This window comes from Gavia stellata, chromosome 19 (genome assembly GCF_030936135.1).
Source record: "Gavia stellata isolate bGavSte3 chromosome 19, bGavSte3.hap2, whole genome shotgun sequence".
Taxonomy (NCBI): domain Eukaryota; kingdom Metazoa; phylum Chordata; class Aves; order Gaviiformes; family Gaviidae; genus Gavia; species Gavia stellata.
In genome coordinates this window covers 4,366,596-4,438,684 of record NC_082612.1, presented here as the reverse complement: position 1 = coordinate 4,438,684, position 72,089 = coordinate 4,366,596, and the positions used below count along the sequence as shown (strand labels likewise).

General features: G+C 43.3%; 1 protein-coding gene across 1 annotated transcript; it reads right to left on the bottom strand.

Annotated features, from left to right (window-relative positions):
- Window positions 1-20,728: 20,728 nt before the first annotated feature.
- On the bottom strand, window positions 20,729-51,360 carry UGT8 (UDP glycosyltransferase 8). The gene is made up of 6 exons (XM_009814953.2): window positions 51,321-51,360; window positions 46,358-47,181; window positions 27,295-27,437; window positions 24,661-24,737; window positions 22,939-23,158; window positions 20,729-21,092 (listed from the first exon to the last, which is right to left on the bottom strand). Exons 1-6 carry the CDS (start codon window positions 51,343-51,345, stop codon window positions 20,729-20,731), a joined length of 1,653 nt encoding a protein of 550 aa, XP_009813255.2. The 5' UTR covers window positions 51,346-51,360.
- Between the last annotated feature and the right edge of the window lie 20,729 nt (window positions 51,361-72,089).

Below are 72,089 nucleotides of genomic sequence, written 5' to 3'. Positions count from 1 at the left end.
CTAGACTCTTTCCTAACTGGTCTTGAGCTCTGTCATCCTTAATGGGTGGTGCCAGGAGTGTGAAGGAGGAGTTGGCCGAGGAGAGGAATGTGTACCTCCCCATGTTGTTATCTATCCTCACTCAAAACATCAGGCAAACTGCCCCAAACAGACTGTGAGGCCACCAGACCCCCGAGCACACTCGTGTTGCACACATACTCACGCAGCGGCTGTGGGATGTGCTAAAGCACCGAGAAAATAGCTGCAATATGTGAAATTCTGGTCGTCTGGGGCGACCGGCCAAATTGCTCAGGCTCAGAGCTCCAGATTCATCCATCATGAAGACCTTGTCTACAAGGTAGCTTCTGTGTCAGATAAAAATATATCTGATGACATTTTACTTTAGAAAGCGCCATCCATCCAGAGTAAATGAACCTTTTCCTTATAATCTGTTTGGTCCACCTCCAAAACACGGTAGAACACTTTGGAGATGGGGGTGTTACCAAAAACATCTTCCATGTCGAACTTTTGTACTCCCTCGTGTGCCTCAGCCGCGAACGCCATGGGCTCCCGTTTCACGAGCAACGTGAAATCTCTGGTTTACATTTGGATTTAGTTATATGTCAGCTGTCTTTCTAAGTAGTCCTTTTGTAGGAGAAGAACGATTGAAATGACTTCTGTAATTGAGGAGTGCACTCTATTCTACTTCTTTGTTATAATCAGAAATTTGACAAAATGTTTTTCTCAAAGCCTTTGGCCAGTAAAATTATTTAAGCCGTCAAGCAGCGTAAGAAAGGCTATTTTCCTAGCTTAGAGTAATGACCAGAAAAGCCTCCATGCATCGCTGTTTATTATACACCTCATTTACTTTGATATAATGCTAATAACTTTGATATAATGCTAATACTAAACCAAAGTCCAAAGCCTGTGAAAGTCACGTTTTCCTACATGGGGAAAGCAAATTTTTCTCGTCTGAAACATCTGAGTGCTTCAGGCCCCAACCACGCCTGTGTCTTCTTCTGAGCACCACCCAAACAGGCGGGGAGCTCTTGCAGAAAGTCTCCAAAAAAGGGTGCAGAGAAGAAGAAAACGGAGACAAAAGGATAACAAGTGCCAGAAGCAGCATTGAACAGGTTCTATTCGAAGAGAAACAAAGCAAAGCAGGACTCTTTGGCTTAGAAAAAAGCCCTGAGGTAACCTTTCAGTGGCCAAACAAGACTTCCAGGGTCTGGAGAAGGTGGGAAGGGAGCAGATACCTGCTGATGACACAGGGACTGGGGGGAACTCGTTGAAAGAGCCATTTGCAGGTTTGAGATCACAGGGAGCATTTCTTCACAAACAAGCCAATGGGATCAGTGGAAGTTGTATTACTCCAGAAAAAAATATCAATAGATACAAGCAGGAACTACACAACTGTCAGGGTCAGGGGGCCCATCGGCTGGGGGTAAAGGCACCAGGGCACATGCAGCTGGATGCCTGGGAAGATGTTAACGCACGGATTGACGGACGTGGCATGAGCAAGATTGTCTGTAATAGCTTTGTTTCCTATTCTATTTCCCAAAGCTTCAGCTATAGACTACTACTGTTAATCAGAAATTTTGCCAGGCCTAGGTTGAGCTTTCCGCATATACCAAGAGCACAGAAAACACCACAATTACATTATTTTAATGTAAGTGACTGATTTCTCCAAACTGCAATCTATCTATCTTCTTCATTTCTATCCATCATCATTCTGCCCAGGCTATCCCCTTGCCTTCCTTCACTTAAAACGTTGGGTCTCAATTTATCTGTTATCCAATCTATATAGATCACAAGCACTGCACAGCAGGATTATTTCGCTCTTGTTTTTGTTTGCAAAATAATCAGAAAAATGCGATAGATTGTTTGAACATTAACGTAATAAGATAATAGCAAAAAGACTTGGAACTCACCTGTGTGGAAAAAAACTATGGGCATGCAGACCCTTGCAGACAACAGACTCGGTGACACTATTTGATATCGGGATGAGCCATCGGCTCTAGGAGAGAGGCCAGGAAAGTCCCCCCCTCATCATCAAGGAACTGGAGAAAGAAATGGGCCATGAGAGGTCACTTAATCCATCCTTTAGCCCCAAACCAAGTTCAGATGCACCTATGGCATTGCAGAAAGGTGCTTGACCCATCTGCCTTGAATAATCAAAGACGATTCCCGACACCAGAGCCCTCCCTGCAAGCTCTCGCAACGCCGAGCTGCCCTTGACATGACACGGCCTCCCTCCAGAACCTTTCTTGCTGCAAATTAAAAGACCGTTATTTCTTGTCTGACCCCCAGAGTTTGCCCCGGAGGGTACCCCCGAGACCCCCTCCGTGGGGAGAGGGTGCCACCAGTGTGCCTGAGCAAGGCAGGGAGAGCACACCTTGAGGAATGTTTTCTGCCTTGCATTGAAGAGCAGGATTTTTCATATATTTATCCTTCCTGAAGATGAAAAAGATGCAGTATCCTAGGTGTCATTTGGGTAACATCTGGATTTCTCGGAGGGCTTTTCTAAAGCCATACCAGCCTCCTGCACTCTTTAATCTCCTCCCTATAGCTTTTCCATTTGTTTATTAGCTTTTTGTCTTTGTCACAGGGGATTTCTTGTCTCTTTGGGTGTCTTCATAAATTGAATATGTCCTCAGCAATGGAACTCCAAGAAATGAAAGGCAAAATAACAAGGTTGCAAAACCGTTTGCTTAATTTCACAGTCCAGTTCCTCAATATGGAAGACAGAAATGTCTCTCTCCTGCATCCTCCAGCCTCACAGGCCTATATTGTTCAGCAGTTTATACACATCAACCACTTGACACACATTTTTACAGATTAAACTTTCAGCCCAGAGCCTATTAAAATGCCAACTGACAAGGTAAAATTTATTAAAAGCTGTAAAAAAACCTATATCATCAATTCCCTGGCCCCACGTGGTTTCAGTCCAGGTAACAAACATTTAGGAACTGTGATTTAATAAACACAGATAGTACCTGCACCTAAAAACTTTTGAAGTTTCAATTCACTTCGGAAAGGCGAGGATTTCACTTGTGTCATTCAGGAATACCTCCACCGAGGTCAGCGGAATAGTGCCATGGCAGGAGAATTAGCCCCTGTGTTTTTCCAAACCTTTCTATCCTCGCCCAAATGCCGCGCTGGCCCTGTGCGTTCGCAGCTTTTGTCTTTGCACTGCAGCTTTTCTAACAGCCTAAATGGATTTTGGAGTAGAAGCTAGCCCCCGGCACGTCAGGCTATACCTAGGATGTGCTTTAATCTTCTTTGCAAACATTTTTGCTATATAAGCGGTCAAATAGCACAGTCTGGTGTGGGTAAATATTCCACTGTATTAATGAAATTGAAGCAAAAAGCATTGCTAGAACAAAACGATGTATTTACAAACAAAATCAGGAGGTAATGTGTCCTGGGGGAATCATATCTGCCACATGAATTGTCTCACAATAAACTGCACTGATGTGGCAGGATGGTTTGTATACGGGTTAAATCGAAATAAGAAGTTGCGATTAAAACCCTTCATTTCTGTGATGGTCTGATTCATCTCTGCTGATAAAAGACCTGAGGTGCCGCTTAAGCTACAAAACCTGGAGTACCTTCCCCCCACTTGGTGGACTTAAATGCACCCAAAATCTCAGAAGACTGGTTAATCATGGAAGATTTTCCCCATTTTGTCTCAAAATGGAGATGAGTGGCTGGAAAGCTGCCTGGCAGAAAAGGCCCTGGGGGTGTTGATTGACAGCCGGCTGAATATGAGCCAGCAGTGTGCCCAGGTGGCCAAGAAGGCCAACGGCATCCTGGCCTGTATCAGGAATGGTGTGGCCAGCAGGAGCAGGGAGGGGATCGTGCCCCTGTACTCGGTGCTGGTGAGGCCGCACCTCGAATGCTGTGTTCAGTGTTGGGCCCCTCACTCCAAGAAGGACATTGAGGTGCTGGAGCGTGTCCAGAGAAGGGTGACGGAGCTGGTGAGGGGTCTGGAGCACAAGTCTGATGAGGAGCGGCTGAGGGAGCTGGGGGTGTTCAGTCTGGAGAAGAGGGGGCTGAGGGGAGACCTCATCGCTCTCTACAACTACCTGAAAGGGGGTTGTGGGGAGGGGGCTGTTGGTCTCTTCTCCCAAGTGACAAGCGATAGGACAAGAGGAGATGGCCTCAAGTTGCACCAGGGGAGGTTTAGACTGGATATTAGGGAAAATTTCTTTACAGAGACAGTGGTGAAGCCTTGGAAGAGGCTGCCCAGGGAGGTGGTGGAGTCACCATCCCTGGAGGTGTTGAGGGAACGTGTAGATGTGGCACTGTGGGACATGGTTGAGTGGGCATGGTGGGGTTGGGTTGGTGGTTGGACTTGATGATCATACAGGTCTTTTCCAACCTTAGTGATTCTGTGATTCTGTGAAAAAGAATCTCACAAAATCCTGGCTGTTGAGCTCCAGGCCTGGAGACCAGGCTGCTGTCCTGAACCGCCCGAGGAGCAGCCCGACTCTGCAGCCCCGGCTCCGTTCCGCCAAGCCCTGCAGCAGCATTCCGGATACAGCCTTTAGAGAAGGAGCAAACTCTGACTGTATATCACCTGCTTAATTTGGTTTTACACTTACATTGACTAAACTATTCCGGCTGTTTTGTCTCAGTGTAAAATGACAGTTTTTAAAGACGGCATCACTAAGAAACACAACATTCCCAGATACTTTGTAAGGAGCAAGGTCCAGCCAAGCAGATCTCCTCTCGAGCCTTTAAAGTGTTAACTCACTTTGTTTTTTCTCTTTTAAACTATTGCAGAATCTATTTGGGTTGAAGACGAATGTCATGGAAAAGCAATTCAACAATGCCACCGATGCTTTGAACAACCTTCAAAGTCGCCTTGAGGAAGTTAGTGCGTTAATTTATCAGGAACAAAATACTATTCGCAATATTCGGTGACTTCCACTCCGTGACTCCTTTGCATCTTTCCCAAGTAAGGACAGAGGAAAGGAATACACTAAAGTCTTGGAACGGCGACTGTCCTTCAGTACTCAGTAGCTGATGATACAATCTACTCGATACAATCCACGCTGTTTTTGCACCTGACAGCAAGGGAAAGCACATGGAGAAAATGTGCTCGTTTCTCACCCAGGAAATTGAGGAAATCCTCAATTAAAGAAAGCAGAGGGTGGCAATACAGTTTACAAACACGAGAGTGAGGATGCAGCATAATTAAGGGGTAAGACACAACCTTCCATACCTTAAAACTGACCCGGCCAAAGGAGACAGCACCGCTCCTCGCCCTTAGTTATAAGGCTGACTTCCCCGATAGATCAGAGAAACTGGTAACTTGGGTTCGTGCTGGCATGCACGGACATGATTCCCCTGTCCAAAATAAACCTCTGCCAGCATATCCTGGCTGTATTTTTACATCACGTTTCTGTCCCATCGGTAACCCCTTTCACAGCTGCGTTTACATCCAGATCTTCTTTTCTCCAGATTTAAAACTGAAAACGCAGCAGAGCTGCAGTAGATAAGCAAAACGAGGCCCCGTCCTCGGCACAATACACGGGCTGCAATTTCATCCCTGAGATTCGGCTGCTCCACTTGAATTGTGCTTTTGTGGTTTACAGCATCAACAGAAACATCTCACTGAATCGCCGCCTTGTTTTCGGTTACAGACAGCACTCGGTATTATCCGGCTTTTTACAAAACGGCATCTCTGAACACATCCCCGGTGCAGTGGACAGGGCTGGAGGAGGGAGCAACGCTTTCTTTTTGTTTTTGCAGAGCCGGAGTCAGTGGTTTGGAGTCCCCAAGCCTCCGCTGCAGCAGTGGCAGCACTCCTTCAAAACCACAGTCAGGTACATCGCAGGTCAACGGTGGCTGTCACCAGGTGCCACGGGCTGATGCAGGCTGATCATTTAGGACGAAGCAGACAGGGAACGGGAGCGATCCTGTCGGTTTATGCTTCGGGAAGATGGTTGTGATTCATCCCTCCGTCCTGGAAGTTCACCCTGAGCGGGATTTCTTACGAGGGAAAAGGCTCGGTGACTCTTTGGAGATGTGGCACCATCCCAGAAATCAGCAAGACCCAGAAAGAGCAGCTAGCATTTGCCAGGCAGATTTCTTGTAAGAGAGAGTCATTTAATGCTCTGCTAAGGAAAACGAAATATTATCCGTATCTTCCACCAGCCTTCAGCTCCAAAGTCAGGCATAGTAACGGCTCTGATTTTTGCCTCTGAGAGCAAAGGCCCAATTCCGCTCCCAGAGATTTGCGCAACACGGCTGACGTAAATATGGGAAATTAGAGACGAAGCAAATCTCCTGTACCACAGTGATCCTTTGGTAGAAAGGTAACACGTGGGCACGGAGGGCTCCACTTTATTAATCATAGATATCATTCACATTATCCGTATTTAATTATACGCACATTTCACAAGCGCGTCGGCTCTCTAGAAAACATTACTGGCCCAAAGCAGGAGGAGAAAGCCCTGCCCCGTGCACTGACCCCAGGGGCACTTCGTCTGCCGGCAGCAGCAGGGAGGCGGACACCAGAGACCCCAAGTTTGGACCCCCCTAAAACCTGCAGTGCCTGGGCGGGCAGCTGGGCTGGCACCAGCCGGGGGACGCGGGGAGGCAGCCGGGAGGGGTGCAAAGAGTCTAGGGCATTAGGGAAAGAGGAGGGATAGGGATAAGGGTAGGGATAGGGGTAAGGGTAGAGAGAAGGATACAGATACGGGTAGGGAAAGGGATAAGGGTAGGGACAGAAACAGGGATAAGGGTAGGGATAGAAATAGGGATAAGGGTAGGGAGAGGGATACAGATAAGGGTAGGGACAGGGATAAGGGTAGGGATAGAAATAGGGATAAGGGTAGGGATAGGGGTAAGGGTAGGGAGAGGGACAGAAATAGGGATAGGGATAAGGGTAGGGATAGGGATAGAAATAGGGATAGGGATAAGGGTAGGAAAAGGGATAAGGGTAGGGAAAGGGAGAGGGATAACGGTAGGGAGAGGGATAGAAATAGGGATAGGGATAAGGGTAGGGAGAGGAATAGAAATAGGGATAGGGATAAGGGTAGGGAGAGGGATAGAAATAGGGATAAGGATAAGGGTAGGGATAGGGGTAGGGAAAGGGAGAGGGATAAGGGTAGGGAGAGGGATAGAAATAGGGATAGGGTTAAGGGTAGGGAGAGGGATAGAAATAGGGATAGGGATAAGGGTAGGGATAGGGGTAGGGAAAGGGAGAGGGATAAGGGTAGGGAGAGGGATAGAAATAGGGATAGGGTTAAGGGTAGGGATAGGGATAGAAATAGGGATAGGGATAGGGATAAGGGTAGGGAGAGGGATAGAAATACAAATAGGGATAAGGGTAGGGATAGGGATAGAAACAGGGATAGGGCTAAGGGTAGGGATAGGGATAGAAATAGGGATAAGGGTAGGGATAGGGATAGAAACAGGAATAGAAATAGGGATAAGTGTAGGGATAGGGATAGAAATAGGGATAGGGCTAAGGGTAGGGATAGGGGAAGGGAAGGGGGTAGCATACTGCAGAAGGGCTCAAACCCCAACTGAACTATCTAATAATCATAGATAGTAAAGAATACCTAACAACATGCAATAAAAACCTCCCGCAGAGGAGGGAAGCCCAGCTCTCTGGGAGACGCCGACAAGGTCGTTCTGCTTCCTTTTTTTTTGTTTGTTTGTTTTCTTTGGGGAGGGGGGGGTTGTTTGTTGGGGGGGTGGTTTTTCCGGAGGTAACCTCGCCCCGAGAGGCAGAACCACCGCGCTTCTCCCCTCCAGCGCACCGGGACGGCGGCGGCCCCTTCCCGGCTGCCTGCCCCCGCCGCGCCGCCAGGGGGCAGCACAGCCCCGGCCCAGGCCGCCGGCGGGGCGGGGGGCGGCGGGTGCCCCGGCGGCTGCCGCGGGGGGCGCCCCGGGGGATGCTGCTGCTGCCGCCCGGCGCGGAGCAGCCCCGGCTGCCCTGCGGAGGGGCTGCACAGAGGACGGGGACGAGCAGACAGCCGTTGTTCCTCCTCGCCCCCCCCCCGAAAAAAAAAAAAAGAAAAAAAAGCTTATTTCCAACGAGGAACGCGAATTTCCAAAAAATGCCACGAACTGGGAGTTCAGAGAAAAATACCGGCTTGGGCTGATCAGCGTGTTTTGTTTAGGTACAGCCTTTTAAAAAGTCTATTTGAAAGCAAAATAGCATGCATTGCTGCGGAAAGCTATCCTTCGAAACAGCGCAGAGAAGCAAAGGTTCTGCGAGGAAATACGGGAGCGGACTGTTTCAGCACGGAAAACTTTTTGCCAACTTATTTCCACCCCCAGAGATGCCCAGAAAGCGAGAAGTGGAAAGGTGTTCCCAATCCGTGTGCGTGGCAGGAGGTGCAGGCTGGAAATTTGTCAAGCTCCAGGGTGAAACCAAGAAGCATTTTTCCTCCCCTAAACCCATTTAAAAGACTGCTCCGGTCCTGCAGGATAAAATCAGGAAATTACCAACCTAAATATTCTCCTGACCAACTTCTACCCATCTGGTTTTCTCTCAACGTCTTTCTCGGCTAAAAGACCTTCCCAAGTCCTTTCTTCGGTTACGCTGCTGTATAATCTTAGCTCCTGCTAGCCTTTGCCTTTTGGCTAGACTGAACAAGCTGGGAATCAGCCTCTGAAGTTGATACCTTCAGTGCCAACAAATTCACTTTTTCCCTTTCACAAAGTGCTTGGTTGCAAGTTCCCAGCCAGCTCCTGCCTCGGGTGCTCCCACGGCCAGGGATAGCCCAACTGCTCCTGCGGCTTGGCCCGGCCCTGCCTGAGGTGCGCAGAGGGACAGGACGGACCCGTGGTCGTCGCCACCCCCCAGATCAAGGGGTTTGGCAATGCTTAGAGCAAAGGGCAGCATTCAAATGCCATGCGGAGGACATGTGGCAGTTGTGCGAAACAAGGCAACCTTGACCCAAACGGCTGGTCAGGCGTGACCTCTGCGGCTTTAAAAGCGACTGTCTTGCAGCCCATCCGATCTCTGCAGAAGAACTTTCTTGAGACCTCAGCAACCTCAACTCCCATAAATACCATAGCTACCATAACTCCCCAGCCACTGCCCCTGGACCGCGCGGCCCCCTCCACCTCTGTCCGCTGAGGATTTCAGGGCTCGTTTCCTGACGGGTTCTTCCTCCTGTAATTCCAGCAAATGCGAAGATTTTGTCTTGTGCATCTCTGTTAATAGCCCTTCTTGGGGAGGTGGATATTCACCAAGCACTTCGTCGCCTGCTGATTTGGCTTTAAGTTTGGTAAGCGGAGAGCCAAGCGTATGCCATAGCAATCTAACCGCAAAACCCAAGCAGCACGAAAGGCATACTCAGTATTCAACACCTCATTGCGCACCCTAACAGATGAAGACAGCACCCTTTTCCCCCTTTCCCACACTGTAACCTCTCCGCATGCTTTTTTCTACGTCGGCATTTCATGGCATTGATGCTGGGGAGGTGGAAGTGAGCTCCTGTTGAGCAAGGACTTTTCTGGGAGGTCGTTGTGTCTCCAGATTTCTTATGGAGTAAGGCCAAGAAAACACAAATAAAGGCAGCGAGGAGAGGGAGAGGGCAGCAACGCTTCAGTATTTGTAGGAATATTGGTATTCAGCCCAAATGAATTGACTAGGGCTGACACACACACAAAAATTGTAAATAAGCAGTATACTGGTGCGCTTTGTATGACTGGTATCTTGAAACAGGTAATAATCTCCCGAACACAACACACGACATACCTCTTTGCGGTCCTGTATTTGGCAGGGACTGTACGCAGTGTTCTTGCAGATCTCCCAGCCTGAGAACTAAGTGCTCTGTATTGAGAAATTTCTGAACCACACAGCTAAGAGGCTTAAAGACCTCTCTCTTCACACCCAAATCTCCAGTGGACACTGAAGTTGGACCTACAAGTTTGCCTTCATTTTACAAAGATTGTGGTGATTCAGGTAACTCAGCCTAGAATATAGGTGAAATTGATAGTTTACGGTCAGGGGGCTAAAGGCTTGGGAAATAAATCTTAAAAGAGAGCAGCAGAAATGAGATGGTGCTTAAATAAGTAACGTCCTGAAGCCCTTCAGCCTGAACAACGATATTTACCTTTTAACTTCACCTAAACAGCTAGACAGTCTCCGATCATGCTCACACACCATCCACACTCGCAGCTCCTTTACTCCCCGCTCCCGTACTGGGATTTAGCCAATGCTCCCAACTGTCGGTATGAGAAAAGGGGTGTCTCCTCCCAGCAGGAATCTGCAGCACGGCCATCCCAGCACCCCGTTCTTGTGGGCTCCCACACGGCACCGGGCACCTGCCTTCTCCTCCATCACCCTCAACAAGAGACCCCGCTGCTAACGACACTCGGGGAAAGACAGAGCAATGTGGTGGTACCGTTAGCATATTTCTTTGTAACGTAAGGAAATTAATAAACTGCTAATTCCCAGAAACGATGCCTCTGGCAAGGCATTGCACAGAAAAATCACATTATAATAGAGGTGGGACAGCAAGCTGGTAAGTTGAGGTGTTCAAGGAAGGTGTAGACATGGCACTGCGGGACATGGTTTAGTTGGCATGGTGGGGTTGGGTTGGGGGTTGGACTTGATGATCGTACAGGTCTTTTCCAACCTTAGTGATTCTGTGACATATATAAAAAAAATGTTGCACAGAATGGTACAGGTCTAAATCTCACTAACTGGCTCAAAAATGGCAGTCAGGAACATCTGTAGCAGTATTTTATCACAGCCAAGAGCACAAGGGAATGATGTGGGTGAGAGCAGGGAGGACATGAGGGGGATCATTGAGGACCACCTGCACAGAACATAACATCACCCACAATCAACCAGTGTGTGGTAGAAATAGTGCCTTCTGTCCTGGAGCAGAATGGGAAAAATTCTGCACGCTGCTGCAGATTGTGTCCTGAAATAGCTCGGCTGGCGGAGGGCCACCGGGCGCGCTTTTTTGGGAGTACAAAGATCTGAAAAAGGGTTCAAGGACATAGGGGGAGCATGGCTAAATAGCTGCTTCTCGCCCAGGAGTCACCCAGAGGTCACCAGTGGGCTCTCAGCTCTGCCAAAACATACCCACAAAAGCAGAAGGCATCGCCCTGACTCTTTTGGTGTGATCTGAGGAGATGCTCACAAGAGTCCAGGGGATCCCACGGGCTGCTGGCAGGAGCTGCCTGGGGCCCTTCCCCATCCCAAGAACCCCAGCGTGTGGTGGAGGAAGAAGAATCTTGGTCTCGCATCGCACAGAGACTCTCCCAATTTTCTCAGGACCCTGTAAACCAAGAACGGGCTATTTCCTGAGGATTAGATAACGATGAAAGAAGCTAGTGGTGAGGAAGTTGGTCACAGGTCTGGGAATAACCTGTCCTAAAGGAATTTGCTTTTATAGGATCTGCTCAGTGATGACAATTTGTTTATGACTTAAAGAAAGTTGTCTTACCCATAACGTCACTTTAACGTTCTTAACTAAAAGCTTTTTTTCTTCACTTAAAAACTTTCTACAGTAATCCCATCGGTGATCCCATGGATAGGCTGGAATGTTTACTGTTGCTGGCTTGAGGTGCTCTTCCCTTTATGTCTACTAAATACATATTTACAAAAATCAAAGAAAAAAATTAAGGAAGCTGATGAGTCTTTCAGGAATCTTAAGTGCCACACACAGGTGTTGACTCATGTGCCTTTTCGGCAAAAGCATGGAGTCACACAGTCCCTGCCCCTCATTACTTGTCATTCCTTACCCATTGCTTTCCTCACTGCTCCATCTGCTTTTGTAAGGCTGAAGAAGAAAGAAACAAAACAGGGAATGACCTAGGATTTATTTCCACAGGGCTATTTTTAACCTGGATCTTCTCACTGGTTTTGTTTACAGTGCAACTCCACAAAACAGATGTCTCTGCACAAATGAGGAGACGGCGAGTTGTAGTTCATGGCAGAATGAGTGGCCAGCAGCAAGGAGTCCTTAAAAAAAGGAACATAAAAAGCTCTTCCAGCTAAGAAACGAGTGATGGGACCCAGGAAAAAAAAAGTTGTTGCCTTTGCTGTACCCTGCAATCAATCACACTACAAATTCCATATGATTTTATCTAAAAAAACACCCATAACATTTGGGGTTTTTTCCAGTAAAGTAATGCAGATTTTTAATTCACGCGTCTTCTCCTTGTTGTCATGCCTTTTTCAGCGTCACCAAAAGACCCCACATGGCACCTTCTGCTGGACCCTCAGACAGAAGCTGCGGAGCCAGAAACCACCGAAAGGAAAAGCCAAATAAACCTTTCTTCCATCAGGAAGCTTACAGGGGAGGCTTGCAGTGTTGAAAGGTGTTATCTGCAATGCAACCAAACGAGCAAACTTACGGTCTCAGATCCGAGCTTGGAAACGTTCCCTGGGTCCACAGTCCGCCTCCACCAGAAAGCCAACAGAGCCCAGCCGGGACGTAAGGGGTACATAGGAGCTACCTAAGCTTTCCATACAAGCAGAACTGGGGTGGAGATATCGGGACAGCTTCTGGCATAGCTACGGTACCCCCAGGAACATTATCCAGGAAAGCAGTCCCAGGAGGACCGGGAAATGCCGAGGGGCTTTGGCAAAGCGGCACATCAACACTTGATATGCACAAAAACTACACACTAAAACTCTAGTGAGAAAGGTTGCTGCACTAAGAAGGGAAGGTACAGAAACATATAGAAAAAGAGGCATAAAGGTTAAGACTAGAAAAGCAGTGTGCGGCAGAGAAAAACCTCTTATAAACATAGGCAAATGCTTTAATTCCTTATAGAACACTACTTTTTCTAGATACATTTGCCATCTTTATAAAGAGTTTCCTCAGGGGGTATCTCCTGGAGCTGAAAAATCTTTTCCTTGCTCTAAATCTCACAGGAGTCAAAGAAGGGAATTTATTCCAAGCCCATACCTGAGATTCTCACATATCTGCTGCTTAGTTTCAAGAAGTAAACAAGTTGTTTGTGTTTTGAATGAGAATGTTTTCTTCCTATGAAGCTGCCAGAGGAATTCAGTGCATCTTTCCACAACGAACTTCGAAAATGACCATGTAAGCTTTAGCCACCCTATGAGAAGTACAAATAACTGGAAAAAAATTATAGAAGCATCTGAAGTGGAGATCTAGCACCTCTTTCCTCACTTTATGGGGATTTAATATTTAGTCCAAACTTGCCATGCGAAATCTGATTAACGATCTTTAAAGCCCGATACAGTACCACTACAGATTCAGCCCGTAACAGGAAACTTAAAAACCAAGCCTAGCGATTTGTCTCCAAGCAAGCAATACCTGAGATACCAGGGAAAAGGACAAAGCTTTGCAGTAACAATGGGGAAACTTGCTTCCCAGTTCTGGTTAGCTATTTCTTTTCTCATGTCTTGCGCAGGTAGAAAGGTCTGCAACCTTTTAACCTCAGCCAGAACGTAATCTTGCATATTCATCACGTATCTGCAACATTTGGGCATCTACAACAACAAAGGTTTGTCCCTTCCAACCCAAACCATTCTAGAAGTGTTCAAGGTCAGGTTGGATGGGGCTCTGAGCAACCTGATCTCGTGGAAGACAGGAAGGGGGTTGGACTAGGTGACCTTTAACGGTCCCTTCCAACCCAAACCATTCTATGATTCTTGATTATTGCTGAAGCCTTGTATTAAATCATAGAATGATAGAATAGTTTGGGTTGGAAGGAACCTTTAAAGGCCATCTAGTCCAACCCTCCTGCAATGAGCAGGGACACCTTCCACTACATCAGGTTGCTCAGAGCCCCCTCCAACCTGACCTTGACTGTTTCCAGGGATGGGGCATCTACCACCTCTCTGGGCAACCTGTGCCAGTGCTTCACCACCCTCATCATAAAAAATGTCTTCCTTATATCTAGTCTAAATCTACCCTCTTTTAGTTTAAAGCCATTACCCCTTGTCGTATCGCAACAGGCCCTGCTAAAAAGCTTGTCCCCACCTTTCTCATAAGCCCCCCGTAAGTATTGAAGCGCCGCAATAAGGTCTCCCTTGAGCCTTCTCTTCTCTGGGCTGAGCAACCCCAGCTCTCTCCGCCTGTCCTCACAGGAGAGGTGCTCCAGCCCTCGGATCATCTCCCTGCCCTCCTCTGGACCCGCTCCAACAGGTCTGTGCCTTTCCTGCGCTGAGGACCCCGGAGCTGGATGCATGGCAACAGCTCAGATTGTGTATTATGCAATACAGCATTTTATTTTCGTGAATCAGTTTTAGATGTGCTGCTCTTCATTTTTCTTATGAGTTCCTTTTCATGGGGAAAGACATATGGGTAAGTTCAATTTTTCTTTTGGGTACTATTATTTTAGATCCTTTCATTATATCAGGTTTACCACGTGACAGTTCTGTTGAGGCAGCGGTTACTCCAACCTGATGCTGGTGCAATACGCATCTTTTTCTCCCTCCTGTTCTTCCTCAGGCTGAACAATTTCCATTCCTCCTCTTGTCTATTTTATCTGTTGAGAGGGGCCAAACCCCAAGGAATCAGAGAAACTTCTCATCAGTTTACTTGCATTGGTTTTTCCCTGAGCACTGGGCTGATACATGCATCAAGACATCCAAGCGGACAGTGAATGTTTTTATATCGACTACTTGCAGCTCATCTCAAACCAGCCACCTAGTCAAAAGTTTTCTCTCTCCTACTTCACCTTCGTGCCCAAATTACTGAGCGGGGTCAGCAGTTCCTGCATCACCTTTGCCCCTTCTGCTTTTGAACAACTGATGTAATTGTGCACCAGCACAGATAAACTCATAAAACACCGCTTATCTCTCTCCCAAGTTAATTATTACACTGCACGGCCCAGTCAGTGCAAAGCAGTGTATTGGACAAAGCGGGACAAGGAATTCTTCCCCATTTCAAAAGAAACATTGCATTTTCACCCCCACCGCTCCATGGTTTCCTAATCTCAGCTTCACTGATTTGTTTTCCATGGCGAAAGATTTTTCTATAAAGGAGGGATCTATCTATACCTATGTATTTAGGCTACATAACGTCACAGTCCTTGAAAGTAACCTCCCAGTTTTGTAAGATCTGGCAAGATTTTATTTTTTCATAACAGAGACTAGAAACATAGATAATAAATTAAAATTTTTACCTTTAGTTTGTCCTAGGCGGTTCTTAAATACGCAGAAATATAGTAAAATGTTTATTTCCATGGAACTCAGATAATGAATTACATAAAACTCCAGTAAAATTTGGTTTTGTCACGCAGTAATCAATCACAAGCAAAACATGAGAAGAATGGACACACATGAGTAACTCCCTTCTCCATCTTCTGTGTTGTCACTATTGGTACAGAGATGTACCAAATGTGAGATGTATGCCAGTCTCTTAGTCTGGAATAAAAACGCCTATATGCAGATTTCTTTTGAGATCATCTTAATTTATAATGAATTTTGACAAAGTTCCCTCTCCCCATCCAGAAAAGGAGGAAGAAAGACGCCAGGAAGCCCACGTCTGCGACTACAACTGCAGTGTAGCTGGGAGATTCGCTCCCAAGCGTTTGTCTGTATAGGTATCTCGGCACTTAAAACTGTTTTGGTAACATTCACGGAAAACTACAAGAAGCAACATAAGAAAGGCAGTTTGAAGTGTGTATCTGCAAGAGAATCTAAGCTTGGCAAAGTAGACGATCAAGCATCTTCAGATGTTAATTGGTGTGAGTACCCTTATTCAAAAACCTTCTTATAGACCAGCATCCAAAATTATTTTTTCTCTATCAAGCACTGTATCAGTGAAAGGTCTCCAAATCTGCTCTAGAGAAATGCCCTGAATGCGGCAGAACTTTGCTAAGAGGTTTTTTTCAGCTGTTTCTGCACTATGGTGAGATGGGGTAGTACTGGGAACAAGGACTGAGCAGTTAGTCAACGCTTTGGACTGCTGAATGTTGACCATATCCTGTATAAATGAGAGAAACCCAATGCAAAAGTTGAGGTGAACCACAAAAATTAAGGTGAGGGTTAGGCAGCAGACTCAATAGACAGCAGGACATCTTCGATGAAAGAATCAGACAAATCTTAACAGCGAGATGAAGACACTACATGAACGCTCATTTTACGAGTTGACTACAGCATCATAAACCAAGTATTCTAGAGAAGAGGGCCCTGAGCACCTGGGTAGAGGTGTGAAAAACATCTGGTTTAAAATTACCACCAGGTGTACATTAAACTATTTGACTGCTAATAATCTTCATGCTCATCTGCAAAAACTTACAGTCTATGTCATTTCTTGCTTTAGTAATCATTCCTCACCAGCCTCAGCTCTTACACCCAGACGTACAATTATTTCATTAACATATAACCATGCTAACATTAAAACACCAATTAATGCTCCACGCAGTGCAATTATGCTCTGTAAGGTGATGCTTTTGTCTGTATTTTTCATAGAGCAGTACTTTCATGACAGCACTTCTAATCTCCTTGAAGGCTGCTGCTTGTGGTTCAAACACCAATTTGTCACCCTTTAATCAACAGATCCTTCAATCCAAATTTCCCTAATTCATGCTGACATGTACAGTGCTTCTTGTAAGGAGCAATTCCTGAATTGGCTCACAATGACATCCCAAGGAAGTTTTGGTATTCCTCGTCTGTCCATTTTTCTAACTCCCATATAATACGTAAATAATATAAACCTAATGTATCCTCTTAGCCACAAGGAACATGTGGAGGCAAGAGTAATTTCCAGCAAATACTTTGAGATTTCCCTAACTATTGTTCAAAGCTTCCATCCTCTCAAAATACGTGAAACACAGTCTTCTCTAACCCATTTTTGCTTCATTACAGAGTAACTGAGAAGACCAAGACAGAGATGCTCTGGATTTTTATTATTTTACAGTGAAATAGAATTTAGCATCAGTTGTTTTTTAAAAGAGCAAACACACCCACACCCCTAGATAAATCAGTTTTATACCACTGAAAGGTATAATTTCCATTAGGATAAGCAAGCCTCAACTGGTCTGCGGTATTTACCAAACAGTGTGGCAGAAGCCAAAACAACCCAAGCAATTTCTTGTATAATACTGGATTTGTTACAGCCATCTTTGAACACATATTGCCCCCACCCCCCAAACAGAAACACATCTCAAAGAAAAAAGTTTGTGACCTCACTGCAGGAAAAATTACAATATCTTAATGTCAAAAATTATGTCACTTGAAAGAAGAATCAACACCTCTCATTTGCTGGCCACTAGCAACTAGTGTTGTACAGCAAGTAAGATAGGAGTAATTTGTCAAGGCACCAAAAAACCCCAGAACTTTATTAAAAGCGCTGATGTCTTCTGAAAAAATCACCAACGTAAACGAAGCACAGCTCAGCTTCAGAAGGAATCAAACGGCCTTCTTCTGTTTCTTACTAATACAGGGGCACACGTGTATTAGGTTTCATATACAAATAAACCTACTTATAGGTACCCACACAAATTAAGGGGGAAAATTTAGCACCCTGGAAATAACAGGGCCAAAGTTTTGCTTAAATGTATGCATGTATACACTAGTATTTTAAATTGCGTCTCTTCACTACAGGTGTACAGATCAGACTAACTACAGCAAATACCGCATACTTACCATGCCATAGAATAAAAACAGAACATAACCAACTTCATGAAAAGTGGTATCTTTCAGGAATATCAAAAAGAGATTAACACAGAATAGCATTAAAAACCTGATTTTGCAAGCAAGCTGGGGAGTAAGAAAAAACTGCTAGGCATATTCATTGATTTCCTTAAACCCTGAATACTTGATAACCATCTCCAGAACCTGTTTCTGTAGGTGATAATTAAACTGTCTTGTTCTTATGGCTGCTTTCTTCCTGAATCGTTGAGCTACTCAAAGGAAATCAGAAAGCAGAATACCAAAACCTATGGCGAGCGCCCAAGCATCTCAAGCTTCTTTGAAAATTTTTATGCAAATGGCACGTGTCCCCTTTACTTCTTACTGTGGCTGTTTCTTCTCTGCTAGTTTTGCCAACAGAATAGTTTCTCAGTTGCTCCAATTACCTTTCTTTTTATACAGAGGTATTTGGGAGAGCAGTGAAGCCCATATAGACAGCCGTGTGAGGGCTGTGGGTTACACAGCTGTGCTGTGCTGCCCAGGGACTTCTGCACGCCTGCCCCAGGAACAGCTAAGAAGTGACTGATTTTGCACCAGTTTTACTCTCCTCCTGTCAGATGCATGTTGTGAAAATGCTCCCCCCACACCATTAGCCACCCATTTCATCTAATACAGGTTCCTGTGACTGCAGGGAGCTGAAATGAGAAATAATTACAATATCAGATCGTATTTGAACTTACAAGAAAGTAACTTTGAACAAAACAGGTATTTCTACAATTTAGGTAGATCAGACCCATCCAGAAGTTTGGTAATACAATTAATAATACAGCAACTTCCTCTTTTTGCAACTGAATGAAGCATGTTTGTGTCTAAAGAGACTATTCCGAAATCAATCTCATCTAACACCGCTATGAAAAATCTTTCGATTTTGCTTTCTAAGAAATGGGTATGACTTAATGTGTACAGAAAAAACACACTCTACCAGGAATGTTTACATAACTTTAAAAAAATTTTAACTGCCTTATAGAAATCTGGTTAAGCATTCCATCTTTCAATTGATTCAACGCTCCCACAGGAAAGAGATCTACATTCAAAAAACATAATAATTTCTGATTTCAAGTATGTATCATGCATCATGGCATATACTGAGAAGAAAGAATTTGCGTATCCTAATAAGCATCCATTTATATACACTCACACACACAGGGCACTTCAAAATAGCATTCATTTGAATAAAAATACACTTCCAACAGAATTTCTCTATTAAATCCATGTTTATTGCTTAAGTTTTATCACAGTGGAGATTAAATTATACTTAATCATCCGGTCAGTGCTTTTGTACCTTCTTTAATGCCAAAAAAAACCATTTAAACCAAGTCATTCATACACTCGAAGTCTTATTACCATCCCACCATTCATCGCCTCTGTGTGCTCCTTTAGTTGCCACAAACTGCAGGATTGTAAAAAGGTATAGCTAATAGGCTTATTTATAATACCATTTTCTTCAAGTATTCAGAAAGCAGTACAAGTAGCTGTACTGTATATTAGAAACATATCTGTACTGTTATTTATTGCTATAGGATAGAGGCTCCTGATGGAATGATAGTGAAATATTGCATCACTGTGTATGAAGATGATCTCAGCATCCTGTAATCATTACAACTCTTCCCATGTTAGTGAACAACACTAGGTAAATGGGTTTCTTTCCTTTCTCTTTCAGGCATGGGATTTCAAACTACAAATAAATAAAGCATACACTCACAACATGTGTAGTGCAAATTCCAAGTAAACAGAATGACATGGAAATAAACCCATAGTTGCCAACTCTGGTTCTGCAGGGCAGTTATGATTTCATGCCCAGCGCCCCGCACCCCTGCCCTCGGTGCACACCACCGCCAGCGTCCCACATCAGCGACAATGATTGAAAGAGATTGTTGCAGGGAGGGGCCGTAGCAGGGGAAGGGGAGACGACCACCTCTGCAAACCTTGCGCTCGGGTGGCAAGGCTTCACCCCGCGCGTCCCGTCAGACCTCGGAAGGAAGGCTGGTCACCCACCCAGAGAGCAGCCTCCCGTCCCGCATCGGAGAATTCGTATTGGCAACTATGCGAAACATGGATTGCGTGGCCCAGACTAATAGAAGGTAATATTTTTTCCAGATACAACCATTGAAAGAGAACATCTACAACATTGCGATTTAGAAAGAACTTAATAGTAATGAGAATTAATAGGAAAGACATTCAGCTTGGAGGGGGAGTGGGTGTTTGTCATTTTTTTTTTTTAAAACAAACCCCAAATAGTGGTTTGATACTGCACAGCTCTGGGCCATTACAAAACCTTCTGCATTAAGCACAGGGCTAGATTTTCTTTTTTTGTTTTTTTTTTGTTTCATTTATTTTTCTTAATTATGCAAATGTACTTCCCACACAGCCACATTTTAAACTGAAACAGACCTCCCTAATATTTTCATGGCATAAATTATATATGCAGAGAAAGGCGACAAATAAAATTTTGTCTAAATTAAAAATTAAGACATATTGTAGACTTGCTCAGGACCCTTTTCTCTAAAGTACTGGTAGTGAGCAGAAGAGTCATGCAGCTTATCAGTAAAACAAGTATGTATTTTTGCCATTTTTCTTCAGTGCTCATTTTATAATTTTTTTTTTTAATGTCTGTCTTCTCAGTCCACAACTTGCTATTTCTTGCACAAAGACTGGGAATTTTTTTTTTAAACAGCATTCTTACATGACATGTTGAACCTTCAACAAAGGAAGCACAGAGCTAGCACTAAAGTTCTCTCAGCTAAAAGACAGATATATTAAAGTAATAAAAAAATAAAAGGCAAAAACCTCTGCAAATAAAAAGAAACCTTTCCTCATTTGGGACACACACATTTAACTTTTAAAAACTGAAAATTCATAAATACGGTCATTGTATAACTTTAGAGAATTAAGGCTTCTAAAAACTTCAGTGCCAAAATAACCTCTCTGCATCAGTATTAAGAATAAAATATTTTCCATTTTAGGTTGTGCTTGCTTTTTTTAAAGACTTTTCTTAGTTCCCTAGAATTTTGTCACATAATATTACATACTGAAGGGGAGTGTTAGAACTGCTTATTGACATTTTAAGTAGTTGTTAGACTAAGTTACAGCGATAAAATTCGATTACTGATCTGATTCATTACTACTTTACATGGGGCAGTTGGCTCATTTCACCTTTTTTTCATGCTTAATGTGGCCATTTCTTCTATACTTGCCATTTGGTATCCCGTTCTGGTAATGTCCATTAACAGCACTATGTTCATCATTTGACCAAAGATGTTTGCTTTGTTTGTGGATAAATTTTGTTATCCTGGCCAAAATATAATAAAGTAAGGCAGCACCCACTAGTACAACAAAGGCAATATCCAGTAAGAAATACTGATATAAAGAGATGCTGTAAACAGCGGCACGTAGATGTTGGGCTCCGTTGTGACGGAGGATGTAATTAATCCAGTATACAGTCCGGTTAACAGGATGACCAGGTTGGTCTTTGTGAATCTCAGACAGCCTCCGGGCCCGCTGCCGGTAGCTGCGGGGAAGAAAAAGAAAGAAAAAGGGAAGAAAGGAAAAATCATCATTAGCGCTCTGAGCAACGCAAGTCTGCAAACATGTAAATACACTTAAGCCTCTTCAGATCAAACAGCGTATTACCGCAGGACTCTCACAACCACCAGCATACAGAGGGCTAGACACAGCAGGTGATCCGTCTTTAAATCAGTCCTTACAGCTCATGGATGAAGAATGACTAGAAAAGCAGACCCCTGTGCGACTAAAGGCAGAAACCCACCCTCCAGCAAAGCTATGAAGAGCCAAGCTGACCCGCTGCCCGAGGGGAATCTTATCTAATCCAAAACGAATCCTATCGAGTGAGACATATTCGCCCTTCCCACTGTGAAGTGGCAACATATCCTGTCTAACACACCGCTCATCTATGCTCTTGTGCAACTGAATTACTAGAGAAACACAGAACAAAGCGAGAAACTTGTTTTTGATTGCACAACAGACTATTTCCACTTGGGTCCAGAGTTCAGCCTAAAACTTTTTATTTTTCCTCAACAGGCCGTCCCCAGCAGCCGATCACAATCACATCAAATTCCTCCTCTCCGCCCTCACCGCAGCTGCAGGGTCAACAAGTTATTTGTGCAGGACTTGCCTTTCTACTAGGGCTAATTGCACAAGGGAAAGGTGATGCAACTGATGTTATCAAGATCTCTTCAGCAACATTCCCCTTCGCTGCGGTTCTGCTGCTCGCTCCTTACAGGTTTCTCCTTTCCCAAGGCAAGCGCCGCTTAGAGACTTTGCCCCCATGAAAGCAAGCGATACAATAAACCGCCAGATAACACGTCATTATTTTTAATCTGGAGATGGTCTGAACATCACTGATGTTTAAAACAGATTGGGAAAAAACTTGTAAAGTGACTCTCACAGAAACACTGCAGTTGGAAAAGACCTGTAAGATCATCAAGTCCGACCACCAACCCAACCCCACCATGCCCACTCAACCATGTCCCGCAGTGCCACGTCCACACGTTCCTTGAACACCTCCAGGGATGGTGACTCCACCACCTCCCTGGGCAGCCTCTTCCAGTGCTTCACCACTCTCTCAGTAAAGAACTTTTTCCTAATATCCAGACTCTCCTTGCACTTTAATATCCCTGAGCAAATTCATTTGCTGGAATTAGAGTTATGAAATCCAGTTCATGGGCTTTGACTCATTCCACCAGAGTAACAAAAAAAAAATTTGCAAAGAACAGACTGGAGTCCTCATAGTCATCATAATTTGTTAGAATATTGTCATTGCAACAAACACAAATGACCTTCCTGACCCTAAGAGGGGTATCACTGGCCAGACCAGGAAAATAATATTTTTATTTTTTTTAAATCAAATCATGGGACTTTGGAAAAAAGAGTCACTCTTTTTGAATACATCCATATTTTTAGCTACAATCCAACCATGCCACCCTACAACCATATCAGTGTATTTTGCTCCAGGCCCCTTAGGCAGCGCAACAGACAGACTGCTAAATACAGATTAATCAAGACACACAAAAAGAGACATTGGTCTGCAACAAGGAATAAGTCAGGACACATTTGTTTCTATAACCCTTCTGTCCTTCACATGGCAACTCTCACAAAAAGCAAATGAGACAATTGAGTTTTGGTACGCTGAGCAACGAGCTTAGCACCCACACAGAAACCTGATCAATTGAGTAATCTTGTGAAATGGGACAACTATCCAAAGACTTGCCCCAACCGTACACGCAAATAAATCCCACCATGTGCTTTTTTCCCTTGTACAACGGTTTTGTATATACATATTTATCTCATAAACATAACTTAAAATAAAAGCAAGAAACAAATCGTTCATTCCATACCTGGGATCATTAATAACTTTTACTAGGGCTTCATACAATTCACTCTCAGTGACGGTCTTCCAGTTCAACAATATTCCCATGCCTTTGGCCTGCACACGAGTCATAGTATCATAATGGTCTCCAAAAAGGGGAATCCCCACCACCGGGACCCCATGGTACATGGTTTCAAAAATGCTGTTCAGACCTCCATGACTAAGAAAAGCTTTAATGTTAGAGTGACCTGAAAACAGAAGAGGCATGAAGATCAAAACAAACCACTTGCATTTCCTTAATGTAAAGTTATTGAACCAAAGGGGTACAACACATTTGTCACCATGCTTCTACGGCTGCAATTCAGGAAGGCAAAAATGAATGCAACTTGTTTTGAAGTTCTCCTCCTTAAAGCCACTCTGCTGAAATTTCACATGCATTGGATGACTTCCTTATACACTAAGAGAAAGGGAACGGCCAATGCAAAGAAAATTCTCATGTATACGAGTTGTGTAAAATTATTAATGGAGTAATTAATATACATTGTTCACTCCTGAGTAGCTGCAGGTGGTGACTACAACCAGTTTAGCAGTACGAATGAGCCAGGCAGAGAGTGTTCTTCCTCATTATTCATACGAAACACAAGCTATTCAGTGAACAGACAACTGATGTTACATTCTGTCTGAAGCTTCACATGCCTTACTTCAGGCTAGCAAGATCTGACAATAAGGATAACCACCTTATGTACTGGAAAAATGAGACTGCCTCAGAGCAATTTGGTAACCAAAACAAATCTACCTGGTTTCAAAGTCATTTGCCTAACCACCACACTATGATAAATACTCCAGCTGACGTGCACACGCACTGACGCACACGCATGCTTAACGCATTCATCAGCGCCCATCGTAGCACTGGAGCTGTTTCTGCAAACACACAAACATCCAGGCATCCCAGAGACAGCCATAAATATTCTGTGGCTCCTCAGATCTGCAATGTATTCAGCTACCCTTCGACAGGGAAGGGAAGGAAAAAATAAAATACGTAGACTCTAACATAGTCTTTACCAAAAGATGGAAGAACACCAAGTTTCGTCTCTGCACCTGAGAACCCGGAGTACCTCAGGTTAGTTAAACAGAAGGGTTATTATCAGCTTGCAACACATGCCCAAGTTCTGTTAGAGCTTTCTTTGGAGAAAAATAAATGTGTATATATACAGCATCACCTACAGACCCCTAAGACTTGTTGCAGTGCAATGTGAACAGATTCTGTATGCTCAGTTTTATGACTCTTCCACAAAGAGACCAGGGAAAACAATACCATGCTTTTTCGTAACGGAGAAATTAACAGTTACAGTCATCAGTTCCCTAAAATAGCAGATTCAAGAAAATTCTATTTATTTATCTTTAGTAATTATATTTTCTCAAACTGTATAGCTCCCACGGTATAGAAGACACTAGTCAAAAATTTTTCCCCATTTATTAGGCCAAATAGTCTCTGGAATAACTATGTCCTTCTCCACACAATTAATGTCAGGAAAAAATTGATTTAGTACCAGGGAAAGATAATTAACATCAGAAAGGTGTTTGATTTCTTCATCTTGAAGTTCTGGCGAATTCTATATTCTTGCTCTATGACTTCCATTACAGAAATTATCCTAGATTTATAATGACTGCTAATTCAGTAGAATATTGTTGGAAGTGCAACCTGAGCTTGAGTGAGAACAAGCAACATATGATCAAAACAGATACTCACCAAGGAGGTCATTTTGTGGTAACCATTCTATCAGCTTCGTATTGTTGCCTAAATTCCTTGGTTTGTTTCCTGAAAACCTAAACCAGTAAAATTAAATTGAAGCCGAGTTATGAAGACCTCCAAAATCGATAAACTCAAACCAGAGAATCAAACCAAGCGACCCATGAGCCCTTAGCAGATCTCCAGTGACATGGGGATACTGTTCACTCACTATTACAAGAAAACAAAACAGGCTCAACCGACATGCTGTAAATAGCTAATAATTGCCAACTTAATATTTTCATCATTCAGTTTCTTTGCAATATGGCTTGAAATGCAATGTTTTCTATTAACATACTGGCAACGTAGTTCCTTCTCAAAGCATATATAAAACTCTTACCACTGTGACTGGTAGGAAGTTTTATAACCTCTCTATGGCTCCGAGTCCATTGCTCTACTGAAAACTCTGGCTGGTACTAGATAAATAACTCTGAGACCATCCCATCAGCAGAAAACCAATAATCCCTACCATCAACACGAGGCGTTCCCTTTCAGTTGGCCAGTTTCCCGTAGCTCTTGATAATTGACGCCGTCTTATTTTAAAAGGAGTTGCTAATACCAGGAAGGGAAAGGCTGACAGCTCAGCTTATGAGGCAAGAAGCTATTGATGAAAAGTTTGGGATCAGACTGTGAGACAAGTGTATTTTTCTTACTTGCTCAACTGCCTGAAACCCAATGGCAACGTCTTGCTCACCTGAGTTTAGCCCATAAAATACAGGCTCAAAGTACAAACTGATTTATATATGAGCGTTATATGCAGTTAATACAGAAAGTTACATATATTCTAAACAGAAAAGAAAGAGGGAAAAAATTACCCGTGACTACTAGAGCATAGAACTGTTTTGTGATAGCTCCATCAAACGACTTAAAAATGTTCTGGTTATTCGAGAGCATTAGAACTATAACTTCAGAAAGAATCACCTACATATTGCCAATTAAGCAAGGCATACATCTTTACAACTGACTTGTACACTCTATACATTGAAAAAAGCCTATGTTATTTATGCTAATTTATATAAAAGCAAATAAACTATGTTACTGGTTTGGGCTTTAACTAGTACTCCATAATCAGAAGCGTGTAAAGAACTACAAAGATTTTCTTGATTTGGCATTGTGACATACGACTGCCAAGCAGTACTACCTTTCTCATTTCCAGAAATATCTAGTATAAAAACCACCTGCGTCCAACACAGACCACAGGTCAATGACCTGGAGAACAAAAAAAAAAGAATCAAAGTAAAGTTGGACTCATAATTTCATATTTAGGTGTTTAATTATGGATCTCAAATTCCCACTGGGGTGACTCAAAGCCACTTGCTCAGCTCTCCTAAAGACCATGTCCTACACCTAGTCCCAGGGACACCTTCCCATTCCACAAATAATGATGGAAAGAAACAGCAGGTGGGTTCCCTTATCCAAAAGGCTGTTCAGCAGATAATAGATTGCAGGTAACAAAAATAGAACAAACTAAAAAACATAAAAAAGCATTGGTAAGGAAATACTAGTGAGGAAAATGAAAAATTTTAACAGAAGGCTTCAACTGAAATTGTTGCAAAATTGTTGCTTTTGCATTAAAAAAAGTTATCCCCAACAAAAATCCATTCAAATTTATTTACTACAGAAAGTGGACACCTCCTACAGAAAAACATTCCAGGGAAAACATGATAAAACAAAAGAAAAGCAGCAAGATCAACTGGGACTAATAATTAATTACAAGCCAAGCAGCACTGCAGGCTTCATAAGGAACAAAAAGTGATGAGATGTTTACTACAACTACCAAAGGTTCTGTGCCACGGCCTGAAGAATTTCCATTTTCCTGTTCGTTATGGGGTTCACTATTTCAATTACCCAGAGGGATGAAAACGGTCCCTAAGAGATGGCAGGGAACAGGACATTAGATAGATTGCTAATGCAACTCCGAAAGCGCATCAAGGACAGCAGTCATAAAGTGTAAGACACTGATTATTTGGAAACCAAATGATTTACATGAACTCCTTTGAATCACAATCCAGAGCAACACTCCATGTGAAGCGGAGATGACTAAACAGGTCTTGCATTTTTACAGTAAGTTTAGAGAGCCACTCAAGACGTTTTTAGAGCCAGGAAAGCTTATTACTGATTTTTTACTCCTGCAGATTTTTCTTACTCCAATTTCTGACAGATAAAGACAAGTGAGAAAAGCAATTATGAAAGTCTATATTTACAGATAAAAGAGGAGAAGGAACCCAAAGAAAAGAGAAAAAAAAGAAAACCTAGGATTAACTCATCAGGATGTCATTCTTGCTCCCTGCGGTGGCTTCTGTATCAGAAACGATGACAGGATGTCACAAGTGTTATAACCTCAGACTCTCTTTTCACTGTCCCTAATCCTTCTAGGATATAAACTTGGCATGCCTTATTCTGCCACAAAATCATTGCTCCTCCTTATTACCAGGGGACTGCAACATTTCCACAAAGAGCATCTTTCAAAAGAGTCAGGTCCTCTGTGCCACCCAGCCTGTCTCCATTTCAGCTTCCGCAACTCTAGATCAAGATGGCACAATAGGAAACGAGCGCACTTCAAATCACCCCAAGTACATCTATCATTGCACTTACCTCCAAATAACTCTCTGAGGCAGTCTCGCCAGAGCATGTGCTAACTTATTTGCTATATCTTCTGACAGGTATTTCACTCCAGCTCCAAATGAGACGAGGACAAAGCCATTTTCGTTAGCACCGTTCACCCACGTTTGGAGATCCTGTTAAAAGTGAAAATTTATACTGAGCACTATAGAAGCATAGGTGAACCACAGAAACAGATTAAATAAACACTGCTTAGGAAAAACAGTTGTTGGTCCCTATGTTACTTCACAAGCCAAGTTTCAAAAGCCATAAACATTTTGGAAGTTATTGAGTACAATGACTCGATGATTCAGAATCCACGGTACAGGCAGATTCTTCCAGGTTTGTTTTAGCTTCTGTATTAACAACCAGTTCCGTAAGACAATTTGTCCTTTAACTGATCAGTTGACTCACATTCACAAGTTAGCACATTACATTTTAACTCAGCAAAACATAAATAGATCTATCTCGTAGTATCAGCCTGGAAGTATAGCACAGGAGATACGTGAGTGAAGTCTGGGACTTAAATGTGTCATTTCTAGCCTTAAAGAAAGTGAGACTACTTCAAAAGGGTTCTTTTTCTTTCATTTATAAAAAAACAATAAACACAACTTGAAAGAAGCCAGAGCTTCAAAAAATACCTTCGGTTTCCACTGCTCCAGTATTTGAAGGAGCAAGGAACAATATTGCACTTGTACGGGAAATACAGGGTGGATGTCCCTCTTTCTTGTATCTATACACCTTATCTTACTTAGGTCTAACTGTGCCTCTTCCTCAGCAAGTTACCAGTATCATATTGAATACACAAAAGCGTAACAAAAACCGAAGCCCTTTACATCCTTAAGCTCATCCTCCTCCTGTAATTACTCTGAAATTAAGTCTCCTGCAACGTAACTTTGCTAACCCTCTTGATTCAAGGGCTGCCTCAACTTACACATGGAAGGCAACAATGCCGAAAGCATTGCTCAGAAGCACTCCGAAAGCAGAACCGACATCAGTCTCCTGGAGGTAACCTGACAGCCACGCCATGAGATTCAAGTTCAGAGGCAGCAGCTTTTACGGCAGGGCACCCTGCAGCACTTCTGCTGCAGCAGGATCAGCCCCCCGCCTTCTGCTGCACAGGGCTTTGGGGCTCTCACCGAGAGATGCTCAGCCCACACGTGGTCACTGGTGGGAGCACCCTATGCACAACCACGGCTGGTCCAGGGTTTCATCACACTAAACACCTCCGTACCTTGGGTCCAGCCACAGGTAATTCCTTCACTGCTGATGCTTTGGGCAAGTCCCAGTTAAGTTGTAGAGGAGACCGCAACATCCAAATCCCGAGGTTGACTTGGTGGAAATGGGGTTTGTGTCACTGATGCCAAGGCGAGCCAGCAGACACCACTGCCGACCGCCACCAGGACAGCAGGGCTCTGCAGGGTCGGGGGAAAAACCATCCTAGCATACGAGAGAGTGCAGAGCTGCCAGCTAAACAAGTCTCAGACACAAGAACAATGTCATTTGGCTTCGGGGCTTGGAGGAGGGGAATGACTGAGAAAAGGTAAAAGCCCCAGTGTACCCTTTGCTTTTGGAAATGTAGATTTAAATCCTGTTTTTCCAATGCAACTGTTGGCAGTGGGAACTAAAAAATTATACCATTGACATACAGATATGTCAGTCTGCCAAAGAATAACTTATATTTCCCAGGATATGGTTTAATTCTGGTCTCACCAAATTTAAGCATAAGCCTGCTCAACACCAGTACAGCAATAGGAAATGAGTAAAAGGAAAATTAAGAGCCCTGTTCACAACGCACCTCTTGTCCTGGTAATAAATAGCAGGCCAGACAGTAAGAGTGATGCTGTGCTGTCGTATTTGAGCACAAAACCACAAAAGCCAGCAGGCATAACGAAGACCTGCACATTACACTGGGGGTTGTATACTAGTCTCTGCCATGCAGTGAAAAAGGGATTTCCATTTTCTCATAAATCCACACTTTTTAATTTTTCTTCAGCCTTTTCCAGTGCACTTTCTTTTCCTTTTTTTTTCCCTACATCTGTGGTGGGAGGGAGAAGAAGGGAAAGGAGGGGAAGTGTCTGCGACCTGCCTCGAAGCTGAATCATTTATTACAGGCTGAACTTCTGACATGGAAGTTTCTAAGCGGTTTTGTGATTTATTTGAAGTTTGTCCTTGAATTTTACTTAAGGACCTAAGGCATGCTGCAAATGTAATTACATTATAGTCACTTTTACTTAGTGGTTCAACTAGTTACATCTTGAACTATTTCCTATCTGTTGTTTAAAGCTTAATAGAAAATAACCTTTTGTGGGCTCTAGGACTAACCATTCTGAAAAGCAATCAAGTATCACGCTGTAAAAGACAGCTCTCTGCCCATTTGTGACATTCGATCAAGTTGCATTCTGAGAGCCAAAGTCACCTGTTAGAATGTGGTTTTCTTCCGACAACTGAAAGAAGCCCAGGCTTCCCAGGCTCTGATCTTCGTAGGGCATTCACCCACCCTGATACCTGCTGAAGGGGCAGAAACCTGGAGGTTTCTGGAGTTCCTTTGTGATGGCAACTCCATGACACAGGTGCTCAAGAAGCCAACAAGAGGACACACTCTGCTGGACCTCATACACAGAAACAAGGAAGACCTTGTCTGAGATGCAAAGGTCAGGGGCAGCCTTGGCTGCAGTCACCATGAGATGGAGGGGTTCAGGATACTGAGAAGGCAAGGAAGACGACAGCAGCATCTCCTGGACTTCAAGAGAACCAACTCTGTCCTCTTCAGAGACCTGCTTGGAAGAATCCCCCTAGGATACAGCCCTAGAGAGAAGAAAGGTTTGGGAGAACTGGTTGATATTCAAGCATCACCTCCTCCAAGCTCAAGCATGGTCCATGGTGATGAGCAGGAAGTTAAGCAAAGGTGGCAGGAGGATGAACAAAGGACTCCTGGCAAGATGCAGATATACAAAGGAAGCATACATGAGGCAGAAACAGGGACGGGTGGCCTCGGGGGGGATATACTGACTGAGCTTGCAGGGATGGGGTCTGGAAAGCCAAAGTCCATTTGCAGCTAAATCTGGTAAGGGACATGAAGGGCAGTGAGGTACATGAGCAGCAAAAGGAAGACCAAGGGAAGCACAGGCCCACTGCTGAATGGGACAAGGGACCTGGTGACAAAGAAATATGGTAAGGGCTAAGGTACTCCATGCTTTCTTCATCTCAGCCTTTAGTGGTAAGGCTGGCCTTCAGCAATCCCAGGTCCCTCAGACCACAGCGAAAGTCTGGAGCAAGGAAGATGTACCCTCAGCAGAAGATCAGGCTAAGCTACTTTTAAATGAACTGGACATACACAAGTATATGGGACCTGATGGGATGCACCCAGAAGTGCCAGTAGGCAACCGGGAGCTGGCCAATGTCACTGCAAGGCCACTCTTGATTATCTTTGAAAGGTCAGGGCAATTGGAGGAGATTGCTATGCTTAGGGGGGATGTGGAAAAAAAGCAAGTGTCACTTGCATTTTCATGAAGAAGGATCCAGGGAATACGCAGCTCAGCCTCACCTTGATCCCTGGAAAGTGATGGAGCAAGTAATCCTGGAGGTCACTTCCAAACATATTAAGGACAACATGAATGGAGCAGTCAGCGTGGATTTATGGAGGGAAAAACCATCAGCTTCATCAACAGTGAGAAAACTGGCTCGGTGAATGCGGTGAGAGCAGTGGATGTTATTGACCTTGACCTGAGCAAGGCTTTCAGCACTGCCTCCCACCACAGCCTCACAGACAAACTGATGAGCTGTGGCCACACAAATGGACAGTGAGGTGGGACTGAAAGCTGGCTGAACCGTGAGGCCCAAGCGGTTGTGATCAGTGGCAAAGTCCAGCTGGAAGCATGTTTGCTTTTTAATAAGGACAAAAACAGGATAGCTGGCACTACTGCTCAAATGTTTCTCATTTAGCATCGGGAACTCCTACCTGTGACTCCTTATGCTTGGTCAGACACGTGGTTTCTGCTGCTAGAGATCAGTCTGTTCTAGCTGAGGAACAGCTCCCAAGGCTACTGCTCCTCTGTGCTTAATTAGAAATTCTATGAGACTTTACAACTCTGATGTATTCATATGATAAGAATTATACATCATTATGTAAACACAGAGGAGGTATAAATATTTCCTTATAATGGAATTTCTAAAATAGCATTCAAAAATCCCCGTGTATAATAACAAATAGCTATTAAGTACTTAGAATTTTATGCAGAGAAAAAAAGAAACTTTACTATGAACCATAGAATTAGTCACCCTACAAACAGGCTTTTTACATTTTGTTGTTGTGCAATAGCAAAGCAACCTGCTTCGCGTTATTATGGCTAATTTCATAGCCAACCCTTTGTAACCCTTCCCTTTGAAGGTAATCCCACTGCTTCAGTAGAACATAACATGTACAAAGGGGAACTTAAAATCTTGACAGGCAAGACAATATTCTGCCATCAGGGATTTGTTTGCCATATTAAACGGGATTACATAAAACAAATAAAAATCAACAGGACACAAACTGGTTTATTTTGTATAAACTGAAGCTTATTATCCGAGTGCTCCCTCTCCTGACCCACTTCCTAAGTGTGGCAACACACAAACGCACACTCGTAAGCTCTCAAACTGGGATCCAAGCAACAGAAGCTTGTATGGGAAGATTTTAATTAGCTTCAGAAATCAGACATGCTTCCCCTACAGACAGGTCCACACAAGGAAGTACCAGTGGAATGAGGTTTGCCATGCTCCGCGTTGGCCAGGTGCAAATCAACTCCGATCCAACAGGTACGTAACCATTAACACAAGTGCCATGGGCAGGGACTTACCTCAGACCAAACAACAGCCTACACGGCTACCATGGGCTTCCAGACCAGAGCTGGATGATGCCTGGCTAACCCAGATCAGAAGCAAACTTGAAGTCATCCTTGGTGTTTCTTTCAGGATGCTAGATTAGAAAGAATATGATTTTGATTCCTCACACAGTCAGGGTCAAAACTTGAGAAGATCCAGAAGAGTTTCCACTCAGCTTGTCGTATTTTGGCATCAGCTGGAAGGTTCTTCCCCCACCCCACCCCCCCCACCCCTCAAATTCATCCTAATTTTAGTTAAGCTTTACATCATGCTGGTAGCAAGAGGAATTGCTTGCCTGCCTTTGATCTGTAGCCCCTTTCCAATCTGCTTCCCCAGCGGGGTGCTGGTGATCAGTACTGTGCACGGGCTACAGAAAATGAACTACAGACTTGTCAGGACAAGGGTTCTCCTTGCATACATCTGTGTAATTCCTGGCATAACACAACCTTAACTAAATGGGATCACTAAGCACTGCTAAAAATGCAAGAGTTGGATAAAAATCAGGAAATGAAGAACAGGGGACTTAGACTGCCTCCTTGCAGAGCTCCCCAAGTTCGTGACCTAGAGGAGTCCATTATTCTCACGTTCTTTTAACTTCTTATAACTTCTCCTGACAGCTTTTTAGTGCAGACTTTTAAACTGAAGATCTAGTGAAACTGAATCCAAGTCAGTGGCGTTCGCAGGTCTTTGGTTACAAGATAGATCTGAACATCCTGGTACAATCAGCTGGGCCACGGCACAAAGGCTCCGTATTTTCTGGTACCTCCCCTGTTCTTTATGTGGCACACAAGGTATAGAAGTGATACTCACAGTAGATAAAAAGCAGGTTGTGATCTTAGCATGTGAAAGAGACTAAACACTTCATCAGCATTATTACGATGGCTATGTATGTCACTTAATTCACACATATGCATTCCTAACATTTACTTTAGGAAGCACACCGCAGTGACTGTGATGCAGGACAAGCAGTGCAAAATACAAGCTTCGAGCAATTCCCGCAAAGCCTGAGTCATGGAAGAGAACACACTGATGCCACAGGACAGTTTTATTTGCCTAGAATTTCAGCATATCTAGCTACTATAGCCGTTAGTCACCTTCCTACCTTTCCGTTCATTAAGGCCGTATTAGCCCCAGCACCCCAGGTACCAGTCTCAGTGAAACCACCGCTCCAACACCCTACGCTAAAAACTTTCACAGACTCTTAGGCTCATCCCCTGTGAATTCACCCCTTTCTTTTTCTTAAATCCGCTTACACTTTTGACCTCCAGCGCATTCCGTCTTCCCGATCTAATTACGCACTGAGTCAGGATGAGTCATTAGAGCGGCCGTCAATTAAAAACAGCGTTCCCCGTTCATTCAGGCAGCATTTTACAGCTCCTCGCTTACAGCAGGGAAGCGACCTCCTTTTGCCCCGTTTAAAGGATGTTCAGGTTCACTGTAAATTCAGTGAGACTTTTTTAATTTAAGGAAAGGATACCTACTATTTGATATTACAACTTTTGAGGTCTAAATCTACAGTAAAGGTCTGGGGAGGGGGGCTATTACATGATGAGCTGCATTACTGAGCCTTCCTCAAACTTCAACTGAACACTGAAGTGAGACGGAAACACCTTTAACTTCTGCAGTTAATTCAAACTTTACATACACATGGTAACAACAAGCACTTCTTTAAACGTTATCTCTTTCAGCAACTTTAACAGCACACCTGATCACTTTTTTTCCCCAGTATAAGTATTTTCAGTTTTTGTTGTGTAGAAAGAAAAACTCTTGCCTCAATTACTTGAAGTCCTAGCACAGTCAGCAGACAACATTTGCTTCGCTGAGGCTACTCTGCAAACTTGACAAACTGACCAGAAGCTTACAAAGAGAGACCCGGCTTTCCCCTTCCAAACTAAGAATCAAACCTCAAATAATTATAACCCCCAAACCTCAATGAACTTGAAAGCAAAATTTTCAATAGAATTTCTGTTAAAAAAACCCCACCCCTTAGAGATCAGGCACTCACGTAACTTGTAGTTGAAGAAGCATTAAAAATGTAATTATACTTCTTTGTAAGGTCACACAGAAAACAAGCTGGCATTAATGAAGTATTAAGCTGGATACACAAGGTGCATACCAGGATTTTCCAGAAATTTTAAGACACTTAAACATAGCTGAAAAGTCTGAGTTTGGAGAGGTATTTGCAAAAGTGACTTGGGTAAGGGAGGCTGTCTTCTCCAGGCTCTCTCAACAGTCAGTGGAGAGGTTCATCCAAAGGATAAATCTGAGCTCCTACAGCTAGACACATCGCACCTCTTCCTGCCCATCCCCATCTCCTCACCAGGCACAGTACGACCTCAGATGAGGTTAGCCCACACGAAAGACAGAAAACCTGTCAAGTCTACTATAGCACATGTTCAGCTTCTGAACTGAATCGTGAATTACATTCTCTAACTGAATTTGGTTTTCATCCAATTATAACTTTCTATACAACCCCAACAAAATATCACCTAATACATACATAATTACCATTTTCACTTGAGTGATTTAAAAAATAATAATCAATGCATGCTAAGGTATGAAATGCTTAAGGGAGCCCCAATTACAATACTGTGCCAAACCCTGTCAGGCCTCTGCCTGTTTTCATGTTAACTTCTGTGCAAATGCGTGTTCTTTGGGCAAAATAGTAGAAGAGTGAGAGACTGAAATTATAAACTTTCTTTTGAAGCTCCCTACCTGTTCATTCAAACCTCTAGTTTCACTTACGTTGACTGACTGATCCTGGTACACAGACTCCTAGAGGAGGTACCGATTCATCTTCGACCATATTCCACATCAGATGCACTTTCTAAACCTTTCTAATAAATGGTAATTAAACACACTTACAGGTCTCAGAGAGGTATGGCACTTGCACAGATCAAGCAAAGTGGTCAGACAGCTACTATTCCCTTCCTTCCCTAGGCAGGGAGCTTTCACGTGGTTGCAGAATGGCCTTGTGGCAACTTCACCCCTCTCAAAAGTTGAATGCTTGCTTTTAAAACGCTGCTCGAGCTTGTCATACACACTGTTCAAAGGCTGCCTAAGCAGGCTTCTCCTTTTTCAAGGTGGGCAATATTTATTGCAGTCTGAGCTTTGCACTACGACCGTGCCTTGTTCTCCTTTCTGAGTTTGGTTGCCTATGAGTAACAATTCCTGTGTGACGCTACGTTACTGAAGAGTGGAAGTTTTTGAGTATGTACTGGTCTTTTACTGAGATTCTCCCTGTACTTGCATAGGGAAAATAAGCACTTATTGATCTATGCTGTGCTATAGGCGCAAGGGGGGGGACAGGGGGAGGAATAAAAAAATAAAATAAAATAAATCTTTTTACCATTCTCAGACAGTTATGCTATTGTGCCAACCCTACTATGTAAGCTTTGTTCTCTTTGATTTTCTAATTAGCTATTCTTAGCAGGCTTAGATGCTAAATGCACAGCTGTGACTATAGAGTGAGGACCCAGCTGGCAGTAACCAGTGGTGCCTAATACTGAGCTTTTTTTCTGATAAACAAAGTACACAAATACAAACATAACCGGGTTTAATATCCGAAGCTTTCCCTGTTCAGCTGCTCGATTCAAATGTGTAATAGCACAAGTGTCTGTTCTTTGAATATGGTTGCAAACCACCATTCCCCAATGGAGAGCACAGGCATACTATGCAACTTGTACCACAAAATGCTGCTTAGAGTAGACAAAACCAGATCTATTTCAAAATAAATAAATAACAAGCCACATGAAGTGATCTTTAGAAAGGCAATACACACTGATAAATAAACAGAAAGGTACACAGACCATTTTTATTAGTGTCCTAACTTTTCTGGCATCTTCTAAATAGTATCTCTCTCCTATGAAATATTTAAATGCTACATTAATACATTTTTAACCTTGTTTCAAATTTTACTAAAAAACAACGTTTCAGCACAGGCGGTTAAAGGTCATGTGGATGCCATTATACGACCTTTACTATCACTGAATAAACGGGGTCCTATCATATAATCTGAAAGTTATAACAAGTCGGTCTACAGCAAACCCAGAAAAACACCATCACTTTAGGCAAAGTACACTGTTTGTAGTTACTCGCCATGAATTTGTAAATGAGTTTACGGCCAAAAATAGGGTTTGGTTTTTATTTGCTCTAACAAGCAAAGGACACAGGACACCACAGCAAACACCCGACTGCACCAAGCAGAGGACGGCTCGCAGCTCAACACGCCCAGCTGCCTTCTGCTGCCTCAGCCGAACATCTCCGCATCGGCTAGAGCACATGTCACGCTCTGAAGGTTATTTTTCCACTAACCAAACTCCTGCTTTTTAAAAGCGACGGCCACAAGGCAAACGTGCTCGTCCCATTTGATCAGTGTTTGCTCCTTTTCATATCATCGGGCTCAGTCAGTTCAATTAAGAGCAGCCACGCTGCTCCCAACCAGGACAAGATCCTTCCCCACCCCACCATTTCTCCCTGGATTAATTGCAATTGTTCTCTTTCATCGGGTACAAGTTGCTGTCGGCCACCAACTTCCTCTCTGTTGCGAACTTGTAACTAAACATTTTTTTCTGGTCTTTCCCCCTCTCCTCTCCATTTATTCTGCTGTCTGAAGTCAAACTGAAACTTCTAAAAACAAAACAGAAAAAGTAGGGTATTTATAAAGTCTTAATAAGTTTATATATTGTCTTGGATACACTGATGTTGGCTGACCTGCACCACATACTATTAAGATGCTGACAAAAATCTCATTCTGTTAATCAGATCTACCATACACAGAGTCCATGCAGTTAACATTCACATTATTTTTTTAGTATTTTGTAATTCATATTAGCACAGAGTAAGCAAATTCCAAAAACAGTACTCTGTAGACATTAAAAAAGCATACTAGATGAAATTCCTCTATTTTCTTGCTGGTTAAAACCATGCTAACGCTCTCAGTTGGGAAACAAACCATAAGATCTGAACTGTTTTCTATTAGGACCCCAAGCACTACGAAGTGCACTGTCATCACATATTAATCTAACAATGCTGTTGATAAAGTGCTTCTTCAACGATATTAGACACAGATTTAACCCTGTTGAAAAACAGACTTTTTCCTTTCATGTTTCTCACTAATTATTTGGTATATATACTGCATATTTGATTTATCAAAATGCACTGGGGGAAAAAAGCCTTTAAAGCTTGATGAAGCTTTTCAATCCCTAAAATGTCCTTGTCCCTGACCTCTACTGCCTTTTCCCATTTACCATCCAATACTGACAGAATGTTTAAGTCCATTTAACTTTAAAGAGGAATGAAATTCAGACTCAAAAACACAGGCAAGAAATACAGTACCGCAAGCCTTTGTCTTTTCTCCTGTATCTCAGCCCTCTCTAGAGTTACAGGCGTATCCAATGAAGCCTCCAAGAACACAGCCTACCTAAAACTAGAGGTCAACCAGAAAACTGCCGTGCAAGTACTTCCCTGATGCAACGCACTCCGTCAAAAATCCATTACTCACTGGACCTTTGGCAAGCATCCTGGGAAAGCAACCTTGCCTTTCAAATGAATGGAAGGTAGTCGAAAGTAAGAAGCTTGCCCTTCAAGAGAGGTTATTAAAATCACTGCATAGAGTAGCAAGTGCAGCAGAGGTTTCCTCAAATCCAGGATTCAAATTAAAAACTTTGTTGACATTACCCCAGATGCAATAGTCTGTTAAAAAACACCAAAAAACCTTCATTCTCCTAAGCATGAAGCCCCATCATATGACTTGCAAGCATACACAGAAAGGTTTATCATTATTAAATGGAAATGCAAACCAAGGTTTTGCCAATCCTACACTTTCAGTAGCTGCATTTGTAGTAGAAAAGCCGTACAAGTAACAGTTAAAAGACAGTTTCAAGTATGGAGACTGTTTTTACTTATTCCATCTATAGAACAGCAGGTCAAATTCAACTGCAGCAAACACAGTAAGAAGAAAATTGGAAGAGAAGCTGAATTTTAAATCCAGACCTCTGCATTACAGATACTGACATATAGCCCCATCCATAAATCCACATTATAAACTAATTTAGGTGGGAAACTTTGTCTTTCATTGTTCCAGTATGACATCTGCACTCTGTGGATGGTAGAAGATATCATTCTAACCTGCAGCTTTGATTTAATAATGGCAAGTTCTTCATTTCCTCTTCAGATGAAATAGCTTTTCTTTCTCCCTGCAGCTTACCGCCTCCCTTCTCTCTTTTTTTAGTATATATAAATATATTAGGCATGCATGCGTATATATATGGGCATGTGTGTATACACACATACATGTATTTTTATCAATATTTATATATTTTAAACAGGGCATCAGTCATCATCCCTTCTTTAACAAGCTTAAGATCAGCTGGCTTCTGAGCCTGTGTTTAAGCGATAAGATCTCACATCCTTCAATAAACCCTCCCTAACCTCCTCTTCTGCGCCTCCACTTGGTTGGGGCGACCAGAATTGCACTCAGAAACTCTTCAGAGGGGCCCACCTACCTGTGTGTGTCGTGTCCCCCCCCACCTTTGTGCAAAAAGCACAAAGAGAGACCAAGCACCCCACCGGCACCCGCTGAGCAATTCCCCATCTTCACCTCTCACGGGGCCCCTGCTCCTGCCGGGTCTGGATACAGGCAGGGCTGCCAGCACAGCATTACGCAGGATGAATCCCCGCAGCAGCTGCCAGGTATCCTGCCTCCACCTCCCCAGAGCAGGGTTACGGCCCCGGCACAGCACACTGCCCTGCAGCATCCCCGGGTGGGCTGCGCACAGCCTGGGAAAGCGCCGGGAGATGCAACGGAGCTACAAGTGGCAGCCAAACAGCAGGTGAAGGTTAATACTCAGAGAGGTGTATTGTTGCGTTAAAAATTAATTCTACTCAGAAGTTTTACAAAACAAAAAAATAAAAACATTAGGACAACATTGTTAATAACGAAACTTCCATTCAAGGTGCTGTTGTGACCTGTCAGGATATGAAAGACGACTTTACTTCAGGTCATCTGTAAAGTACATCTACTCAACCTGGGCACTGAAAAAAATTACTGTACACCAGGTTTCAGCCAAACTATGATTCCCTTGAAGGCAAGCTTTTAATGAAAATGGCATTATTTGGTAAAATGCCTTTTTTTAGGCAGAAAAGATGAAGATACATTACCCATTTTCCCAGCACTCTTCAAAAGGTCTCGGGTAAGAGGTGCTTGAAGCCACACCATGAAAGAGGTTACGTATCGCCTGCTCTCAGCCACTAGCGCCAGGGCAGGGAGCCAGGCATGGGACCGTCCCTTCTCCTCCCCATCCATCATGTTTGGTTCTTCCTCAGAAGCCTCCATCCTCTCCTGGAGGCTCCTGCCGCAGACACCTCACCAAGCCAACCAAGGGCTGCTGTCTAACACTGTCCCAGCCACAGGATAGATAAATGCCCAAACAGATTATTAACTGAACACGAGTCATCCACTTCACTTAAATAACCTTTAAGCAACTAGGACATCTGAAAAGTTGGCTTGATTACAAAGTTTTTTTTTACATCAATAATACTAATAATTAGGCTTGCTGCTCTTAAACATCAGCTTTGAACACGTCCCTGTGTCCCAAACCCTACAAACATGGTACTTAAACTCAAGCACGTTCCAAATACTACAAGAAAAAGTATGCTTTTGGAACTAAGTTTTATCTCCTGTTTCTCTACGTAACATTAGAAGTTATCCTACAGTACGCTAGAGAAGTAGACCATGAAAAAACACTAGCTCGTTGTCTGTCCTATATACAGGTCAGTCTAAAACTTGCAAGTGACACTCACAGTTAAAGCGCCACATATTACCAAAGTAAATAAATCTTGTTGATTTGTGTTTCAATACAAAAATGATTAATTAGAATATTTAAAACCGGAAAACCTGTTTATAATAGTAGCTTATGTTAACCTGTTTGATTTTTTGCAAATAAAGAAATACAGTAAAACAGCTTCCGTTGCTTTTAACTTTCATAATTTGACCTACACAACATCCAAGGTCTGAACCTTGCATTCTCCATTCCCAATACACACAATCATCTGAGCTGAAGAAATAACCACCTCGTGGTACTATCCATGAACCAAGTACACTTGCTTTTTGATGGACAGCACAGGCTTGCTGATGAGGTTTGGTGTTCGTTCATCAGATCATTGGATGCCAGCTTACGTTTGGCACGTGTACTTGGAGGAGCTGCCTTCCTGACCAAGTTTCACTGGAGATACCTAACTGACTTCTGGAATCAGCCCTGCATCCTTTTCCCTGTGTCTTACACTACACAGGTGGATGCTGAGTCACGTAGCTTCCCGAATTTAAAATGCAGCAGTGTAGCAGGAATAGATGTGGTTCGTCCACCTAGCCGTACTGGAGCATCTGAGACTTGAGGCTACAGCAGTTTCATGACTGTGGGTACCTGAAGAGCTCAGGCAAGGCTTACTTGTGTAGCAAAAGATCAATTGTTGGGGGGCAGGGGGGTAGAGAAGCTTTTTGTGGAAATACATTTCAGAGCCAAAATACATTATCATATGGTTCAGCACAGAATATACAGTGCCCCACAATCTCTACCATGCCTCCCCAGCTGACAATCACATGCATTTTAAAACAGCTCTAGAATTGCTTCACATCACCAGAAATTTACTGTCAGAAGTAGCTCTACAAGAACTATTCCCCAGACTTTAAAAAAAAATACAAAGTGATAGTGCTAGGCCATGCGCAAAAAATCTACTGCTACAGTCTGCAAGAGATTACAGACAGCGTCCTTGAATTTGAATGAAGGAGAAGAATCTGATCTAAGGAATAAAACATCTCTTTATTCTTCCACCTAATTTTAAAGATAAATACCAGTATCAGCTAACACATACCTAGTAAACATACAGCTGTCAGCAAGACTCAAAAAAACCAATAAACTTTTTAGTGAAGATAATTCAAAGCCACCAATTTGTTACATAGATCTAGATCTGTGTAACAAGATTAGATAAGACATCTACAGGGAGGACCGAATAAATTACTGTAATTACTATTTGTTGACAGCTATGGCTGAAAGGACAGCTACTTCTGAAACGTGAACACCCTCCTTTGTAGCACATGTTTAGTTTACTTAGGTACAGAAGAATAAAGAAAATGAACTGTCATTTGTTTCTCTTTTCCTATCAACAACAAATGGCATTAAGTCCAAAGAAGTACCTCAAGATCAGCATTGAAAGAAAAAGCATTGTGTTACGCAGATGTAGTTACGAAACTTTTAAAAACTGTGCGGATGTGAAAAAGAAGCAGCTCAACTCACAAACTACAGGGTTGCATCATTTTGGTTTGGAAGCATTGACACAGGTTATCCCAAGTACAACTCTATCCAAACTGCAGGATCAACCTATGTCCAGATGCGCATACATCATCAACTAGTTAATGGGAAAGAGTTCTTTTGAAACACTGTTCAACTGCTTTTCTCACAGCGAAGGTGCCTGCTCATTTCAGTGCCCAGGTATTCCCCAGGTGGCTGCTTGTAGCACCCATCGAGTTTCTACCCTGATTCAAGGGCGCACCTTATCAGGCTGATAAATGGCCTAACTACGTATCAAACTAGTCACAAGATACAAACGCCATAGAAGAGGTTTCCCCATTGTTTCTAAAACGTGTGTTACTTTAAAAAGCCAGCTTTATTCAGCTTCCCAAGACGCCCCCCCAGAGAAGTGCAGTAAGAAAGAGGCAGAAGAGCCTTTTACTTTCCTAATGGCTGCTGCCAATTATCTGGAAAATACTGCCAGGTAACACCATACGCTTACTTAATAGTTTAAGTCAGCAATGACCTTAAAGACTTGATATCCAGTCTGTCTCTAGCTTGTGATCTTTTAATGCTAATTCTGCTCGCGCTGTCCTCTATCCAATTCAAAACACACTCTTTTTGGAGTTAACTATACAAACCCTGGACTCTTTCCCACATACATCTAAGATTTTATTCACTTACGGGTAATGGCTGCAGCCACATTAACCATCTCCTTGTCTTTCATAGAGAACACTATTTATGCAAGAACCACTTCTAAATCCACGCACTTTAACCAGCTAAAATAGCATGCTAGCTACCACAGAAGGTGACTCCTAAATGTGCAGTGTCTATTGCCTACGCTGAGCTTTGTGAAACCACAATCGGCCCTTCCGCCACAATGAAACACAGTGACACAAGTTATGCTCAGCTTCATCCACCTGCAGCAGGGATCAGAAGAGCACAGGAGGAAATGTGCCATCATCGGGCATTTCAGTCACTGACTGACATCGTGCCTCCCTGTAAAGGGCAAGAGTAACCCTGCTACGCCGCGGAGAAAGCTCCCAGCCGCCCATGCCATGCCGCAAGGCGCTGCAGGGAGCCGGGCAGAGCGGTGACCTCCAAAGGACCCGCTGCTCTCCTCGCTGGCTCTTGGCTCCCGGCTCCTCAGCACGCTGATCACTGCAACCGCGCCAAGGGACGCTGCGCCAAGCACAGACCGACACCGGGACACTGCCTTAAAGGGGGAGCAAAAGGAAGTATCGGGGCCCGGCAAAGGCTTCCCGAGGCACCCAGGCAGGCTGCAACCCGAAGACACATCCACAGTTTGCGTACCGCAGCCGGGCGCTGCAGCCGTAATTGCTATAGAGCTCAGCAGCAGCTAAAAATCATGCCCGACGCACCAGCTAACGGCATGATCGGCTACTGCTGGTTTTTCACCTGCGCTGGGCAGTTAGGATACACCCCGGTAAGGCCACTTTCCTTTACAGGTGACACGCGAGACGCACAGCTAACATACATTCTCTGCAGGGACTGCAGCCGGCCCCTACCCGAGCACGGTGCCAGCACGGCAGGGGCTCTGCGTATACACTGCGCACACTCCAGCAGCTTGACTTTGGCCACATCTATTGTGGTCCCCGACCTGAGCGTCCCCCCCGCAAAGCATGTCACTTAACGCCGTGCAAAAGGGGAAACGCTGCTACAGACCCTTACGTCTCCTATCAGACACCAGCAAGCATTTGGTTCACAGGTGAAATAAAGCTTCCAGCTTAACATCCTCCAAAATAAATCTAATTTATCTGCACCAAAAATACTCTACAAAGGGAACCCGCATGCAGCAAGTGGGGATGATGGGGGATTTACAAAACCCTTCCATTGCCCTGAACCAAAATATTAATCTAGATGGGACGGGGCAGAGCAAAGCAGGAGTCAGGTTTGCTTCCCCTCACACACGCACTGTTACATGACAGATACTCAGCACCCCCTGCTACGTGCTACCTTTAAAGCTGTGTTTTTCTAACTTTTCTTTAAAGGAAGTTGAAGGAAAACACAGGTACAGACTCAGAGCAACCACAAAACAGAGCTACCACATCCCCTAGAATTAAACAACAGCCATCCTGTAACAGTTTAAAAGGCCTTGACCTTTGTATCCTCTCTGATTGTTTATAATTATTACTCTCCACCTTTTTTAAGATGTTGCTTACTAGCAGAAAACTAGAGCTTTTCAGTTGCATGCAGGAATTCCGATTTGGTTAAACAAACTACTTCTTTCCTTTTTCACACACCCCCAAAAAATAACAAACTCTCTGCCGACAAGGCAGCAGTGCCACTGCTGAGGTGGTATTTTGGGTATTGGTATTTGGGACTTGAAAAAACAACATGGATTTTTTTCCTAATACTTTTCTACCAGAAAAAGCAGACTAGGCCACTCACAAGCGGGTTTGGAGAATGTAAGAGACCTGAATGGCTTGTAATACTAGCTTAAGTTTGCCCGCTAAAGCTGTGATCTGCAGCCACGTGCCCCTCTCTCCTGACTATCATCTCTGGGCAGGTACATCGCTTTCATTTAGGAGACGGGTCCTGCAGCATCACCATTTCCAGCCCAGAAACTTGAACCAGCTCTGCTTCTGGCTTAACTTAATGCAGCAGGCTAAAAGCTGCAGAAAGTAAATTAGCAAAGGCTCCTGCCTTAGAGATGCAGCAATAGCTGAAAACAGCCGCAGCACTAGCTATCCAATTTTAATCTGCCAGAATAAAGCAACAGTTATGAATTTTATCTAACTGTTCAGTAAAAACAACCTGACTGCCCAATAATTTACCTACAACATATACCACAGTGGATTATGCATAACAATTTAGGCATGGACAAATTATATGATAAAAGATGAACACCCTCACTTTGTCTCTCTCGCATTCAATCAAATCCTGCGCTTAGAACACCGGAAGAATGAATTGCCCAATAAAAGTGAAGAGAAGGTAAATAATGTCTCAGTTCACAAATAATTACAGGGTTGGTTTCCCCCCCCGTAATAAGTATTTGCCAGCATGTACTCTACCTACACGTCTGTTTCAAGGTCTTGTCAGTCTGGTTATATTAAACATTTTACTTACTGTTCCACCTTCTTAACATCTGTGGCTCCAGAGTAAATTTAGAAAGTACAAAGAAATATACTCTCAAAAGGCTCCAGATTATATATAAATATATGTGTGTACAAATATATATCTCTACATCTACACACTTACACATCCCTATAGGAAAACACTGAAAGAAAACTGATCCTTTCATTTTCTTGCGTTCCATTTTATAGCAAAGAAAGTATCTGCTTTTGAGGACAGTTAATTTTTTGCCCTACGGACCAATCTACAGAGACAAAAAACAGACAATGTTGACATAGTGCCCAAAGTTATCATGCAACAAAGACATTCTTCTTCTTACAGGACAAAAAAATATCGGTTTGGAACATGAAGAGCTGAAACTCAATCCAGACAGCAAGGTTTTCCTGGAGAGAACAGGGCTGAACTTTGTTCAGACAGCACAGGGCTACCTTTAGTCTGCTTCCTCAGGATACCTGTGCAGCCTGACAGTTCCTAAACACAAACATGTTAATATACACACAGGAAGAACCAGTTAGAAGCAGCACTGTTATGGTCATCTCTGATGACACCTTGGAGAACACACAATAGTAGGGACATATCCGCTAGCGAGTTCGGAGTGCGATGCAAGTGTCTGCTCTCTTTCAGCTCGGATGCATTTAAAGTTGAACAGGGGAGGGGAATAAAAGATGAGGGAATTGGCTCAGCACTCCACATCCTGCAGCCCAAATCAGAGAATCATCTCATGTTTTCCGAGTTGGTGAAAAAAAAGTACTGCTAAATCAAGACACTACCAACAGTGCAAAGAATAAAAAAACGCCACAAAACAAAACAAAAGACACACCAGCCTTCCACAACCAATTTTCAGGCTAAAACAAATGAAAAGTGGGCCTGGCAGTTTTCATGCAAAAAGTAAAGGCTGAACGGGACATTTTTAGAAGCAAGTTGTTGAGCACTGCAGGTCTACCTACCTATCACCCAGCCAGAAGTGTGCATTAATAATCATCTCCAATTCAAGATCTATTTGTTTATGTATACATAAATAGAACTGTAAACAAGATGGTTTTCTGTGAAATTTTGGTCTGCCTGTCACTCACCATTGAGTTGCGGAACAGAGGCATGCTTGGATATCAGGTATCAAAAATCACATGGTACACCAAAGTAATCAAACCTAATCATTAATCTGTGCAGCCAGGATTTCTGGAATCAATTCAGTCACTATCACTATTTCAGACTGAAGTTCAGTACCTGATGGCCAATAAGTGTACAGTAAAAATTCATATCCGAGTACAGCAGTGGTGCCATTTACGTCAACTCACATCATCTCCATTTCCTGGCCTATACATAGTTTCTTCATGCTTATATGCACCTAATTTTAAAGATATTTTTACCTATCAAACCAAGGGAAGCAAACTCTCCATAAAAACACTAATACCATGAAATTAGGTCGTATAACCTATCAGCGGGCTTCTTTAAGTGTAAGCATTATTCATCCGTTCTCCCTTCTTCCCGTTTTAACCCACACTTGGTTAGAAGCTACAGATGTAATTTCCAAGATAGCATGCACTGTTTTTTCCTCTACTGTACCATTAAGCACCTTACTCAAAAGCAAAATACTTCTCACAACCACAAAAGATGCATTTTGATGAGTTTGTGTCTGATAGTTCCCCTCACCACCACCCCAAGCTATTTCCAGGGACTTCAACGGTGTATTTCACCCAGCAACAACAAAAGACACTAGATCCCGTTTGAAATTCACTGCTTAAAAACTGCCACTCATCATACGAGGTCAACCAGGTACCACAGAAATTACTGTAAAGCTCAGCAAACCTTACTTCTGGCAGAGGGCTGGCCGGTTTGGTTAGGATTCCTCCCACATAAACAACATTGGGTAGCGTAGGTCTTGGAAACTCCAGTGCTACATCAGTACAAAGCATCCACAGGCTGGATCCATGAACCAAGTCATACATGGACCGTTCTGGCAGAACCTTGTATTTCTGCATTATCCTTTCATATTTCGGCAGAACCAAAAAACTGACTCCAAATCTTGAAATAAGATAAACAACGGTATTTTTAATCCTCTCAAATAGGTTCATGTGATCTGTGAGCAGCGAGTTAAATTCTGGAACGTAAGACAGGGGAGCTGGAGCACCCACTTCTGCCGGATACCAGAGGCCAGTGGAAAAGACGGCATATTTAACCCCTAAAAGATGAGCTATAACAAATCCACACATCTCATTGGGATCTACCAGGAGCAGGTCAAATTCTTCCTGTTTCAGGGCACGCATGAGGTTTCGGTTGCCAACAATCATGTCGCAGTTCTTGGAATAGTGGTCCAGGATATCAAACAGTTCGAGGGCTGTCAGTCTCCCAGAGAAAATACTCCTCATCTTGGACTGGAGAAAATCATCCGAGGTGCTGCTGTTAAAGATCCCTGGGTAGCGCTGAAGCCTATAGTGATTAGATGGAGGAATCTCTCTGCCCTCAGAGAGGAGAAACACTGTCTGGTGACCTTGGTCATGCAAGGCTGAGGCCAGAGTCTTGAAAATATAAAGATGGCTTTCAAACATAATTGGCGGCACAACAACAATTTTGGCAGCCCTCGCTATCCCGACAGCACTCCACAGGAGAATGAAAGCTGGAGCGTACGGCTTCATAGCTGAAATGAGAAATAAAAGCATTACATCAACAGAAAACAGGTTTGTATGCTACCTGGGAATTTTAAAAAAGTTGTTAAGTGGCTGTCCCATGAAAGCTAATCACATCTCCCTATTTCAAAGGCATCTTTGCAGGGGTCACGGGGAACAAGAGAACCACTCGGCTTCAGAGCGCATTTGGTAGTGCTCGGTTTCCAGCAAGATCTGCCTTTCCCCCTCCCCTCCCTTTCCACCTGGCATTAGGGGTCGACAAGAGACTTCTTCCCACACAGATACCAATACGACATCCGCATTAAATGTCAGAAAAACCAACTGAGACAATGAGGTTGGTACCCGCCACCGAGATACAGCGCACACCGCTTCCAAATTATATATGCCATCCAACAGCTGTAAGATCTTGAAGTCAGCTCTGAAAGCTACATCCTGCTATGTTTGGGATTACTTTAAAAGCACAACTGCATTATTGTCATTGTAATATATTAAGTGAATAAGAAAGATGCTAAGTTCAAAGACCCAAAGGCTAAAATCCGATATTTATTCACACATGAGACCCAAAGGATGCACTGGTGATTTTCAGAGCCTAGGATATGACTCTCACAAATACAACTCAGTCTTGCCCCCTCCACCGGAACTTCTAATATGTCCGTTTTAATTTTATAGTTTGAGATCCACACTTCACACTACTGTTAACGTGGTTAGGAGCATTTCTACCACAAGGTCTTGCCTGATAGTCACCCACAGCTTTCAAGCTGTCCCCCTTCAAGTTGCAACTCTCTATTCTGATTTAAGGATAACATTTTCTGCCATTTTGTTTTCATATAAGCCAATGGGAATAGAGAAGATTTTTTTTTTCTCCTAAAAGGACATGCAAATTCACGTAATGTTTTTCTTTAGCATCCACACTGATCAGACACACGGGGGTGGAAAGTCAAGATCTGGCAGGAAGATGCTACCGTCAAATAAGAACCAACTTAACTACTTTGAGCTTTCAGAAAACTACACTTTGTGCATGAGAACAAGTGAAATAATGGGAGTTAGTTCTACATACGTGAACATCTCAACTTCCACTGAAGCGCTTTTAGAAGTACTTGATTCTGAACCTACTTAAATCAGTACTTGAACATGCATGGTGCATGAACTCTAATCTATGCTGAAAACCCCCACTGCCGTCCTAAACACACACAGCTCCTGACAGTAGCAGACTGCTGGGGAAAGGGAAAATACTTTCCCTCCCCTCCGGTGTTTTGGTGAGTCAAGCCTACAAAACGCTGTACGCACTAGATGAAAGCGAAGTACATTAGATGCATGGAGAGGGCATGTCAGAAAGCTCCTCAGTCACTGTAACCCTCCTAGGACAGAGAAACAAGTGGAAGCCAAACCAAACAATCTGTCTGCTCTTTCCTCATGCCAAATCAACCCACGTGGAAAGCCGAGTCTGTTGCAGTGTCCTTTATAAAAAAGCACAACAGAAACAGGTAACGCTGCTACTCAGTCCTTGTTATCTCTTTACAGTGTCATCTTATAACCCTCCTACAACAGATTGCTCAGGACTTTTTCTAGATTTTTTTTTTTTACATGTTATGTGGGTGACCAGCTCACCAATTGAGCATCTCATATTTCTATTGCTACTGTATAACACTGAGCTTTCTTAAAGATGCCCCAGTTGTCTCCTACTCCAGCTTCCTCAAGTGGCTTGACTTTGAAACATTTATAAGCATGCACCAAGCCCAAGTAAAGTTGGAAAATTACCACAAGGTACATGGACTATTTAAATCACATTTCTCACAGGAAAAGGGTTTTTTACTGGACTCAAAGCCTCCTCCACACTTGTCTTCAGAAAGTGTCAGCCACTGCCTCAGAGGTTACCAACCATCACTTGGAGAACTCTACCAAGCTTAAATTAATTATCACCAGCAGTAGTGTGCGCACAAAAAAATCTCATTCAGGCAGAGACACATGGTTTTTTTGTGGGTGTGTGTGGTTTTTTTTTTTTTCTTTCTCAAGACAAAGCCCACATCACAAAGATGGACAGCAAAACCTTACGGTACCCATGGGCAAGTAGTGAGGAACTGAAAAACAGAAAAATGTATTGAGATCTCCACACCACCACCACATTCACAGGCTCAGTTTTACAGAGGTAACACTTCAGGGGAAGAGAAAGGAAATTACTTGCTGCAAATATTACCAGCATATGAAATCTTCACTAGACTGCACCATCATCTGACATCAGGAGAGATCAGTTTGCTTTTTAAGCTGCCTCAATTAGAGCATTAGAGATTACCCTCAAACATCTCCTCCTCGGCGAACAGTAGTAGCTAAATTGAACTCAACAGCAATCCTGTTCACTCTCCAATTAAGTTGGAAAAAGCATTCTTACTACACCAGAAACAGCTGACCTCCCAGCACGAGGGCCTGACCTACCAGAGAGTTTAAGGTATTAAATTGCATTTTTAGTTTAAGCCTTTGCTTTCACTGGAGGCTTTCTAGAAAACCACAGCACCCCACAGAGCTCAGCCGCCCTCCCAGGAGCTCCTGTCCAAAGGACGTGCCAGCACCGAGCCCCGCTCACTTTGCTCCCGTCCGTAAGACTCACAGGGTTCAAGCCGCAGCAGAGGGTTGTGCAAGCGCAGAAATAGGCAGGCTTGGCATAGCGTTCAAGGTTGGTACCAACAAGCCACACTCAGGTATCTTCAACAAGGCCCCACTGGAGGATAACACTTGCTAAGTTAAGTGTGGTTTAAAAAAAAAGTAATGGTTCATCAATGAAATATCCAAGAAAAATGATTAATCAAACTTGGAAAAAAACCATTATTGATTACATCTCCCCATGCTATAAGCATTCCCACGGTATTAAGTTACTGCTTCTGCCAACAACAGCGATATTACAAAACCATGAATGGAGGTATAGGATTGGGAAACTCAGAAACAGTTAATGTTTCTATCAGCAGCATAAATCAAAGGTACCAGGAGCCTAAGGGCTCATCATGATCCAACAGGTTGACAGATGCAGGCATGCCGGCTGTACTTTGATCTCCTGACCCCATACAGGCCCGGAGCACAGCGCAGGAAGATATAATCCTTAGCCCTAAGGCGCGTTTTCCACAGCTGGGGTTACGCACATGCCACCAAAACCCATGGGAACTACAGCTGTACTTCCCTGGGATGATGACAGTACTGCCCCACTGCTTCCTATCCCCACCCTCACCCAGCAGCAACGTTTTAAACGGGAATGCCATTGGATATTTTACTCTTTATGAAGGTACTATAGAGCACTACCTACCCAACATGAAAATCTGTCAATATAACTATAAGCAATTTACCAAATATTAGTTTTTGTCCTCTTAAGGTGTATCAGCATCAAGGGATGACACAACACGCTTACCCACGAGTCTGTAGCTTGCAGTATCTTCAGAACTGATAAAAAATAATCACTTCTCAAGAAAGCGTTACACAGCTTCCCTTTTCAATGCAAGCATCTTCCACAGGGGCAGGAAAAATATATTTACAGGACCTGACAAGCCCTAGAGATATTAAACACGTGATGCTATTAGAGAAATGCTGATTAAGTGATATTTTGTACTGGGAAAAATGGCATTGACCTCATATTGAACTTTTGGCAGGAACCTGCAGGATGAAGCCTCATCATCTCATCCCCTGGCCAGACAGACACAGGGAGCTTGGAAGGTTTGCATTTAGCAGGAACAAGGGCAATATGTAACAGCACTTTGTAAGCCAATTAATCACGAGTGTAATTCCCATATGGCAGACTGGGAGAGGGGAAGAGATAGGTGCCCAGTGCCATCAGCAGGGCAACAACGCGCAACTACGCAAGCTCAGCTCCAGGCTCAGTCCTGGATGCCCCTTCACTCCGACCGTCCTCTGTGAACTCCTCCAGCATGTCAGGTATTTCCACCAAGACAGGGAGAGCTGCGGAAGCTTGAGTATTTCAGCGGGAATTTCTGATTCAGTTCATCTCCCAAAGCACAAGCAGCGCCTAGGCAGAGGGGGCTTTACAGGGGTGAGGAAAATTATGAGGTGGTGCTCAGCTGGAAGCCAGCTATTCAAAACCAGAGCACAGGGACTTTTCCCCACTAACTTCCAGTCATACTCCAGCAGTGACCTCCCAGAATAAATCACTTGCCAAAATAAATAAAAAGGATCAACATCCAACACAACTGCTTTCTGTTTCTGAATACCAGGAGCATGAAATAGAATTGTCAAGTGTCCTGAGAGAAAAGAGGAAAGAACACCCAAAGCCAGAGGATGACACGTTTCTCCAAGATAGTTAACAATATAAACTCATTTTCTACCTCTATCCTAAGTTCTCTATCCTAAGGATTTGCCTCCATTAAATAAGACGGTTTTGGTGCCTGAGCTGGTATATAACATCCTTTTATAATAGACAGTGAAGACAAAAATCAAAATTTTCTAAAATTTAAAAAAAACCCAAGCAACCAAACAAAAAACATCCCACAAAATTATGACTGAATTCAAGCCATTATTGCTTTCAACCAAAAAACCCTAAAAGCAAAAACAGGCTTGGAGGAAAAGAGAGATGCAGAGTAGCTTTATATGAGTGAAACCAACTGCCACCTGTAAAGAGTTCACCTATTGAAGTGCAGCAAGAAAAAGTTAAAGAAATACCAAGAGGTTAAACATTAAACCTATTCTAACGGCTTCTCATTAAGTTAATGACCTACATGTGCTTTTTTCAAACGAAAGAGAAAGTACAAGTTTTAAAGCATTACAGAAAGCCAAGCACATCCACAGAAGACTGCTGGAGGGATGTTTTCAGCTGACCGAAACAGTTCTAAATCCTGATTTATTTTTTTCCTAAAGAAGTATTTTTCCATTCATCCAGAAAGACTAAGCAGGAGCTAGAACAAGAAGTGTGACTATACAGAAATTGGTGACTTTCAGAGGAAAAAAAATAAGTGGGAGGATCCCCCCCCAATTGTTCACAAAGGCCTGATACTTGAAAATTGGGCAACATGGAAAGAAACTGAATGACATTTACATTTATATACATTATATTTAGAAGTCTTAATGTTTAAATTAGTATTATAAAACTAAACTAATACTACAGTTATATTTCAATCTTTAAAATGGTTTTAAAATAATTCCAATTAATAATTTCTGTAACAGTCAATCACAGTACTGGAATACATACCAAGTATTAGATTTACTGCCAATCCTTAATAATCTGCTAATCACCCTGTAATTAAAACTTCCAGCCATGCTTGGGGTTTTTTCTGCTTTATCTCACTGGCTGCCTACCTACTATTTTTGAATCTCACAGAAATAACCATTTTCAAGCCAGCAATACCCTTGTCAGTGTTTTCCTCCATGGTAGCGAGATCTAGAGGCAAAAGCAGCTCTCAGGCACCTCCGTATGCAGCACAGCTTGGATTCAAACTGCACGAATATTTACCACTACTCAAAAAATTAAACAGTCCTTATGCACTTGCATGTAGCATAATGTTATAACGAGAGTCCTTTTTATTTGCTAGTAACACATGATGCTCCCGACTTCTAAAGCAGCAAATGAGGTTTTACAGCGATTGAGTTCAGTGATGTTACTACCTTTTTCAAGTCTTCCCTCCTTTCTGCCCTTCTTCAGACTTGCTAAGGTTTGTTGAGTTCACCTGGGCAGTTTGATCAGAAGACCAGGACCTCTGCAGAGAATGGTGTCTTTCATACTAATGTGCAGGGCTGTACTGACAGCAAAGGAGCAATCTTCCTAGCTGCTGATCACTCTCACCTTACCCAAAGAGCTCCAATTACTCATTACAATTTAACAGATACCAGTACACATTAAAAGGAGCAGGCTTACCAACCAGACTTCCACCTCTGCAAACCCAAGCGTAGGTGCTGATCAGCACCAAAACGACTATGCCTGAACAGAAAGCTAATGATGTCCGTCACAGAAGTGTAATTACCAAAAAGGGGGGAAATTTGAGATTTGTATGCATTTCAGCAAACCGTGCGTACCACAAACTGCCACCAAAGTTCTGGTAACATGCAGATTTATTACTTAATCTTGCTCACAGTATTGTCCTCTCTCTTTCCTATCAGTTCATTACACAAAACTCAGTATTTTAGAAGGGAGAACACAAACCCTGCTTTTTGAGCTGTAAACTCTCTGAAATTTCACACTAGTGATCTGAGCTAACTAGAACAAAAACTTATTGTGACAAAAAAGCCATATTTTATCAGCAACTTTTATTAAAAGTTGCAAATCCAATGCGGTTTCCGCATAGGGAGAGTGGATCTTGACCAGTTATCAGTTACATACCGCAACTGCCCGTGGCGGGCTCCAGGCCAGGCTGCTGCAGAGCTGGTTGCTCTTCTTTCACCAAGTCAAACTCAACATCACTTATCCCACCTGCTTATATCTCCATCCGAGGTCAAAAACCAGAACCATAAGCAATGCAGTGTCACCTCAGCAGCCAATCCCACCTTACCACAACCAACAGCAGCGTTTACCACAGGTAAACATATATAGTGCATTTATTTCTTTTAAGATAGTATATATTGTAGCTGTAAGAAAGGGACACGTGGTTGAAAGTATAGTAAGAAAAATGCTGAGCTAGGTTGTGACTGAAAGACAACTGGTTACTGAGAGGACTACAAACTCCCTCCGAAAAGCACGTAAGCAGCTACTGGCTATACTTTACTACTGTTCTTAATAAAAAGGAAGCATTAAAGAGGCAAAAGAATGAGCACGGATCTCAGATCATTACCTGATGGGTTACCTGTGTTACCTGATTTATTGAAGCCCCAGTTCTGCCCTGCCTACTCAAAATCCCATTGACGTTAACTTATTTTATGTGCAACTCTGTTTGCTTTAGCTGTTATTAAACACAGTTTTACAGATAAAGCATGGTATCCAACCTTCACAGGGTTGTAAACATTTCGGTTAAACAAACACAGAACCAAGCTCTACAATGCTAGCTGCATGACCAAAGGCTCTGTAAGCAAAGCATTTTATCAAGCCTAAGATAGCAAGGAATGACTAACAAAAAGCACTTACAGTCAAGTATAAAGCTGAAAGAGGAAGAAAATATTCCAAGACAAATAAAAGGTTCTCTAACACTGCTTACAGGATGATTCAGTGATAAAAATACACGCACCCAAACCAAATCTTAGCTGCATCAGCCACATGCAGGCAGCTGACACACAGGCATGAACACGGTGCATTGATTCAAGATTAGGGAAGAGTGAACAGAGAAAAGAAAAGGTCTTTCCTTCTATTTGTGACATCTTCCAAGACATCTCTTGAAACAAATACTTTTTCAAGTCTCCCTCAAAACGTTTTCTTTAATACCAGTCCACATCAGTATTTTTGGCCAAGCACCAAAGTAAGGAAACACCACCTATGTGAGGAAACGCGCTGGCCAAATTATGTGTAACAGCAAACCTCTGAAGATGATCAAATTATCGCAGACACAGGAAGATTTTAAATAGTGGCATAACAGACAACAGTAAGACAGACCATGTTCTTCAAGCTAAAAGTACAACTTGACTCCTAAACCCTTTAAGTTGCCAATTGTAAAATAAGTTCTTCACCTACAATACTGCTTGCTGTACTGTACATATTCTGTAGGTAACAGGAAATACTACTCCATAATCCTGTAGGAGCACTAAAGCAAATCAGGCCTCCAAACTGACTTCAGGCAGCAAACTGCAGTTTAAGATTAGGAAACAGTTGCTACTAAGCAACCCATGTGCCGTAAAACAGGTGAAAGCATTAGAAATATGTGAATGGACAGAGCCTTGTAGCAGCAAACCATTTTATTATCTAGGAAGAGACTCTGATAACAGGTATTGCACAACCTTTGGATTTATATTCTGAAGTTTTTCCTATCACACATCTTGTTACTAATTGCTGAGGTAGTGCATGCTATGATTGTTATTTTGTGTTGCAACGTTTTAGATAAGTGGTAAGATTTAGCTTGTAACTACAGGCTCCTATTTCAACCAAATGAATAAATTAAATTGGTGGAAATTATTAGTAAGAAATCACGTGCACATAAACAAGGGCAGGCTTTTGCATTTACTTTGTACAGTCTCTTGAACAACAACTACATCCTTCTAGCCAATGACTGAAGCATTTCAAGGAGTACAAGAATGTCACATCCACAGATAAAAGAGAGACGAAGATTTATAGGCATTATGATGTCGCTGTAACCGTCCGTCAGTGACTTACCGTGTCAGTTATGCAAACAGCAAAGGAGTTAAGAGGAGTCAAAAGGATATGCAATTTATGAAAACCCTTTTAGTAAAAACTTCTTACTTGTATAACAGGTTTTATCAAACACTGAAGGATTTTACCTAAGCTTTTGTACTTGAGCATTGTGGAAAAACAATTTTAAAACTCCCCGCTCAAAAGGTAGCAAGGTAGAAGAGAAGAGGTACTTCTCTTTCCAAATACAGGTTTTCAACACACATGCAGGTAGATCTTTTTTTAACCAGTTATATGGGAACAGAACTCTTACGCAAGGCATAATGTCCTATTAAGATGAATTTATAGTAACTGACCGAGGCACAAGATGCTTGCTAGCACTTTGCCACTGGCTTTCTGAAAGAACAGCTTTAAATGAGTCTTCATGGTTATGGAAAACAATCCTAAACTTCCGAAAAGATTGATTATATCCAAAAAGATTAAAGATTTACAAAGATTGCCTTTATTGTTCTATGAACAGATTCTAAATTTATACACGATTTCTAAAAGTTATTCACAGTAATACATTCAGTCTTTTAAACTAAGTCACTTACAAACCCCATAGCAAGGCCCGCATACTTTGGGATGATAATACTGCAGTATTGACAGCATCAGGCAAGAAGAGATTTACCTGAGGGCTAAGGATTAAAGTCTAATTAAATGTTTTCATAACATGAAGTATGTTACAACAGGGCAAAGGCACATTCCCCTTCACATGACTTACATTTCTTAACACTCTACATACTAGAACTGAGCAAACAGCATTCAGTTAAAAATATATACTTTATTGAATGTCACTATTGTACCAGTATCCATTCTCAAAATTCAGTCCAACTAACTGCATTAAACTGAGTTTCATAAAGACTTTACACCCTATGAAACACTAATGCTTGCAGACCTACCATATCAGCTAGTTAAAACAATTCAAAATACCTCAAGAATCTATTTTAATAACCCCAAATGAAAGTAAAAAGAGCAAGAAGAACAAGTTCTCTCTTGTCCTGCTGTGCACTGGGTAATTCAAACGGGGTATTTTAAGATCCTTGTAATCTAGGTGTCTTTCACCTTACGTAGTGGGGATTAGCATTCGCAAATACTAGTCTACCTGCCCATGTTTTTGTTAAACCAGTGCTATTGCAAACTCTTCTGTAAAGCTTAGCCAGGCCTTGAAGCGCTGCATGAAGAAAAACCCCATCCCTTCTGCTGCTAGCCTAGGTCCCAAGGAGTATAGCAAGACCAGAACAGGCTCCTGGCCTCAGCACCTCAGCAGCTGCGCTGTACCCCCAGAGCTGGGAGCAGAGGGGGAAGACGGCGCAGAGACGCATCGGTAGGGCTGACACACAGCTCAGGTCAGGCTGGGCTTATTACTTCAGGTGCTGCACCAGAGCAGAGCTGACCGCATACACACGTGGTGTCGCAACGGAGCTGATGTACCATCCCAGACCTCAGGACAGAAAGGAAGCACAGCACAGAAACCTGAGAAACGAAAAGCCTGCTCCAAAACCTACGCACCTTCAACCAAATGCAACCCGACGCGGTGTGCGAGCGACTCTGATTTCTCTGCATTGGCGCTCTCTGTTATGCAGGTCTTTTCCCTGCTGCCCATGGTTACGCCACCCCCAGCACCTTGGAGAGATAAATGCTGATTACATATAGTGAAAAAGCCATCTATTTGAAAGTGAGACACGTTTATTCCTCGTGGGGTGATATGTCTAGTTCACCTAAAACAACGCGAGAGCGTTTTCTGACAAATTACACATCTTCCTCACAGGTACTGTAATTTCACAGAAGATGCAGTATTTTGGCACCAACATATATGTCCCTTGACAGAGTCACCTCTGCTTCTGGAGACCTTTCTTCCCCATACGAGATCTAAAAGCACTGTTTCTCAACCTGCTGCAGCCATTTTGCACCAGAAAGAAAGCAACCAGAAATAGCGTCGTGACATTGGGGAGTGGGGGTATTAACAGAGAAGTCAACAGGTTACTCCACATTTCCTAGAGACATCAGTGCTGCTTACGACGTTATTTACTGGCTCACAGTTGGCCCTGCTCCTGCTGTGTGACACTGCACTGCCCAGAAGGGCCCAGTAACAGAGTAACTTCCACAACATGTTTCACACTGCACAGTCAAGAACTACAGGAGTAAGCACAGAAAGAAAAGTAAGAAAACCTTCTACCTGCAGAGAGCAGGGGGCACAAGTGCCACAGCAGCCGATGGAGACAAAGATGCCTCCACTGAGGGGTCGAAGCTGCCCAGGAAGCCTTCTCTTTCACATTGGCATCAAAAGACAGGTTGAAACACTGGCTGGCTGAAGTATCACAAAGAAAAAAGGAAAATAAGAAGAAACGCAACTCTGCCTGATTTTACACACTTTCATCAGTGACAGATTCTCCTTTGATAAAACGACTCTCCGAAGAAGGGGCTGGAAGAAATTGCAGAGCACAACTTGGTAGTAAGCTCAATACGTTGATGCAACAAACGCAGCCTATAGTTACACAGTACCCTCACGCAAGCATCAATTCTGCCTCACGAACGAACCTCAGGATCTGGAACAACATCAGTTTTAAACACATTCTACTCGGATTTTATTTTAACTTCAGTAATTGTTTGGGGGGGATGCTTCATTTTTCACTACCGCTAGCTACAGCTTGGTACAAGCTCCCCCTGGTCACGCCATCACATGACACCTAAAAGCACTGAATGAATGTCTTTGTTTGGTTTCTGACTTCATCCTATAGCAAATAACAGCATTTTAACAAGCCACACAAACAGAATCACAAGGGAAACTACAACAGGTTTGTTTCTGCAATGGGAAATACAACTTTATTCGAAGTTAAAATACTTGAGTTAATAATGTTTTGCTCTTATCCAGCTCAACTAAAATAACTGAATTGCTCGAGACTGTATGCAGCAACAACACACACTGCAACAACATTCAGCCTGTTCAGTCTGTTCATCACTAGGTTTGTTTTGAAACTCACAGGAAGGTTTTTCTAAAGCAAATTATTGTCTTCTGCTTTCAGATTTGTGTTTTGTCATGTCTGCTTTGAACCACCTCCCAGTAGAATTCAGTTGTTAGAATAAGGATATAAGCACTGTATGTTACGGCTTTTCTCTCCAGGTAGTTTAATCCTCAGACTCCAATTTTCAGAGCAAGACCACATCACCGATCAGAGTGAGAGGGCACAGAAATCAACTCAGGAACCTTCTGAAAGGTGCAGACTACCCTCCTGGAAGGGTTAAGAAAAGATTCGAGGTTTTTTGAAGTAGCTGTGTAAAGATTTTTAAACACCCAGAAACTTCCTGCCAATTCCTAGTATCAGTAGTTGGCTAAGACTGGATTATAACTGCAGAAAGGAGAGGGTCTAAAGATAGGGTTTGTGGATTTTCAAAGACAATCTAAGACTCAAACACAATCTGTTAATTGACAAATATTAAGGTAAAAAGAGACATAGATCCAAAGGTTGCAGAGGATCAAGATAAAGATGATTCACAGCTCTAAGACTATGATTCACAGAGGATGATCTGGGCATAAAACCAAAACAAATCAGCAATAAGCCATCCGGACGCGCATCGAGTGCTTCTACAGGTGCATGTGTCTGTTCCTACCCACTGAAACTGCATGTTCTGGGAGATGAGGTGGTCTTCCTCCACTCCTGGGAAGCAGCTACAACGTTTTGAACACTATCATTATATAACAACAACTATTGGATGGGGGTTTATAACAGAAACATGTTCTCTTAACTACAGCCCTGCTATAGGCTATCAAGTTACTTCACCAGTAAACAGATTAATGCAAGATTGACCGTTTAATAAAAAAGGGTAGTCTGAGATTAAATTCATTTGGAACACTCCAGTCTTGAGTGTACTTCCTTGAAAATAAAGCTGTTACCGAAAATTGTCACCAAGAAAAGCGATATGTTCTGTAACATAACGATAAATAAGCAAAACAATTACCAAAGTATCACAAAGCAGAGTAATTAAAGATTCATTGCTATGAATGGTTAAAGAAACACAACAGCTTTAGGTTACGCTTAAATTTGACACACTGTACACCAGAATTGGATGTTTTACAAGATTCTCAACTTTTAAAGAAAAATTCGGAGATTCATCAACTGTCCTTGGGCAAGCTTCCACGCAAGTCCTCACAAGATTTACACCAACAGCTCACATTTACAGACTTTCAGGCCCCACAAGCAATGGATGCCCCAAGCACTAGACTAGCCTATCTAATCATGCTACTAAAAAACACCTGAAATTTTCCACTTTAGAGTGCTGGGAAAAAAATGTGCATAAACAAAACTTCCCACAAGCATTTTATGCTCAATCCCTTCCATGCCCAGGGACCAAACACCACACATACCAACACACACCTCTCAAAGTTCAGTTTCTTTGAACCCAGGGACAGGAAATAACATTCTTCCAAGGACCAGCAAGGCTTAATCGAGGGTCTAGTTCTCCAGCAAATCTTTCTCAATATTTACACTACACTGGTGTACAAGTTTTATTTGGACTACCGTGACAGTCTCCTCCAAGTTCACTCAGGCATAAGAGGCTTAGTGGAAGAGAACCCTAGAAGAAAGCAGAAGAGATTGAGATCTTTTTTGCCAGCAAGGTATGGAGCAGCAGCAAGATTCCCACGGCCTGTAGCTCACTTCACAGAGTACCAGCACAGGAGGCTTCCTGCACGAAAACCTGACCCACCTCTTACACCACAAGAACATTTGCAGCCAGCACTACCTACAAGCACAATCTCACCTGGTGCCCTGAGAACCATCAGGAACAGACACAAGCCTGACTTGGCAACCAGGCAGTAACCTGATAGAAACCACCGTTTTCAAAAAAACCAGGAGTGATCAGAGTACTGCATTTGTTTCCCAGCTTAGCCAATCCACCTTGTGAGATCTTCCCGTTTAGCTTCATAGCCAAATCCCTTGGCTATCAGTTTGCCATTACCGGAGGGAACAGCAATGGCAGCTTAAAAAGTTCAGAATGGCACTAGAAAAATCTTTTCCATTGGAAGAGTGGTATGGCACTGGAAGAGGTTACCAGAGAGAGTGGGGAACCTCCATCCTTGGAGGTATTCAGGACTTGGATGAAAAAGAACCACAGCTAACCTATCTTATGTTACCAACAATTCTGTATTGAGTTGAAATTTGTACAAGACCTTCCTGAGACCCTTCTAGACAACACTTCTGACCTACTGACTCCGTAGGCACCAGAGCTGCTTAACCCTTTCACACCACCAAGGGCAACTCCTGCAGAGGCAGTGCTGCCTGCAGCACATACTCTAGCCTGACGACTGCCAATGCCAAATCTCCTCCGCAAGCTCTTCACTGGCAGCAACCCTTAGTCAGGAAAGCTCTCGAGAAAGATACTGCTACCGAGGTCCAAGTTTAAGATCTCAACACACCCATACTATTAAAAAAGTACTTTTCAGCACCTGTTTACATTACGATAAGTTGGCAGAACTGGCTTCCCAAGCAAACTTACAAAATAAACATTTAACTACTTGCATACAGCATCTACATTCTCTAACAACTATCCCATTGAAAAAAAAGCACTAAATCTCACTATTCTGAAACAGATACAACATAGACTACTACCACAGCTCAGTAACAGCTGTTAAAGTGAAAAGGGAGAAACCCAATTAAGTGCTCACTTGAAAGAATATTTCATTATAGAATTTCCAGCAGTAAAAAACGTTTATGTATTTGGCACAACACCTCCTACATTCACATTGTTATTCCTATGCCTCTTTGCCATGTTTTGCCTTAGACAAAAATATTTAATCAAACTGCAGTGTGGGGAGGGAAAACATTGTTTGCGATGAAACAAAACAGATTCAAATTAACAACTAAATCTGTATTCTCAGTCCTTTCAAAGACAGGCGTAGCCAAGAGGAGAGATGTACAACCGCATTCAGAACAGTAGATCCCCTTTCCAGGCACTGCATGCTGCAGAAAGCGCATCCCACTACGCCGCTGGGTTTGACAGCCGCAGTGGGCTCCGCAGCCATACTTCCTGCTTCACCTCAAAAGCGAGCTGTGCATCTACATGCTGTTAAATTATTCTGATGTTTAAAGCAGTATTCTGGCCAAAATTCCTGTTCCTAACCCAGATTTCATTCAGAAAGATATGCTGCTTTGATCCCGTTCATAGTGTAAACTAGGAAATGCCTAACTTTTCTCTGAATTTGAGAATTTCTCATTTTAAACATTAAACTGGGAATGATGTCCTGAAAAGAAAGTTAAGGGCAAGTAAGTAACAAGACATGAGTACAGGCCATGGGGTTTTTTAGTGCTAGTATTCTACTTTTGTTGAAAGTTTTTACAATTCTTTTTGAAATACCTTTATTTTATGACTCTGTGTTCTTGGCACTAAATTACAAAGCCTTATTCGTTTTACTTAAGGCAAATAACCTCCAACTTTCAAGTTGGAGAGGGTAGAAGGAGGGGAAAAAAAAAATCACCAAATTCAGCATATGTAACTGCATTTTAATCAGTATCTTAACAACTGAGGCCTTGAATTTCAGAATTTATGTTTGAAGGTTGTGCTACAGCTATGCACTCAATCCTCATGTGTAACAAATGTACAAAATAACTTTTTAAAGACTGATGTTGACATATGGGTGAAACAATTTCTGTAATGGATTACAGTGCCTTAAAGTAAGGAACTCAAGAGGGTCCTCCACCTTTTATGTTCACACTGCTACCTCTCCCCTTAAATACACTGAGACACAACCTTCAATTTTTTGTTTGATTTCTAAAAAGCACAATGTTTCACCAGGGCATCAAGGCTCATTTCCAACTCAGTTCAGAATCTGAAGCTGACCCAAGATTTCCCATTAACTCTCCCTTCAGTTGTTGAGTAGGAAGGGAAAATAGTCTTGTCACTTTTCTCAGGAAGTTGAGCCATCCATTCATAGGAGGAAAGAACAGCACAGAGCAAAGAAGAAAGCTATACTTGTTTCCCCTATACAAATAAAATTATGTGCATTACAACTGTGCTACTTACGAGAAATTGTCATAACAAATGAGTTTATAACTACTTTTTGCAACTCTGAACTGTATAATTTAGAGAACAGTTATCTACATTGTCTTTCAAACCCCTTAAATCATAAATTTTACATCTACAGTTTGTAAAAATGCAAAGTTTGGTGGTATTCTTCCCATTTACCATCACCTCTTCCCATATAAAATACACTTTTTTGATATGGGCTAGTAGCTATTCTTTTTCTAAAAAATGATCTACTGATCAAAGAGTTCAAGACTTAGCAAGGATGCAAGTGTCCCTTAGTCCCAGGTATAGTCAATAAGGTGTATGTTTCCAACAGCTAAACAATTAAGTCATTCCATAAAACCACAGGTAATGTCGTCAACTCTTCCCATGTTTAGGCATTACGAACACACACATACACAAAATTCTACGTTAAAAACTAAAAATTTCAAAAGCTTCCAAGAGAAAGGACTCGCTATTATTCCAACAGACTGGCTCCAAGTCAAGAACTGCAGCACAAAATCTGTCATGTCATTAGCAAAATAAAAAACATCTCAAAAACAGCATGAAGTGATTACGTAACAGCAAAAAGGAGAGATGAAAATTCTACTCTTATTAGAAAATATTATGAAGAAAAATATTTTAATGGACTTGCAATGAAAAATAGTGGTGATCAATTCCTAAGAGTTTTTCTTTGCAAAGCTACAGACAATTTAAAGACTTCTTCCTTACAAGGAAGATTAACAGGACCTCACACACTGAGCATTTAAGATATATACAGAGAATCATAGAATGGTTTGGGTTGGAAAGGACATTAAAGATCATCTAGTTGCAACCCCCCTGCCATGGGCAGGAACACCTTCCACTAGATCAGGTTGCCCAAAGCCCCATCCAACCTGGCCTTGAATGAACACTTACAGGGTTGGGGCAGCCACAACTTCTCTGGGCAACCTATGCCAGTGCCTCACCACCCTCGCGGTGAAGAGCTTCTTCCTTATATCTAATCTAAATCTACCCTCTTTCAGTTTAATTACCCCTTGTCCTATCACTACATGCCTTTGTAAAAAGTCCCTCTCCAGCCTTCTCGCAGGCCCCCTCCAGGTACTGGAAGGCTGCTAGAAGGTCTCCCCCAGAGCCTTCTCTTCTCCAGGCTGAAAACAACAACTGTATCAGCCTGTCTTCGTAGGAGAGGTGCTCCAGCCCTCCAATCATCTTCGTGGCCCTCCTCTGGACTTGCTTTATGACATCCCAAGTGTCATAAAACACTAGAAATATTTTGTCAAAGGGTTCACAAAACCTTACATCACAAGTCTTGGAAATTCCCTCCAACCATAGTTGTCCTGGGGGAAAAAAAAAAAACGGAGAAGCGACCACACGTTTCAGGACAGAGAATCATATTAAATGGTTCTAGTGTATGTTACTTCCTGGAAAACTGGAAGAAGAGCCCTCTACAATGCCTATTCACAAACACTTTGAGCTGTATCAGAATGTCAGTTTTCAGCCCAAAGATACTTTGTAGAACAAACCAAAAAAGATAAATCCACACTGAAATTTTTTCAAAGAATAGAAATCCCAACAAAAGAAGGTGAATGACTTCAACTGCTTTTAACGTATCAGCATTTCTCAAACACAATGCTGTTCCCTTCTTAAATATCGCTCTATAATACTGAAACAGAAATAAAAGCATTTTTGTGAAGAGTTGGGATCTGGAGAGAAAAGGTACTTCATTTAGCAAGCATCTCTTGAATACGATCTTGCAACAAACATCTCAATAGCTTTGAATACTGTAGCGTGATTTTTCTATTAAGTAACTGACAAGGGACTGAGATGAATTCTTGGTACCACTGTAAAGGAAGCAACCTAACTAAAACAGTGATGTGGAAAGAAGCGCTTTAAAGAACCCAAAGTGGAAAACACAAGGGAAAGTAGGTGTGGGCAATAAAATACTTGGCAGTTAAAGTCAGAAATAATGCAGTTCTTGCTCAGGAAGGTCAATTAGAAAATAATCAAGTCAGGATAGGCATTGTTGTTACAGTTATTAGTATAATTAATTGCAAAACATTTTTGAAGTGGTAGGAGGAGTGCTGCAGCAAAACACATCCTCCGCACAAGTCTCAACAGGTACAGAAAAGACCATACACAAAGCTATGCTCAGTGGCATTGTCTTATGGATGATGAGGCTTACCACAGTACCTTCTCACCCAGTGTCTGCACATGTAGTAACACACCTACCACACGGAAAAGACTTTGACAAATTTGATTTTCTTCCATTCCTGGAAATAAAACATATTGCTAGAAATCAACCAAGTTCATCTGTAGCATATTACATACAGCAGAGATTTTTGGTGGGTTCTCTTACTTTTTCTCTAGAAACTAGTTAGACCATGTTGTTGTGATCCACAGCACCCCAGCATTCATTTACTAACCCAATACAGTTTCTCCAAGTGAACAGACTAACACAGCTACCCTTCCAAAGGGTTGATTTGGATAACAACCTCTGAAGTCCTTTAGATACGATAAACATTGCATTAAAATTTCATGAACATGATAGTTCTGACTACCTTCGATTTCTCTAAATAATAACAAAAACCGCCAAGTTTATCCCAGGGTACCAACCTGGAGTTATGACAGAGTCCTGCCTTGATCACAGGCCAAGCCCAAGCTGTAGCTGCAATGACTGCCAACTGCAACAGCTAGTAGCCATTCACTAAGTTGAGTTGCCACCAGTGTATAAAAACAATCCACTGCTTCATTACCACTTCCTTAGTGAGTCAGCTGCCCTCCACTCCACTTACACAGGCAAGGAGAGGACTCGGAGAGCTCAGGTGACACCACCCTGTGCAGAACAAGGATGCAGGGATTGTCTCAGATGCCCTCTCCTCAAGCTCTGGTTTCTCCATCCAAAGCGTGCTTCAGAACAACCCAACCACTCAGAGCACTCTAAGAATATAAAATGTAAGGGATGTTTACAGGATTCTCACCGTAAGAGTCTATATACCTAATAGACACATAGAACAAAAAGTAAATCATTTTCTTTTCTTGCTTCCTGCAAAGAGCTTCTGTTGATGGCAAATGTTGTGCAAAAGTCAAAAACAAAATGCAAGCATTTCAGGGCAAGTACTCATTTCCTTGTATTTCAACAAATGTTTTCACAATAGCATGAAAGCCATCTGAAAGAATACAAGACTCTAGCACGAACTAGTCAGTAGTTTTGAAAAAACAGCCACTGCAGTATCCAGCGTTCAGCCTGGATCAATGACCGAAACAAAAGAACAGAAACAAGGAAGTGTGAAGTAAAGGTTAATTGCATACTATGTTGTGTTGGTGCTATAAAACTAGCTCAGCTAAAATACGTAAGTGACCTTGTGTGATAATTACTTGGAAAACCAGGCAGGCAGCTTCACATAGGAAATGTAACCAAGGCAATTTTTAGAATTAATGTCCAGAAACAAGTGATATTATGTAAATTATTCCCAAAACTAAGTCGCCTAGTCATAACATGAAAACCAAAAATATGGCTTTCAAGGTGTTTGCTGGGGGGTGAGTGGGAGGGAGACCTTCAAGGATCTCTACTATCAAAGTTACCCACCGCTGCTCATCCCCAGGCAACTCTGATGAGCATGCAAAACGGGCTGCGTATTTTTTAATGATGTCCTATTGTTCCGTCTTCAGTACTAAGATGAGCACGTAAACAAGTCATAAAAGACAAGATACCATTTAGTATCTGTTCAAATACCACAACTTTATTGACGTATTCCCTTAGAAGTCTATGCTTAACCGTTTTCCTTCTTTTTAAACCCACAGGGGAGGCACAGCAGCAATTATGCAATCCTCTTCCTTCAAAGGCGAGGCAGCTTGGATCGAAACTCGGTTCACATTCAGGGAAAGCACAGCGCACTCCAGACACGTCCCAGGCCACCGGCTCACACGGAGGCCCCTCACATTCCGCCCTCAAGTTCGCAGCCGGGTAATAAAAATATTGACCGGGCGGCCACAAGCGAACGCGGCTGCCCGACTTACATAACTTGGGGGCGGCTGCCGGTGACAGCCCCTCAGGGCGACACCGAGGGCCGAGCAGCGGCTGCCATCAGTTAACGCGGAAGGGCCGAGGGGCCGGTGTCCCACAGGCAGCGGCCCCCCCGCCCGCCCCGCGGCCTGCGGCAGCGCCTGCCCCAGCCCCTCCCCGCAGGTAACGCGCGCGGCGGCGGGCACCCCGCTCCCGGCACGTCCTGTCCCCGCCGCCTTCCTCCCCCGAACTTCTCCCGAGTGCCGAGGAGCAGCGCGAGCGCTCGCCTCAGCGCTGCGGCCCCGTCCTCCTCCTCCTCACACGACTCACGGCGCTCAACTTCAAGGCGCAGCGCGGGCACCTGCCGGGCCTCCAGCGCTCGCGGCGGGGCCACCCGGCGCCTCTTCCCGCGCTCCCCGCTGCGGCGCCTGAGGCGGAGGGCGGTCGGCCGGAAAGACCGCCCGACCCCCGCCCGCCCCGAGAGGCCGTGCCGCACAGGTGCCGTGCCCGGCGCGCAGAAACCCTCTCCCAGGGACGGTGGCGCTCCCCGCCGCCCCCGAACCCCTCCTCTCCCCGCAGCAGCAGCCCAAGCTCACCTCAGGGTAAGGGCGGGGGGAGGGGGGAGGTCTCCTTTTCTGGCCCAAAAATGACGCCCCTCAGCACCCCCGCAAGGACACGGCGCTTCCCCCCCGCGCTCCCAGGTCACGCCGTCCCCTCCGCGCCGCTCCCCTTGCTCAGGGACACCGCACCGCCACGGCCTCCCCTTCCCCTGCGGCTTCTCTCCAGCCAGCCCACGGCTCTCCACCCCCCGCCCCGCCGCACCCTCTCCTCCCGACCCTCCGCCGCGGGGTGATGCAAGGTGCCCAGGGCTTCCTCTTGCGTTACGGGAGGGAGGAAGGAAAGCGAGCAGGAGGAGAGGGGGCACTGACAAAAGCAGCAAGGTGAAACCAGAGCCTCCCTCTCCTCGCCCACCTCGCCGCCGCCGGCGCCCGGGCAGGGACCCTCCGCCCCCCGCCCGCCTCAGAGGGGTGCGCCGGGACGGCCTCGCCCTCCTCCCCGACCCCCTTCCCGCTGCCCCCGGCGGATATTCCCGAGCTCCCTCACCGCTCTCCCTTCAGGGCCGTTTCTCCGCGTCGCTGCCTCTGGTAACGAGCCGAAGACCGGAACGAGCCGCTCGCCGCTGCTCGGAGCTCCGCTTGCCGCTCTCTTCCTTCAGTCGAGCGGGCGCGGGGGCTGCGCGGCTCCGTCCGGCCCGGCCTGAGGCCCTGCTCCCGCCGGAGCCCCTCCGCTGCGGCGCCGGCAGCGCTGGGCCCGCCTGTCCCCTCCGCCCGGGCTCTGCTGCACCTGCTGCGGGGCTGGGCTGCCCCTGCGGCGCGGGCCGAGGAGAGGAGAGGGCACCCTCGCTCCGTCCTCCCTCAACTTCTCATCACTTTCCTCTGCCCCCGCTCCGCCCCGCCGCGCTGCCGCCCCGGCACCCCACCGCCCGCCGGACGCATACACCGGGGCTGCCGCCGACCCCCGCGGAGATGCTACCCCCGGTTCCCTCGGCTAGACGAGGAAAGGCTCCCCTCACCCCTTCCCCCTCGCCGGCGCCGAGAGCTGCCGTCCGGGTCCCCGGGCGCCCTCCCGCCCCATGCACTGCCCCGGCTCCCAGAACGGCGGGGAGCTCCCGGCGGGGCAGGTCCCCTGTGCCCGCCTCTGGCGGGTGGGACCGGGGCCGTCCTCCGCCAATCAGTCCGGGCGCGGCGGCGAGACCGCGGGAGGCACCGCCGGGCCCGCCCGCGGCGGCGGCCCTGACCCCGCGGGAGCGGCCGAGGTGGTCCCTCCCCTCCGCCGTCCTCTCCCCTCGCAGCTTCGCGGGCTCCTCGCCTGCTCCCCGGCAGCCGAGCACGCTGCCGTTCACGCGTTGAAGTGCGCGCTGCGAAGCGCGGAGGATTTCGGAGGCACAAGCCGGGACGCCCGGGGAATCTTAGTCTTCGCCTGTCCCAACAGCGAGGGGTATCTCGGCGGAGCCCTACCCTAACCTCGGTCCTCCTTTTTCGCTGCCAGCTAACTTCGGTTAAAAGCAAAACACCCAAGCACTCAAAAACTCCAAAGCCCTTTTTTCCCCCTACCTGCCTTTATTAGAGCTAAGCGCAGCTGCCTAATTGATCCTGGCTACTGGAGTAATACACAGTCCTTTATTTTCTCCTTCTGCAGGAACGGGCACTCAACTCCCTGCTGCTTTGGAAAAGCTGACTAAAAGGGATATAATGCTCCTGTATCTCCTGTCCTCCATCATCCTAGGAAAAACCTACCAGTAGCCTTCTAAGCCACCACCTGACAAAGTTTAAATACTAACAGTAATTCTCCAATTAGTTTCGTGTGTGTGTGGTTTGGGTGTGTGTGGGTTTGGGTTTCTTTTCTGTTATTCACTTATTGTATAAAAGTCTAATTCCACAGCTGACAGACAACAAAGTTCTTTGAAGGAAAAAGATTTGCCCCCCTGCTTGCCACACGCTTTTGAAAATCCAAATTTTTCCCCTGCTTGCTTTAAGTGCAGAACTGTTTTATGGACCCGCCGAGGTAAATGCTTCTTTCACTGAAGTTTTTGTAATGAGCTTTAAAGGAAAAGAAGTTTCAGTCAGTCTTTCCTGATTTAACAGATCAAGTTACTCCTTTAATAAAAGTGAAGGTTTACGTTTCATCAGACAATACAAGAAAGTCAATGAAATTTGAATGATAAGTTAATGAAGTGCATGATAAGAAAACTGAACATAAGCTTTAAATTGATCTCCTTTCTAGTAAAGATGGCTTGTAAAAGAAAATGAAACTTTACTTTCATTCGAATTAATCCCATTTATTTGGGACATAGAACTTCTCATGATGTTCATTATAGAGCCTTTTAAAAGCTCTTCTGTTTCTCACGTATAAACCAAATCATTAAAGTTTCTCAAATTTCGTGCCCCATTTGACATCTAGTTAACAATAACTTAGGTGTTAGGCTTTAGCGGGTAATACTCAAATCCTACAAGCTAATAGTTGCCTTTGAGGTAAGTATTGAGCTTCTAAAACTGAGGTTCTAAAGTTAAACATCCCAGAATCAAGCATATAGAACCACTCTTGTGTGGAAAGTTTTAGTTACTTCCAGGCAAAATACATTTCAAACGGTAATGCCAGTTGAAGACAGTAGGTAATAGTTGAATAAATTCAGCTCCTCTGCATATCTAAACTATCTTCTTCTTCCAGTGGTAACTGATTTAGCAATACCCAAACAGAGCGTAACCATTCTTAGTTTAACAGTGGGCTTAAGTCTAGAATTGAACCAAGTATAAATTTTGTTATATGTTGGTATCTCCTGCATGTTTATGAGTATTCTCTTTGTTTCTTGGGTAGCAACTTTAATAAAGCTGTTCTTGCTGTGGAAGTAGCGAGGCTGAAGTAGCAATTGGCACAATTACCTGGGGCATTTTATTAAAATTACTTATCAGACCTTGGTAAGAAATTAGTTTAAGAGTCTTTTCATGGAATGTTGTACTAAAAATGTCTCACGGTGATGGTGGTATTTTGAATTTAATTACTGTGTACTATTTAATACTAACTCGGGAGAGAAGTTAGAGAAGGATATTCCTAGGAGCTTTTTTATTCATCCCCACACCTTCTACCTTTCCTGTCAGCAAGTCAGAGTTGCTTGATTTTATCAGTGTTCTGACTTCCCAGTTTCCTATCTTCAGCAGACAGGCACAGGTCGGATCGAACATTTTATTGAAAATTAATGTGTTCAGAGTTGATGCTTTCCTCGTAACAGTGTGCATTTATTGTAACACGATGTAGTGATCTTTCTTTGGTGCAAATATTTCAACTCAAAGTACATGGTATTGTCCTGTCTTTGCCTGTTATGGTTACATGCCTAATTGCAAAATTGTTTTTATTTCAAACTCCAGATATGCGTATAATTTTGTATTCGACAATTTTGTATTTCTTTCAAATATGATCTTTTTTCATTTGAGGGAAGTACTGAAATATATGGTGCTTAATGTTACAATAGCACCTGCTCTCAGAGAGACTGACTTTGGGATTGGAAGACTATCTTCAAACTCGAACGCTCAGTTAGTATAATCTCAGTTTACTGTTTTCTAGGCAGTTAATACTGTAATGAATTCAAATAGTCACTATAGTGACTATTCAAATAGTGACTGTAGTTGGATTTGACTGTAGTTGGATTTCTTTTCAGTGGTTTCCTGGTATAGAAGACTCCAGGTGTACTGAATGTTGATTGTCTTGCCTTCTGTGTAGGTTTTAAGTACAGAGATAGAGTGCAGTTTGGGGTGAAACCTTCTGAAGTTCCATATCTCCATAATTTTCCAAAGTAATTGAAACCAGAATTACTAACTTGTGTGATACAATTATTAATATTTAATACCAAGTTTCATCTTGTCACAATTTAATATCCCTTGGAAATACTGTGCACTCCCAGAGACTCAAATTACGTGGTCTTGGCAGATAAAGTCGTATTTTACTCTGGAATATCGATGTCTTGTACATGACAGCTCCAGTCTTTTACTGCCTGACTTATTATTTTGATAAACAATATAGTGATGTTTATAGACTTCTTTTATCATTGAAGAGATGCAAGTGAACTGTGGATTGTTTTCAGAATAAAAAGTGTGCATAATGCAAAGCAGTTGGGGTTTTTTCTGTGTTTAACTGTTTGTTGTATTTGTTAACTTGCAGCATGCTTAAAGCAACCAGCTGCAGAGAGAGTAAATATAAGGTATTAATTTTTAATTAAGCTATTATTATAAATCTAAAGTATACAAGGTAGACAGCCCAATACTGAAACATGGAATTTTGTTCTCCAGGAAGTTCCAGAACGTAACACAGAAATTCTGTTTTGCAAAAATTTTGGAATCTTGGAATTCCAAACTGTGGTAAGGAAATCAGATTCAAATAAAATAGTGAAGAGTCACAAAATGCTATAAATATGAAGCATTTTTGATTTTCATTGATGTTTTACAGGGCTAATAAACACTTTTAGAAGTGTTTTAGAATAACCTTCTATTGTTGTCCAAAGGGACACCTACATACTATTTTTCAAGAGAGAAATTTACGTCATTTGCTTTTGAGTTGGACACAGATGCTATCAAAGTTATTTTTACTAACTGAGGAACAAGAAATGCATCTTGATATGACACGTTTCTCTGTGGGATTTAGAACTTGATTCTGTTGGATGAAGGCAAAAGCGCAGCAGCTGGAGAGCACTGTTTCCTGTTGTCTTTTCCTCCCGCTAGAGTTTTTATCATGCTCGTAAGAATATAGAGATACTGCACTGTTAGTTCCAGATTTGTGTTTCTTCAAATCTGGTTGATTGTACTGGACAATGTATGTAAGCTGCATTGAGGATTATGTCCCTTGTGCTTTTCTCCTAATTTGCACTGGTCTGTTGGCAAAAGAGAGAGTAATTTCTCCAGTAGACTTCTGGATCATGGTGATTCACATACAGTTCTTTAAGTGTTTTTTTCCTAGCGCCTTGATTGTTTTGACTATGCGCGCACATACTTCAAGAGCTTCTGCAGAGCAAAGTAGAAGTATAACCTTCCTTGTAACTCATCTAAGGCAGCGTTAGCTAATTTTGCTTGTTAATTGGTATGAGATCATAAGCAGCCAGACTAATTTATTTAAATAAGGTTTTTAGTTCT

Coding starts and splice junctions, on each gene's coding strand:
- UGT8 (XM_009814953.2), bottom strand. CDS start 51,345: ATGTTGATCCTTTTTATTTATTTTG. Junction 47,182..51,320: donor GATCCTTTTTATTTATTTTG/GCAAGTGATTTA, acceptor TTCTCATTTCAG/CTATGAAGCCGTACGCTCCA. Junction 24,738..27,294: donor CCTCAGAGAGTTATTTGGAG/GTAAGTGCAATG, acceptor TTACTGGTTTAG/GTTTTCAGGAAACAAACCAA.